The sequence below is a fragment of the Helianthus annuus genome, chromosome 14 (genome assembly GCF_002127325.2).
Source record: "Helianthus annuus cultivar XRQ/B chromosome 14, HanXRQr2.0-SUNRISE, whole genome shotgun sequence".
In the NCBI taxonomy this organism is placed as follows: Eukaryota; Viridiplantae; Streptophyta; class Magnoliopsida; order Asterales; family Asteraceae; genus Helianthus; species Helianthus annuus.
The window spans coordinates 2,449,183-2,521,271 of NC_035446.2; positions in this window are offsets into that span (position 1 = coordinate 2,449,183).

Consider the following 72,089-nt stretch of genomic DNA (forward strand, 5'->3'; position numbering starts at 1 on the left):
AGGAATTGCATAGAAATGTGCAAAGCCTGTACTGAAAAAGATGAAATAATAAAAACAAAAGAAATTGAAACAAATAAATTGAAAATGTTTTCAAAATAAAATGTAAAGAAATGATTGAAAAAGAAGAAATTTTGAAACAAAAGGTTGATAAGCTGACACAGAAATGTCATGATCTTGAAAAGGAAAATGAAATTTATAGACAAATGTGTACAGCAAAATGTGTTGATTGCGATGAAAAAGATAATAAGTTTCAAGATTTTCAAAAAGAGTATGATAACTTGAAGTGGTCAAATCAGAGAGTACAAGAAGCTTATGATACTTGGAAGAGACAAGTCAAATGTTTTGACGAAAGATTGTCTGAAACTTTAACAACCAAAGAACTGTATGAGAGAAAGTTCAAAGAAAAGCAACTTGAATTAAACTGTTGGTGCATGGAATGTCTGTTGACTTCGTCTGCATTATGTCTTAGGTCAAGATAGTCAAAATTAGGGTTTATATAAGAGGTTTAGCTTATATGTACATAGGTTAGAAGTAGTTCCGCTTATGTGTACATTGAGGTTCCGCTCATGTGGTCATCAGGTAGTTCCGCTTATGTGTCACATGGAGGTTTCGCTTACATGGCATGCCATATAAGCGAAACTAGCTGCCCTATATATACCTCATGTATGTACGTTGGAGCGGAACCTGTTCATGCTTGTGATAACAAAACTCTGTCAAATTGTAATCAGAAAGCATCAATAGAGAGGAAATTAAAGAGGAATAGTTGTGTAACTTCATGTGCATTGATTCCGCCTTCGTATGTGAAGATGAATGTTCTCAACTGACTATTTACGGTCGCAAAACGGTCCAACAAGTGGTATCAGAGCTCAGGACGAGGAGTTCATACTACTACAGCTTGAATCTACAGAATTCTCTCATTTCTACTCACTTTCTCTCATATTTTTTCGATTGGAACTAGTTCCTACGGTTGAAATGGCCTGAAAGTCGAGTATAACGTGTAAAACATACAATTAACAAACCCTAGAAAGTTTCAGGTTAAAACACGGCTTAAAAATGGTACAAATTGGGTAAAAACCAGGTTTCGCTTATTCGAACAATCAGAGGTTTCGCTCGAAATAACCTGTTAGTTTCGCTTTTACGGACATTTCGCTTATTCGGACAAGTAGTTCCACTCATTCGTACATTGTAGTTCCACTCATTCGTACATTGTGGTTCCGCTTATTCGTACATTGTGGTTCCGCTTATTCGTACATTGTGGTTCCGTTTATTCGTACATTGTGGTTCCGCTTATTCGTACATTGTAGTTCCACTCATTCGTACATTGAGTAGTTCCACTTATTCGGACATTACCACTTTCGCTTATACGGACAAGTTCATGTTTTGCTTATCTGTCAACATCATATTTCGCTCATAGGGTCACTTACTACCTGATTTCGCTTATTTGTAATAATCAGACATTCATTTGATTCCGCTCGAGTGTTCATTGTGTATGTTCTTTTAAGTGATTTTGTTTGATTGTACAAAACTTGGCAAAAATGTTTGATGAACAAGAAAACAAGAATCTTGAAAATTTAAATAATTGGTCTTGTGAATCTTGGAAAGAGATGAGATATGGTAAGGATGTTTATGTTAAAAGATTCGAAATTTTTTTATGTATGAAGAATGAATCAGTGGAGAAGTTGAAAGAAAGATTTTATGAGCTAATCATCAAGTTAGAAAAACATAAGATATATCATTCAAGTGATGAAAGAATTTCAAAATTTGTTGATGCTTTACCTTTGGAATGGGATAAATTTGTGAATGAACTGAAACGGTATTCTAGTTTATCACGCTTTGATTTAAGAAGTTTCATCAATACAATATAACAAGTCATAGGTGTCATGAAGATTCAAGAAAAAGGAAGTTATTAGATGAAATAAAAGAAGAATCAGAAAAGATAGATTTGGATGTAATCATTGAAATGAGAAAACGAATCACTGTGTGTCTTACAGCAAAAAATGATATGAGATACGATATTAAGAGGGGTTGTTATATTAATGAAAATACGAATCCTCTTGATTTTGTTAAAATTTTTTGTGCAGGTACATACAAGATGGAAACAAAGAAAGAAGCTGATGATGGAAAGAAGAATGGAAAATGTTCGGAATGCGAAAAATCGGAAACAAAAAATGTCAAACTTCTGAAGAATGTAGAAAGTTTAACATTGGAAATCAAAAGCTTGAAGGATGAGAAAGAATCTGACAATAAACAGATTCTTGAAATGCAAGAAATTTGTGAGAGTTTGAAGTCTGAAAATGTCAAACTGCTTAGTGATGTGAACAGTTTGACAGCAGAAAACAAAATTTTAAAAGAAAAAAATTGAAAATTTTGAGCATGAAAGATTAAAAGATAAAACAGAATTTCAAGGTCAAATGAATATTCTTGAAGATGAGAGATCTGTTTTTAGCAAAAACAATGTTGAAAAACAGATTGCAATAAATTCTCTTCTTCAAACAATTATCCGACTTGAAAAGGAAGCTGAATGCGCTCGAATTAAAATCAAAGAATTAGAAAATAAATTGAAAGGTTTTGTGACTTCTTCATCATATGTATGTCCAAAACCAATAAATTCTGTTCCAATAAGTGGAAATGTCACAAATTTTGACAAAGTCAAAATTGAAGATTGTGATGAAATATCTGATGATGAAAAAGAAAAAGAAAAGAAAAGAAAAATATTTTTAGATTTACAAGAAAAATTTCAAAATACTGTTTTGCAATCTACTGAAATAGTTGAATGCTCAAAGGAAAAACCTGTTAAGAAGAATGCAGAACAGAAACAAAAAGATAAAAATTTGAAAAATTCTAAAAAAGAAAATAAAAGTTCATCAGATAAGTCATCCAATCATTTTCAAAAATCACAAAAATCTAAAAATGAAAACTCACAAAATGTTGGTAATAAGTGGTGCAGGTTTGACCACAGTGCTTCAAAGCCAAATCCAGTTTTCAAGAAGAGTGATGATTACCACAAAGCCAGACAATGTTATGATCTAAGCATATGGTGTGAAAGTGGTGAATGGTACGATAACAGAGTGTATTACACCTGTGGTGTGAGAGGACACATTGCTGTTAACTGCCAGATTTGGAATTATGAAACAAGAAGATGCTATAATTGTCATATCAGAGGACATATTGCCAGAGATTGCCCGAGGAGATCGATGGGAAGATCGAGGGTTGAATCTCAAAGAATGGCAAAGAAACCAGTCAACGTCAAGCCCAAAGAACAGAAGGTTCAGGAACCTAAAGTTCAAGAAAAGAAGAGTTAATTGCCATTTTAGTCCCTGTGGTTTGGGCCATTTTGCCAGTTTAGTCCAAAGGTTTCATTTTTAACATCTGGATCCAAAAAGGTTTCATCGTTGCCATTTTGGTCCAACTGACTTAACTCCATCCATATCTGTTAAACCTGCCAAGGGCATTTTTGTCAGATATGGATGGAGTTAAGTCAGTTAGACAAAAATGAAATGACAAAAATGCCCTTGGCAGCTTTAAAAGATATGGATGGAGTTAAGTCAGTTGGACTAAAATGGCAACGATGAAACCTTTTTGGATCCAGATGTTAAAAATGAAACTTTTGGACTAAACTGGCAAAATGGCCCAAACCACAGGGACTAAAATGGCAATTTACTCAGAAAGAAAGTGAAACTTTCACAGGGACAGAAAGACAGACTGAGGAAGAAGAGGAAGAAGGCCAGAGAGTATCTGGAAAAGATTTTGTCCTCGGGTTCACCAGACAAGTTGAATGAGAGTTTTGATGAATCAACTCACTCGATTGCAAAGTCAAACAAGACGAATTCATCGAATGCAAATCTGAGGACAAAAGAGAAAAAGAAGAAAAAGAAAGTTGTCGGCGATGAATCTGGCTCATTAAAATCAGACAAGCCACACTCAGGCAATGATTCTGGTGTGTCAAAACTAGAAGAGCCATTTGATGAGGTAAAATCTGAGAATTCAGGTTTAACAATGGATGATGCAGATTTTCCACCATTGTTGAACAAGAATTCAAAATCACCCAAGGATCGTCAGGCTTGGGTGAATCTGTTCAAATAGAAAAGCCTGACTTGCCGGAGTTCCCAGGTTGGTAAGCGTGGAACATGAATCGGCACATTTCTTGAGAAATTTCACTCTGGTGATTTTTCGCCTTACATGTGGTAAATCAGGGACATTAAGTTGTACTTGATTTTCTACAAGTGATGTTTGAGTTTTTAAAACTAATACTGTAAAATCTGTCAAGTGATTAAAGGAAAACAATGTGATGAAATAACCCCGAATTTGTGAAATGACACACAAAACTAATTTTTCGGAAAAACCATTTTTTATTAAAACAAATTTAAGTGTTTTGAAATTTAAATGGGAAAATAATTTATTGTCAGGGGGAGTTCTGATTGTTTACGCCAGGTGGATGGAGAATTGAAGTGATTCTCATCAAGTTGTCAAGTTTGTACAGCTTGTTTCAAATTTTCCCAGAAAATCAAAATTGAAACATATTTTGATTTTAGGGGGAGAGAAATTTAAAAAAAAATAGAAAATATGAAAATGTCAAAAACATTAAAAAAACAACAAAATGAGTTTTGTTGCGAATAAGAGGAAATGATAGAAAATCAGTGGACTATCACAGCATGCTAAAGATATGAAATTTCAAATGTGATAAATGGTTTCACTGATGATGTGTTGATAGATTTTCGCACATTTAGTAGATTTATTCGGGATATAAACCTAAAATTTCAAACTTGCGGAATTTGTGGGGACCACTACTTGGATATATAGGTAACCCCTGAACTCTCGTTTGAAAGGTCTCATATTCTGATATACTAGGTTTTTATACTAATGATGTCTGGGGTATTATTCCGGGACTTCTGCTGAATGGAAGTTCTGACCTAGTCCTTGGATAATACTTTACCTCAAATGCTTGAAACATGGCATTAGCCATCAGCTGATTAGACAATAAAATTGATAATCATTGCTGTTGTAGCTAAAAGATCCTCTAAAGGGGACATACTAAAAAGTCGAAGCTGATATCTCTCTGCGCATACGGAAGTATCGACCTGAGATCCCTCAGTTCTCGCATTCCCTAATTTATGTACTGATATCATTGAAGTATAATCACCTGTAAGACTGAAGTTTGAGATTCTGGATACGGGAGTATATTCAAGAGGTGGGACACATGAATGAGCTAAGTTCATAAGACATCTAAATCTTATCCTGAGTAAATTGAAATTTGTGTGAGAATTTAAGATGGATCAGTATATCGACAATCAAGGTGAGTTGTTTAAGACTTGAAAATGATTAAAGCTTAACGGTGCTTGTGATCTGTCTCATAAACTGATATGATCCTCTTACACAAACTCATAAAAATATTGTTTGTATATACTTGTTTTACTGCATTTCATTCAAAACAAAAATTCAAAAAGATTTTCGACAACTGATGTTGAAGAGCTGATGTTCAAAATGCTAAGTGCTAAACATGATGAATTGGATTGGGAAATTTTGTTGAAGATTCTTTGAATGTCATATACAAATGTTTTGAAAGTTTGTGTGCCTAGTTAATCAAGGTCATTCATTTGAACTTGATGTATCTAATATGTTTGTTGAATAAATGATGTCTACCAATAAGTTTACTAAATTCAGTTGTTATAAATTTGTGAAACTTATGTTGAGGTAGAGAATGTGCAGGTTAAACAGGTTTTGGACTTCATCATTCCCACGGAAACTAAATGTCAAAGCTTGAACCAGATCAAGACATCAGATTCTAGCATACTGAGAGGGGAAGTCTATGAAAGGGAGAGTCTGGATCAACAGGTCAAAGGGAAGTCTGAAGATGGAGACAGGACTAGATTGTGATCCTAAACCTGTGAAGATAGAGTGCTTATGATGAGAAGACAGAGAGTTGGAGAAAAGACCAAGACTGAAGACTCAGAGCTGAAGACTTCGTCAACATCCAAGGGGGAGTCTGTTGGTGCATGGAATGTCTGTTGACTTCGTCTGCATTATGTCTTAGGTCAAGATAGTCAAAATTAGGGTTTATATAAGAGGTTTAACTTATATGTACATAGGTTAGAAGTAGTTCTGCTTATGTGTACATTGAGGTTCCGCTCATGTGGTCATCAGGTAGTTCCGCTTATGTGTCACATGGAGGTTTCGCTTATATGGCATGCCATATAAGCGAAACTAGCTGCCCTATATATACCTCATGTATGTACGTTGGAGCGGAACCTGTTCATGCTTGTGATAACAAAACTCTGTCAAATTGTAATCAGAAAGCATCAATAGAGAGGAAATTAAAGAGGAATAGCCGTGTAACTTCATGTGCATTGATTCCGCCTTCGTATGTGAAGATGAACGTTCTCAACTGACTATTTAGGGTCGCAACACGGTCCAAGATAAACAAGTGTGTTGATGAATTTGCTAATCTCAAACAAGTTCTGTTTGAAAAAGAAAAGATCGTTACAAAACTTCAAAGTTATCATAACTCTTCGTACATTCTCGAACGCATTTTCAACATCACACCTGATGACAAAGATACTGATAAGAATAAAAAGGGTATTGGTTCAGAATATCATCAGGTACCACCACCATTGAGAAACAATTATACTTTTTATAATGAGGAAAAGGTGGCAAAAAGTCTGAACATAGTTGACCAATTACCTGAAAGTATCGATATAACTTATGCCAAATCTGATGAAGCTGAAGATTCAGAGGTGGTAAGTAAGGTTGTTGAAAGCGTTTTGAAAGATGAGCCAACCAAAGGTATGTCTGATTCACATGATGAAAATGAGGGAAATTTTCATGATGGATATCTTAAACAGTCAAAATCTGAGAAAGTTGTCAATGATGATTCAAAAGGATTGGTTTATACCATGATTGGATCGGACAAATTATTCTTAGATATTGTATTCCCGATTCAATATGTGATCTCAGAAAGGATTGATAAAGTTTTTAAGATGGTTGAAATTGAAAAGTCTGAAATTTCAAAATTTGCTGGGAAGAGCAAGAAAACTTTTTATAACAAACCCGGTTACAAAAAGAAGAATATGAAAGCAGGGTTGGGTTATAAAAAGAAACAAAATCAAAGTAAAATTTTTGAAAAACAAAATGTTCAAAAGAAAAAGAATTTTGTTCATGGGAAAAGTTCGGAAGAAGAGAAAGAACTCAAATTTAGACGTCAGTCTAATGAAGAGTTCTATGCTCAGAAAAAGAAACAACAACAGGCTAAAGATGTTTCAAAGAAAACGTGTTTTAAATGTGATCAAATTGGACATGTTGCACGCAAGTGTCCAAACACAAAGCCTGTTGATGTTGAAAAACAGAAGTCTGAAGATATGAGAGAAAAGTCTATCAGATTTGATTCAAAACAAACTTGGAGGTACAACACAAACAAGTTTGCTTCGAATCAAACTTGGAAACCAAAACAGACTAGGTCTGATTCAGGACAAACCCATAATTCTCACACACCCAGATTTAGAACAACACAAAGTTGGCAAACATCAGTTGATATGACAAGGCCAAATCAATTTTGGAAACCAAAAATTGTTGTTCAAAGTCAAAATAATCAAAACGAGTCACGATTTTACAAAAGAAGTGCTTCAAAAGGACAGAACTGGGTGGTTAAGAAACAAGTGACTACTGTAAATGATGAAAGTCAAAATCAAAGATGAAAAAGTTTTTGTACAAAATGACAAAGATTTTCCATCATTGAATGAATATTGTGTTGAAATGCCTAAGGTCCAACAGACCTGGGCTAAATTGTTCAAGTAATTAAGTTATTGTGAATGTGCAGGTGCTCATGAAGTTTGATTGTCAAGGAAAAGAATTGATGAGCAGCCTGGCACAGGAGGAGAAGGCTGCTGAACCCTGGTTTGGTTGAACAGGGAGTTTATCAGTTTTTGTACATAAATAAACAATATTTCAAAAACCCTAAAAATTGAAAAATTTTAAAAACCAAAAATATGTTTTTGTTTTGTCAAAAATTTGAAAAATCAAAAATATGTTTGCTTTAGATTTTGTCAAAAATTCAAAAATTTTAAAAAATATTGCTTGAATATGTCGAAACCCTCACGGCGGAACAAACATGATTACTTTCACAAGATTGAAAAACGGTTTTCAAACTGTCGAAAATCAATGGGTTGTAAATCATGGGGGTACGTTATGCTTTCTGCAATTCAGTGCACGAAAAGCAGAAAATGGATGGCGAGACAAAGCTATCTACATCGGTTTGTAAAATTTTCTTTAAATGATTTTGCATTTTAGGCGGAGTAAGAAATTGTCAGAAAATACAAAAACATTAGAAAATTTGAAAAAGCCAAAAACATGATAAAATTCAAAAATTGAGTTTTCTGTGAAAAGAGGAAATGATAGTACATTAGTAGACAATCACAGTACGCTAAAGAAATGGAATGTTTCATTGTGATAAACGGTCTCACTGATGATATGCCAGAAGATTTTTACACGCTTAGTAAATTGTTTTCGAGATATAAACCTAAATTTCAAACTTACTTATTCGTGGGGAACATCTCTCGGATATATGGGTAACCCTCGAAATCTTGTTTGAAAGGTCCCTCTTTCTGAGATACTAGGTCTTTATACTCAGTGATATCTGGGGTATTATCCCGGGACTTCTGATTTTGCGGAAGCAATGGCCTAGTCCTCGTATAATACTTTTCGCTTGCTTGAAACATAGCGCCACCCACAGCAAAAATGATGAAACAACAAAATTGATAATCATTGCTGTTGTAAAAAAGATCCTCTAAAAGGGACACACCGAAAGTCGAACCGTCATCTCTCTGCTGAACGGAAGTTCTGACCTGAGCTCTCACGGTTTCGCATCTAACCCTTTACAGATATCATCTGTGGTATACTCACCTGTAAGACTGAATATTGGGATCTGGATACGGGAGTATATTCTGAGGTGGGACACGTGAATAAGTTATGTTTTTAAAACACTAATCCATATCTCGAATCAGTTGAACTTTGTGTGAAATTTAAGTGGATCAATATACTGACAATCTCAGTGAATCGTTTAGAACTTAAAGTGTTTTAAAGCTCAATGGTGCTAGTGATTTGTCATAAACTGATATGATCCTCTGACACGAATTCAAACAAAAATATTGTCTGAAAATATGTTTGTAAATATTTATTTACTGCTTTATGTTTCAGAAAAATTCAAAAAGATTCTTGATTCTGCTTTATTTTCGACAACCGATGTCTGAATGCTGAGTTTCAAAATCTAAGTATGCTGAATGTGTTTCTGAAAATAAAACAAGTTCATTAATTTGAAACTTGAAATTTTTAAAAGAAAAAACAGTTTGTGATATCTCCGAGGTCATTAATTTGGACTTAGATGATTAACTATGAAGGATTTGGATGCTCATATTGTTAAAATCTGTAAAAGAGCCACTTTCTGATTTTGGATACTTAATACTGCTAAATCTATGAAGTTTGTTGATAGGGGGAGAGAGTCAAGATAATCCTGGATATATACATATTATTATATCTTAAAGCCAGAATCTTGATTTTTAAAGTTAAAAAGAGACAGATTACGATTTCTGGACATTTCAAAATTTTTGTACTTATAAACGTTTGAGATGTAGTACCAGACTACGATCCCGACAGCCGAGTCTAAGGGGGAGTCTGAAGACGAGCTCAACGCAAGAGGAAGCGTGGATTCAAAGAGCCAGGAATCTATCCTCAAGAAGCTTGTAATCGGAAAGCCAGGTGTCGATCCCAAAAGCATGGAAGCTTGACGAAAGGGGGAGCCTGAAGAAAAGGAGTCTGATCGAAAGGAAAAGCAACGGAAGCCTAAAGACAGATCCATAGGGATTCTGTTCTAGAAAGAGGGAGTCTGTGGTTGCTGATGATATCAAATTTTCAAGAAGACCCAGAGTGATAGAGAGAAAGTCAATACGCTATGAGATTGATTGCGGCAATATCCAATGGGGAGTTTGTTAGTGCAGTAATGTCTATCGCCTCCGTCAATCAAAACCGTAGCCAAAATAGAAATAAACTAGACTTTATGATGTAATATTTAGGAAAAAGGGCAAGGTGGCGATCTTGTAAATAAGGGGAAATCCCTTATGCCTTGTGCATATAAATAGGAGCCTTAGGGTTCCATTTAGAAACTTTTGCCATTTGAGAGATTTGGAGCTTGGTGCTTAGAGAGAGAAACTATTGCTCAAGGTGATTCGTGGTGCTTGTACTTGTCGTATATTCAATAAAATCACGTTAAATTGTACGTTCTTGTGTTCGGTCTCGTTCATGCACGGATTCCGCACGTCGCACGGTCGTTTCGCAATCGTTTCGGAGTGAAAACCGGGACCAAACACGATCGCTTAAATCTTTCTTTCTTTCTCTCAATTTTACATAGTGGGCACTATACTCGGGTATAATACCCCCCTAAATAGCGAGGTTTTGCTCCGATGTAAGTATCATAACTCTTGGAGACGTATTAGATACTCTGCTCGATTGATCTAGGGTTTCGTAACGGCTGTCGTGGTTCTGCCCGACGTAGTCGTTGGAATGCCGTCTCGGGGAGGGTATTACTAATGTTAAAATGGGTTATTATACTAACACGTGTGCATTTGTGTACTGGATAGATTATCACCAGGAAACCCTAAAGAATAATCTAAGACAGCAATGTGAGTTTATCCGCTTTTTGTAAACCTTTTGTTAATTGTTTTTACAAAACCTCACATGAATAATTATATATTAAGCAGTTATTGAGTATTTGTATGAATACAATTATCGTGGGTATGTTGGGGTTTTGTATACAAAATTTGTTACCATCTGGTTAAGGGGTAACATTTCCACAAGTCGGGTCTGACAGTACCACGGGTGATAATTGGTATAACTTAGAAACAAATGTAATTGCGAGATCGCCCTTAATACTGTACAATAGTTTTTATTAAAACTTGATTGAACTGGGATTCACTCACCAGTATTTCCCACTGACAAAATGTTTTTAAACGCGTTTCAGGTAACAAAATGTGAAAGCCAAATAGAAGCCAGTTGGACAGCACTGAAGGCTTGGAAAAGTGGCAATAAAGTTACCTAAAAATAAATAGATGTTTTATTAAATAAAATAGGGTGTATCCCTATGAAAATTTGTGTACTGAAAACTTGGGTTTTATCCCATGTGTTTAATATTATGAAAGTGTGATATTTTACTCTGATAAAATATTTCCTAACTACGGTCCTGTTGAAAATTCCGCTGCCAAATTATACAATAACAAGATACCACCAGAACTGGCCGCGGCCGCCCGTTCCCGAGTTTGTACGAGGGGGACGGGGGTTGTGACAGAAGGTGTTATCAAAGCTAAGCCACTAATTCAGCCACAGAAGTTTTCTGCTGACACCAAAATTCAAAGTGTTCGGAAATAAATTACGGAACTACGTGCATAATTGTATTTTATTGTTATGTGTTATCTGACTATTTGTTAGTTTACAGTATGAGGGACCAAGGACCATCTGACGCGTACCGTCAATTGTCTGGTTCGCCTAGAAGCGAAGGTGCCTCTTCTCAGCCTGCCCTCTCGGGGTATTCTGCTGATACGGAAGAAGGAATATTCGTATTTAAGGCTCAATCTGAAGAGCCATTTCCTCATAAAAAGAGAGGATGGTTCAGTAGGGGAGCACACGAGCGTAGAAAGCGTATGAAAAAGTTACAGGACCAACGAGTGTTAGCCGCAGCCAAAAGAGACACCGATGCTCATGCCCAAGATATGCTTAATAGAAGCATAGCTAATTTTCATATCTTAGGAACCACTACAGCTGACCCTAACTTGGAACAACTGTTAGCACCCCAACCACAACCACCAATTCCTGACCAACACATAGAGATAGAAAACCCTGAAAATCAAGTAGAAATGCATGATTTCAACCTAGAGGAGATACCTAGGATACCAACACCAAATCCCTTAGACCCAAATTATAACCCCTGGTGGGATGACGTTAGGGACTATGTGCAACGCTACCTGATACACGAAGATTTGCCAATGCCCAATCTAGGAGCCTACCCAGGTTTGGACCCTCTAGATCCCTATTACGATAATGATGCATACATTAGGGAGATTTTAGAGAATCCTTACCCATACCAGGCCCCTATACCCCCGTACCAGGAACCCGCACCCCAGATTCCGAACCCAGTCCTAGAACCTGCACCCCCAATGAGTGCAGAAAATGTACAAGAGCTTAGGACATTTGGTGAGGAAATTTTAGAAAGCATTGAGAGAATGCAACAGGTGGGAGAGCGACTCGTCTGGAAGTACGACGAGCGCAATATGGATTTCTGGATGAATCCATATCCGTAGGAGCGATGGTGAAGGAGGTTATAATAATAATATTTTATTATATAATATGTGTGTTTGAAAAAAAAACCATGGATGCCTATTAATAGTAGTGTAACTTTAAATTTCAGTCGGTATTGTAATTTTCATTTCAGTACTGGTGTGTAATAGATGCATACTATAAGAAAAGAGCAAAAGTAGCAATGCTCGACGTTTTTGATCAACCTGTGTGTTGTGTGATTGGTTGTATTAAATATTATTCTGTGATATTAATATGTGGTAAATTTTTCAAATTCAGATGGACAACGAAGTGAATCAGGAAAACCAGAACGATAATATCCAGAATGACAATAACACGAATAATGAGAATCCGAACAACAATAACAATGAAAACCAAGTGGATAATAATGCTATCCAACACGTAGTGGCACAAGGAATCATAGATGCAATGCCATTTATTATCCAAACTGTTAAAGAAGCTAATAATAAAAGTAAACATAGCAGTAAGCGACCAACTAAACCTGAACACAGCGTAAATAATGGACCCATACTTCAAGCGCCCATTCCCAAAAGAAGAAGAACCATATCTCATGGTTGTTCTTATAAAGAATTCTGGTCCTGCAAACCAATAAAATTCTCGGGCAATGAAGGACCCATTGCAGCTCTACGCTGAATAGAAAAAACTGAGGCTATTTTAAAAATAAGCAAATGTGCTGACGAAGACAAGATAATGTTTGCTTCGAATCTGTTTAAGAACTCATCCTTAGAATAGTGGAACACTATCCTCCATTCGAGAGGAAGTGATAGGGTGTACAACATAGAATGGGTGGAATTTAGAAACATGGTAGAAAGGAAATTCTGCCCTCCTAATGAAAAGGAACATATAGCAAATAAGTTTCTGAACCTTAGAATGACCAAGGTAGATAGTAAGGGTTACACCACCACATTCTTTGAATATGCTAGAATGGTACCAACCCTTGCATCACCTGAGCCAATATTAATCTCCCGTTACATCTGGGGATTAATTGGAGAGATTAGACATGTAGTCAAGGCAGCTAGACCCCAAACTATAGAAGAAGCTGTAGAACTAGCAAATACCTTGACAGATGAGTTAATCCTTACTAGAGAAGAAGACCAGAGGAAAAACCTAGCTCAAAGGCTTAACCAAGAATTCCGTTCTGGAAACTCCAACCATAGGAACATAGGTTCTACCTCTGTACCCTACTGCAAAGCCTGCAAAAAGAAGCATTCAGGAAAATGCTCCACTTACTGCAATTTCTGCAAAGTACCAGGACACATGGAAGAAACCTGCAGGACGAAACCCACTAATGGACTGTGCTTCAATTGTGGAGAAAAATGCCATATCAAGCCAAATTGTCCGAAATTGTCTCCAGCTGAAAACAACACGAATACTAAAAATGCTAGAGCATTTGTTCTGACTGCAGATGAAGCCAAAATAATTCCGGACGTGATCACCGGTATGTTTTTGGTTAATGATGTTTTTGCTAAAGTATTATTTGACTCTGGTGCAAACCAAAGTTTTATTAATACTTCGTTTTGCAAACTTCTAAATCATTCTTTAACTAAACTCCCACAAGAATGTCTAGTGGAGACAACAAATGGAGAAACCATTAGGATTTCTGAAATCTTGCAGGGGGCAAGAATAGAAATTTTAAATAAAAAATTTATTGTAAACCTTTACCCAATGAATCTGGCAGGATTTGATATTGTATTAGGAATGGATTGGTTAATAGCCAATAAAGCCAGTATTTTATGTGATCAAAAGGTAATTCAAGTAAATTCACCAAAGGATGAAAAGATCACAATTGAAGGAGATAAGCCATCTAGATCCGCAAAATTCATCTCTGTGATGAAAATTGCAAGTTGTATAAGAAAAGGATCTATAGTGTATTTGATTTCTATAATCACTAACACTAAAGGAAAAGAGCTAAAAGACATTCTAGTAGTGTCTCAATTTTCAGATGTATTTCCAGAAGAATTGCCAGGATAACCAGCAGACAGGGAAGTTGAATTCAGAATCCATCTGCTACCAGGGACAGCACCGATTGCCAAAGCAGCCTATCATTTGGCACCTGCCGAAATGCAGGAACTGAAGAAACAGTTAGACGAATTGTTAGAAAAAGGATTCATACAGCCAAGCTCATCGCCATAGGGAGCACCAATCTTATTTTTCAAGAAGAAAGATTGATCAATGCGTATGTGTATTGACTACCATGAATTGAACAAGGTCACGATTAAGAATCGGTATCCATTACCAAGGATCGATGATCTGTTCGATCAACTTCAAGGAGCTCGATTTTTCTCTAAAATCGATTTAAGATCAGGATATCATCAATTAAAGGTACAGGAAGAGGACATTCCTAAAAGCGCATTTAGAACAAGGTATGGTCATTATGAATTTACTGTCATGCCATTTGGTTTAACCAATGCCCCAGCTGCATTTATGGACATGATGAACCAAATATGTAAGCCATATATGGATAAATTCATAATTGTTTCTATTGATGATATTCTCATCTATTCTAAAAGTAAAGAGGATCATGCAAAGCATTTGCACGCACTTTTAAGTTTATTAAGAAAGGAAAAGCTTTACGCTAAGTTTTCAAAGTGCGAATTTTGGTTAGAACAGGTACAGTTTCTTGGACACTTAGTTGACCAGGAAGGAATCTATGTGGATCCAACAAAGATCGAGGCGATTACCAAACGAAAAACCCCTGAGTCACCAAACGAGGTTAGAAGTTTCTTAGGATTGGCCGGTTATTATAGAAGATTTATTCGAGATTTTTCTAGAATAGCCATTCCCTTAACTAAGTTAACCTGTAAATCCATTAAGTTTGAATGGGGACTAAAATAGGAAGAAGCCTTTAGAATTCGTAAGCAAAGACTAACCCATGCACCCATATTAGCGTTACCAGAAGGAACTGAAGATTTTGTAGTCTATTGTGACGCTTCTAAGTTAGGTTACGGATGTGTATTGATGCAACGTCAAATGGTTATAGCTTACGCATCCAGACAACTTAATAATCACGAAGAAACTTATTCAACCCATGATTTGGAACTAGGAGCCATAATTTTTGCCCTTAAGATTTGGAGACATTACCTCTATGGTAGTAAGTTTACCATTTTTACAGATCATAAAAGTCTAAGGTATGTTTTTGGGCAAAAGGAACTAAACATGAGACAAAGACGGTGGATGGAGATTCTTAGTGACTATGATTGTAATATCTAGTATCATGCAGGAAAAGCCAATGTAGTGGCTGATGCTTTAAGCCGAAAATATCACGAAAAGCCAAAAAGGGTACGTTCTCTTAAATTAAATCTACAAGTAGATTTAAATGAACAAATTAAAAAAGCACAAGAATCAGGAATCAAGGAAGATACTGAAAAATTAAAAGGAATGATTAAGGAATTAGAAGAAGGAACAGATGGAATTTGGAGATTCCATAAGAAAAGAATATGGATACCTAAAATAGGAAACCTGCGTCACCGTATATTAGAAGAAGCCCATAAGTGTAAGTATACAATACATCCTGGAAGTGATAAAATGTATCAGGAATTAAGAAAGAATTTCTGGTGGATAGGGATGAAAAAGGATATAGCAGCTTACGTTTCTAAGTGTTTAACTTGTGCGCAAGTTAAAGATGAACATCAGAAACCCTCAGGATTGCTACAACAGCTAGAAATGCCAGTTTGGAAATGGGAATTGATAACAATGGATTTTGTTACCAAATTACCCAAAACAAGAAAAAGGTAATGTTACAATCTGGGTGATTGTAGATAGGCTAACTAAATCAGCTCATTTCCTACCAATGAAGGAAACTTTCAATATGGAACAATTAGCCAAATTGTATGTAAATGAAATTGTTTCATTACATGGAATAACTTTATCAGTTGTTTCTGATAGGGATAGCCGTTTTACCTCTCATTTTTGGACAAGTTTCCAAAAAGCAATGGGAACCAAGCTAAATCTAAGCACAGCTTATCATCCTCAAACGGATGGACAAAGCGAAAGGACAATTCAGACAATGGAAGATATGCTTAGAGCTTGTGTAATTGATTTCAGAGGTAACTGGGATGATCACTTACCATTAATAGAATTTTCTTATAATAATAGTTATCACGCAATTATCAATGCTGCACCATTCGAAACACTTTATGGACGAAAGTGCATAACCCCAGTCTGTTGGGCAGAAATTAGGGAAAAGAAACTATCTGGACCTGAGATAGTGCAGGAAACAACCGATAAGATCATTCAAGTCAAGGAACGACTGAAAGCAGCACGTGATCGACAGAAGAGCTATGCTGATAACCGACGTAAACCATTGGAATTTCAAGTAGGAGACAAAGTATTGTTATAAGTCTCTCCTTGGAAAGGAGTGGTAAGATTCATCAAACGAGGGAAGCTAAGTCCCAGGTATATTGGACCTTTTGAGATTATTAGAAGAATAGGACCTGTAGCTTATCAGCTACAACTGCCAGAGGAAATGGCAGGAATACATGATGTATTTCATGTATCTAATTTCAAGAAATGCTTAGCTGATGAATTACTTATGGTACCTCTTAAGGATATAGAGGTAAATGAAAAACTCAAATTTGTAGAAAGGCCTCTACAGATTGAAGACCGAAAGATTAAGAATCTCAAGCACAAGAGATTAGTTCTGGTCAAAGTGAAGTGGGACTTCAAAAGAGCACCTGAGTACACATGGGAGCTTGAATCAGAAATGCAAAGGAAATATCCACACTTGTTCCAGTAGACATCGAGGACGAGCTCTAAAACAAGGTGGGGAGGATATAACAACCCTAAAGAAAACCGACACCCTCATAATTTTCCGACACCCTAAAAATATTTAAAATGTCCCAATATGTCCTAAAATATACCCCATACGTGAAAACGGGCCCTGAATACCTTAAATATTATAAAAAATAATTAAAAATGAAATTTTGGGTTTTTAGGCGGGCCACGTAAGCCACCTTTAACCCTTACGCGGGCCGCGAGAACTTAAAGGTCTGGCAAAACCCTGGGCCGCCACGTGGCCCAAAACACGGCGAAGCTAGTTGCTGACCCGGACAAGCTAGGACGTTGACTAGAGTTGACGCGGGCCGCGTAGGCCCTTGTCTTCTCTTACGCGGGCCGCGTAGAACCCGAAGTGAAGCCCTATATAAAGGAGGCATCGGCCTTTAGTTCCGATCGCTCAAATCTTTCTTTCTTTCTCTCAATTTTACATAGTGGGCACTATACTCGGGTATAATACCCCCCTAAATAGCGAGGTTCTGCTCCGATGTAAGTATCATAACCCTTGGAGACGTATTACATACTCTGCCCGATTGATCTAGGGTTCCGTAACGGCTGTCGTGGTTCTGCCCAACGTAGTCGTTGGAATGCCGTCTCGGGGAGGGTATTACTAATGTTAAAATGGGTTATTATACTAACACGTGTGCATTTGTGTAATGGATAGATTATCACCAGGAAACCCTAAAGAATAATCTAAGACAGCAATGTGAGTTTATCCACTTTTTGTAAACCTTTTGTTAATTGTTTTTACAAAACCTCACATGAATAATTATATATTAAACAGTTATTGAGTATTTGTAAGAATACAATTATCGTGGGTATGTTGGGGTTTTGTATACAAAATTTGTTACCACCTGGTCAAGGAGTAACATTTCCACAAGTCGGGTCTGACAGTACCACGAGTGATAATTGGTATAACTTGGAAACAAATGTAATTGCGAGATCGCCCTCAATACTGTACAATGGTTTTTTATTAAAACTTGATTGAACTGGGATTCACTCACCAGTATTTCCCACTGACAAAATGTTTTTAAACGCGTTTCAGGTAACAAAATGTGAAAGCCAAATAGAAGCCAGCTGGACAGCACTGAAGGCTTGGAAAAGTGGCAATAAAGTTACCTAAAAATAAATAAATGTTTTACTAAATAAAATAGGGTGTATCCCTATGAAAATGTGTGTACTGAAAACTTGGGTTTTATCCCATGTGTTTAATATTATGAAAGTGTGGTATTTTACTCTTATAAAATATTTCCTAACTACGGTCCTGATGAAAAACCCGCTGCCAAATTATACAATAACAAGATACCACCAGAACTGGCCACGGCCGCTTGTTCCCGGGTTTGTACCAGGGGGACGGGGGTTGTGACACTCGGCTCATTCATTAGAAATGGCCACGACTTAAGCACGGGGTGTAGGCATACACCTGATAGTTGTGTATGTATAACGGTATCTCACTTATAAGGAAACTCCTTGTAGGCCTATACTAGTGGTGTGTCTATTAATCTTATCCGGCTTTTCTAACCGGGTCCTAAAAGGACAACATATAAATCTGCATACAAGATTATTTTTAAATAATTGTCCCAAGTTATAAAAGATTATTTGTGCCTTGTGCATTTAAATCATTTTTCTTAAATGTTTTCAAAAAAAGTCAGGTAATTGTATTTACCAGTGTAAATTGACGTATTTTTCAAAAAGACTAAGTGCAGGTACTACGTGAAATGGGCTGGAACTCCTGAGTATTAAATAAAGAGTCTTGCAAGCTTTTAATACTTAAAATCTGTTGAACAATATTTCTTTCCATTTTAGATCCGCCTGTGGATCCACTTACAACCCGTTGTGTAATATTTTATTTTACTTTCAACTCGGTTTGTATAATTACTTTTAGACTTCCGTTGTGCATTAAATTGTGATAATTGACTATGATGATATCAACTACGTCACGATACTCCCCACCGGGCCCATTGGTTATACGTGGAAATATCGGAGTGTGACAGTTTTCAATTTCTACAATATACAATAAGTTCATTAGCATGATAATCAACCTTCAAATATGCCTTAGATATCGAATTACAAGCCTAAATACATATAAATAACAATAAGTTTTTTTTGTAATATATTATAATTTATATAAAATAAAATATATTATAAGTAAAATAATCCGATCTAAGTCGAGCCGAGCTACCAAGCGAGCTAATCTGACTCGTAATGAGCTGAGCCAAGCTAGACTCACTTTCTAACCGAGCCGCCGGCTCGACTCACTTTCAAACCTAGCCGAGCCGGTTCGGCTCACTTTCAAACCGAGCCATATCGAATGAGCTATTTTCAAGCTAAATCCAAGCGAGCTCCAAACCGCGAGCTTTTTGGATAACCCGATTTAAGTCATATTAGAGTAAATTGTCATTTTAGTCCCTGAGGTTTGTCTCAATTTACCATTTTAGTCCAAATAGTTTTTTTCTCCCGGGGTCTCCGAGTTTTCCATTTTGTTGTCATTTTGATCACATCGCCTGACAGTTTTAACTAGGAATATTTTTGGCATTTTCATTGTAAACCTTTCAACTTGGAATTTTGTCCAATGACGAAATCAGTGGAATTAGGGTTAGGGTTTCAGTTGGGAATTTTCGGTAATCTAGTTAAATTAAGCGTATTGTTATCAAATTTCGTAATGAAATCACTCGAGCGTGTGTCGTTTGTGCTCGGTAAGATCGTGGATACCATAGAAACTGCAATGGCGATCAAAATCGGAAGTAAAAAAGGTGTATAATTGGATTATAATGTTGTGTTTAGGTTTTCGGCAGCTAATCGCTGACGAAACAGTGTCGCCGGCGGACCGTTTGAAGGGAAGGACTAGTCATCGGAGTATTGTCGCCTCAGGCGTGGGGGTGGGGGTTTAGAAGAATGGACCAAAATGGTAAGCTGAAAGGTTTAAAATGAAAATGCCAAAAATACCCCTGGTTAAAACTGAGGTTTTTAGACAGAGTTATGCGATTAATTTTCCAGGTTCAGAAAATGTCATCTATAATTTCATATGGGTACAGAAAATTATTGATTAATTTTCCATCCGTTTTAGGTGGCTCTACAACAAAGTCGCCACAGCTCGGTTTATGTAAATGGGCATCTACTTATGATAAATACTCATCTCTAGAGTCTTAGCGCCGATAATATATAGGAGATATATACATATTATTTAGGAGATTTATTTATTTGTGGTTGTTATTGTATTATGATTCTAATACCTGAGTTAGTGGTAGGGTTATTGATACATACCCAGTACCAAACAACCCAAAACCCGACCTAGATCCAAGCCTAGAACCTGGCCCAGCTGCTGATTTAATTATGTAATAAAATAGCGGGAACAGTTTCAAAAGTGGTTTTCTAGCAGTTAATTAACTTCTGTTTCTTTTATGTTAAATAGGCAGATTAGGTAATCTTTCTTTATGTTGATGTTTTTTTATATAAAATTAGGGTTTTTACACCTTTGAAATTGGAGACCTAATCCTTGTCGAATTGGATTATTCTATCAATTTAATCTTTGGATTTCAAGTTTCTATCAGTTATCTTGTACTCATCCCTATTTAAACACGAGAAGGAAAATGTCGAGGAAAAGACAAGCAGTTAAAAGAAATTATGAGCAGTTTAGAATCTGGTAAACATCTCTCTTTGTACTATTTTCTAAATATCCAATGATATTGTCTTTTTATGCTAACGGGTAATGGGTAATATCTGAAGGGTAACAAGTTTAAAGAAAACTTATCATGGTATGTTAAGAAAATCAAGAGAGTGCACTGAAACCAGCAAAGGGTCTGAAACTACGCGTAAAACCGAGAACCTTGTGAGTGGAACAACTGCTTTTTATATAAGGTTTTATTTTGGTAAATTACTTACTTGCCCTTTGTTATTGTTACAAAGGGTGGATTACTTAGATCTAGGTCCCCATGATTTTGTTGATGCATATTATGTGGATACGGATCATTCCAAGTACATCGTGTGGACACGACGGATCGTTTCAGTTCGACTCGGCTACGAAGTGAAGGCCGTAGTCAAGATATCCTCCTATCTTGACTTGGTTTGCTATTTACTTTGTAACGTTCGATGTAAATGCAACTGCGTGTGTGCAGTATGCATATTTGTTTAAGTCTGATGTTAACTATCATGTTTTGGTTGCTGTCGACGAAGATTGGGGTGTGTATGTGACGAAGATTAAAGTCTTCGTCACTTGGAATGTTCGCCAAACTCCACACGACGAAGAATGATACTTCGTCGACGTGGACTCTTTGTCGTACCCCTTCGTCGTACACCTTCGTCGCTGAGGATAGTTCGGCATTCCTTTAGTATATAAAGACAGCAGAACAGAAGGAAAAGGTTAACAGTCTGCATAGACTAGAGAGAACACACTGTAAAACACATACACTCTGAGAGTTTATAAGGAGATCTTGTAAACACCGCATTGTAACCGTCATACGTATTAATACATTGGAGTGTTAATCGTTGAACCGTGTTTGTCGTTTTCGTGTTCTAGCTTGGTTTAACTTACCCGTTTGGATTCCGCACTCTCGGGTTTGTCGGAAAACAGGGAATAGAGGTTTAACTCGATCCTCCGGGTGGACCTACAATTGGTATCAGAGCATTGGCTCAATTCCTGGTTGAAACCAAGTTGTTTTCTCAGGTTTTGATAGATTTTATTGTGTTTTTCTTGATTTTCGGTTTGAAAATTATTATTTTCTAGAAAAACAGTTGTTAAAATCGTGAAAAACCTTGATATTTTGCTGTTTGTTTTATTAAAAACCTTGTCAAAACTCATGCATACATGTTAGATTGTGGTTTTTATTGAAACATTGTGCAAAATCATTGTTCGGAAATTTTATCATTTAGCCGAAATCATCATAAACTCATCCAGTTCATCAGACATTCAAAGTGTTCTTCAAATATATATGTGTTTTGATCTGTTTGTGTTTGAATCATTGAAGTGTTATAGATTAAAATACATTTGTTTGAATATTGTGACATACAAATGATGGTTATTGTTGAAAAACAGGTTCTATAGGTTGAGTGTTTGACAAAAGTGACCATACGAAGTTTCTGTGTCAGAGGATTTGGTATTGGAAAATATCTTTTCTGTCTAGTTATCTTTGTTAACGAAGATTTGGTGCAACGAACATTCAAACCTTCGTCATTATTGATTTTGACGAACAGTCATTCTTTGACAAGTGTATATTGGACGAACTTCTCATATTTCGTCACACCTATTATTGACGAACTTACCATTCTTCGTTGAGAGAGTCATGGCCGAACCTTCCATACTTCGTCATATCTATCTCTGACGAACTTCCTAATCTTTGTCACTTTTGGTCTTAGATGAACTATCTTGTCCTTCGTCTCATATACTTCGTCGATCATACTTCATTTTTTAAACAGAAGCATTCTATTTCATAGTTAACTGTTTGTCTTGAGTGGTTTAAGCAGGTATTCATCAAGATACATCCAATATGACTTCAGAATGGGCAAATCTCAAACGGAGAACACGTATGGTAGCACCGGTTTATCTCCATTTTGGGCCGAACATCCTCCATAACCTCAAGTGTCCACAAGTCAATGGGCTTTTGTTTCAAATCAAAATCAGAGTATTCAATGTATACTCTTGAGCGAAAACGAAACGGGAAGCAATAATCGCCCACCGAAGCTTATGCATATGAATGAGTATGCAGGATGGCACGACATATTTCACACGTATATTCTTGGGCAAAACGTTGAGTTATGGATGAGATTCATTACAGACTTCGATCAAGCTCTTGATGTTGCTGCGTCAACTGCCGCGTCTTTTGCAGATCTTACTCCGGATAATAAGAAGATTTATGACTTGGAAAAGAAGGCGTTTTCTATTCTTTCTCAAGCATTGAACAAAGACATCTATCATCAGTTCGTAAGCTTCAAGACAACAAAGCGATTATGGGATGAATTGAAAATGAGAGGTGAAGGTAATGAAGCATCACGCAAGCTACGACACGATCTACTCAAGAAAGAGTTTGACGGCTTCATGAATATGCAAGGAGAGTCGTTGAGAGAAATGACAAGTCGATTCTTTCACTTGTTAACTGAATTGAATCTTCATTCAGTAACAGTAACTCCAGCAGAAGTTGTCACAAAGTTTGCAGATGCATTGCCAAGTTATTGGAATGGTTTCTTGGAGATTTTGAAGTACAACGGCACTTTGGCTGCGACCAACATAAATGATTTCGCATAACTTCTGGAAAATAAAGATCAAGAAGAAATCATGAAAGCTAAAAGACTGACGGTACAACAGAATCCTGATATGTATGGTGCTAGCTCGGCTGCAAAACCTGCTTCTCATGCTCCGCTCCATACAACGTTTGTCACAAGCAAAGATTTGTATGGGAATCCGATACAGATAGTTGCCCCACCGCCAAGAACAACAGACTTGTATGGAAATCCAATACAACTTGTTCCCCAACAGCAAAGCTATCGGCCTCCCGTAACGACAGACATGTATGGAAATCCGATACAGCCAGTTGTCCAACAACCAAGAACAACTTATTTGTACGGAAATCCACTTCCTGTTCAACAACAAGCCTGTTATGGAAGCATATCATCTGCTAGTCAGCCATCTAATTCAAATACAGTATGGCTAGACACGTCAAGTTTCTCCAAAGTTAGTGTTGAAGTAGCAAAAGATCACATGGAGATACTGAACACATTGGTGAGCGCGTATTGTGGGTTGATTGCAGAGCAGATTGGAAACATCAATCTAACTCAAGAAGATTATCAGCAAATCGATAAAGAAGAGATGGATATGATGGACATCAAATGGGCTTTCGCCAGTGCTGTAAGGCGAGCAAAGGACTTCATGGAAAGGACTGGTCGAACCAGCTTGGAAAGAAAGAAAGATACCAAGTATGGGTTTGATAAGCAGTCTATAAAGTGCTTTAATTGTGGTGAACGTGGTCACTTCAAAAGGGAATGCACAAAGCCTGTTCAGCATGGGAACCAGAATCCTTTCAGATCTCAAGGCAACCAATAACAGAATCAAACCAGGAACGAAGATCGCACCTTGATGCCTGTTAACAATCAAGCAGGACCATCAAACAACAATAAAGCTCTTGTGGTGCAAATAGACGAAGGTTGTGACTGGTCGATGCAATTAGGCATTGGTGATCAAGGTGGAGCAGCGTGTTTTGCTGAAGTTGATAAGGATTTGAAGCACACCAATGGTGGAGAATCTTCCATCAGTGGTGGTGAATTTTCTGATGAAGATAGCTCAGGTTATTCAAGGAGTTCAGATGAGGAAACCTCAATGTCAGGCGATGATCATTTATCGAGTGTGACAGTCGATCCAGACATCGACGAATTATTGGGAGAAGTTGCAGTAGGAAATGATAGAAGATCTATTCTGGTGGATCAAGCTGCTTATTCTTCTTCTTCTCTTCATTCAGCCTTTATGGCTAATGTTGGCAGTTCATCTAGTTAGGTATGTGTCGATGAACCCACTGTAGCTAAATGTGATAATTGTGCTAGTTTAGGTGATAAATGTGCTGATCTATGTGATAAACTGTCGGACTTGCAAAACAAACATGATGATTTGCTAGGCAAATATGATGTGACATTCATCCACAATCAAAAGTTGATCGTGGATCTTGCAAAATGCACAGAAGCCAACATGTTCTATACAAACCATGAAAATGAGTTTAAAACAATGATTGAAACTGTGACAACTCGAGTTTCCAAGATTCCACTTTCGCATTTATTGCACGTTCACTGTCTGTTTAGTACTTACCTGCACAATTTGTTTGCTTTGTAACTGTATACGTTTTGGATTTGATAAGGTTTATGAATGATTTGTCAAATACTTGAATGTGGTGATGAAACTGTAAGTTACATATCTTGTGCACGTAATATGTGATAAATAATTCTTAAGGGTGCTTAGTGCTAATAGTGAAATTCTAATCATTTTTAACCCTAATCCCTTTCACTAATCATCACCCAAGAATCAAAGCACGTACTTTCACCTCCTCTAATCCTCTCTACAATCATCTTCATCATTGGCACAAGCTCTTTATCACTCTTGATTCCACACTTTATCTAGAATCAATCCAAGGTCGTGTGTAACGAACTTAAACATTATTTAACTCTAGAAGCAATAACATACCGAGCAAACCAAGGTGAGTTCACACTCTTTACCAAGGCATGGGATTCCCGGGGATAAGGAATGGGTTGAATGATGGAATTGAATAATTACTCGCACTTACGCGGCTACTAGACTATCTACCATGGTCCTCGGGTTAAGCAGGACACTTACGTAAAACCTACGTAAACCGGAATATGCTACTGTCTTCCGGAGTCAGGAAGGACACTTACGTAAAACCTACGTAAACAATAACATGCTACTGTCTTCCGGAGTCAGGAAGGACACTTACGTAAAACCTACGTAAACCCCACGCGTACCATTGTCCTCGGGTAAAGAAGGATACTTACGTAAAACCTACGTAATGCTTGTACGTACTACTGTTCTCGGTTGTGAAGAACACTTGTGGTTACGAATAGTCTAGTGTATATGCAACATGGGAAGCCCCCACCAATAGAACATACTATCGGCCCAGTAGAGCCATATGTTACAAACGAACTTACTATTACGCATTTACTTTATGTGAACTCGCTCAACTAGTTGTTGATCCTCTGTTACATGCCTTGCAGGTCGTTAGGTATATTTGGGAGCTTGCACAGGGAGGAGCTGGTCGTTGTGGGCACGGATCGTGAATGTTTCGTTAAACATTTTATGACATTTCATACTTTATCATGTTGGGTTTTATTTATACGCTTCCGCTAAACAGTGATAACATACTTATATTTTGAACACCTTTCATATTGATGGTTGAATGACATTTACTTTTACTTATTAATTACATGTTCAATATGATTGGTGGCTCGATCCTGGTCAGTCACGCTCCCAAGCGGTGATACTCCGCAGGTGGATTTTGGGGGTGTGACAGATTGGTATCAGAGCCATTGGTTATAGAGAACTTGGTTTTAATATGGGGAAAACGTTTTTATTAAAACCAGACTATAACCAGAACAGTGCTCTCAACGATCCACAACGACACCTCGCTCCACGTGCAAGACTCAACATCCTAGGTAATAAGGTTTATGTTTATTGCCTACTTGCTAGAATTACATAGAACCTTGCTCGCAGTATGCTTACATTACATTGCTTACTATGCGTCATTACATTAGAACACCTATGTGCTTACACTCTTCTGTCATCGCACTACTCGCGAACCATTCTCACTTATTCTACTTTTACTATGAAGATCATGTCTGGACGTGTGAACATGACTCAAGCCCAGTTGACGGCTCTTATCAATGAACAAGTAGCTGCGGCACTTGCAGCTGCACAAGCAGGTAGTATACCCTGCGGATGTGATTCACACTAGGATCTTTAGATCCTACATTAACTCTTGTGTTTAACTTTGTCCTATTTGTACACAATAGGTCAACACGCCCCACAACCTGTCTGTACTTTCAAGAACTTCATGGACTGTCGTCCAAGCACGTTCAGTGGCACGGAGGGAGCAGTGGGACTCCTCCATTGGTTCGAAAAGCTCGAGTCTGTGTTCGAAATGTGTGAATGCCCTGAGGCTCGCAGGGTGAAGTACGCCACTGGCACACTGGAAGGAATTGCGCTGACTTGGTGGAACGCGCAAGTTCAGATTTTAGGGTTGGCAGCTGCTAACGCCACCCCTTGGAATAATTTCAAAGAACTGATTAAACGTGAATACTGCACACAGGATGACATCCACAAGTTGGAAGATGAGTTCTACCATCTGAAAATGATAGGGTCGGAGATCGAAGCTTATACTAAAAGGTCGAACGAGCTGACAGTTCTGTGTCCAACTATGGTGGACCCTCCAATCAAGCGCATTGAGTTGTATCTCAAGGGGTTAGCGCCGGAAATTCAGAGCCATGTGACATCGGCTAATCTTGACGACATCCAGGCTATTCAACACCTCGCTCATCGCCTCACGGATCAGGCAGTGGAACAGAACAAGCTGCCTAAACGTATCAGCGCTACTGCCACCGTTACCACCTCTGCTACTCCTGCTACCCCCAGTGACAACAAGAGAAAATGGGAGGGGGATTCCAGCAAGGGATCGGCTTCGGTTCAGTCACAGGTGCAGCAACGAAAGACTGACAGTTATCAGAGTCCCAGTCAGCACTCTTCAGGCAGTCACAGGCAGGGCGGATATCGAGGGAACCTTCCAAGGTGTAACAACTGTAACAGACACCACAGTGGCCAGTGTAACAAGGGTCACTGTCAAAGATGCCTCAAGATGGGTCATGAGGCCAAGGATTGTAGGAGCCCTCGGCCTGCGAATCAGAATCAGCAGCAGCCACAAGCACAGCAGAATCAGCAACAGGGCAACAAGGGATGTTTTCATTGTGGCGCTGAAGGTCACTTCAAAAGACACTGCCCTCAGTTAAACCGAAACCAGAACAACAACAACAACAATAACAACAATCAGGGCAATGGCAACAACAACAACGGTGGGAACAACAATAATGGGGGAAACAACAATGATGGGAACAACGGCGCTAGGGGTCGTGCTTTTGTGTTGGGGCAGGGTGATGCCAGGAATGATCCCAACGTAGTCATGGGTAAGTTTCTTCTTGACGACTTTTATGTTACTGTATTGTTTGATTCGGGTGCGGATACAAGTTATGTGTCTTTGAAAGTTAGCCAAATGTTAAAACGTGCACCAACTCTCCTAAACACCAAACATGTCATAGAGTTAGCTAATGGTAAAAGTCTAGAGGCCACACACATAGTTCAGGGTTGTAATCTTATCCTCGCTGGTCAAGCTTTCTCCATCGACCTCATTCCTATAGTTCTTGGTAGTTTTGACATTGTCGTTGGCATGGGTTGGTTATCCAAACAGCAAGCAGAGATCCTATGTAAGGAGAAGATCATTCGTATTCCTCGTTCGGGTAAAGAACCTCTCGAAGTTCAAGGCGACAAGAGTGGTGCCGTGGTTGGCATCGTCTCCTTCCTGAAGGCTCAGAAATGTTTACGAAAGGGTCATACTGCTATTTTGGCACTGGTTACTGATGCATCGATGAAAGAGAAAAGAATAGAGGATATCCCCGTTGTACGTGATTTTCCTCAAGTGTTTCCTGAAGATTTACCTGGTCTACCGCCTCATCGCCAGGTCGAGTTTCAAGTCGAGCTAGCTCCAGGAGCAGCACCTATAGCTCGCGCACCATATCGCTTAGCTCCAACTGAACTGGAAGAACTGTCTAAACAACTACAAGAGCTCTTGGATAAGGGCTTCATTCGTCCGAGCTCTTCGCCTTGGGGAGCTCCAGTATTATTCGTGAAAAAGAAGGATGGCACTTTCAGGATGTGCATAGATTACCGCGAACTGAACAAGGTCACGGTGAAGAACCGTTATCCTCTGCCGCATATTGATGACTTATTCAACCAGTTGCAAGGGTCGAGTTACTACTCCAAAATTGATCTAAGGTCCGGTTACCATCAGCTGAGAGTCCGGGATGAGGACGTTTCCAAGACAGCATTTAGAACTCGCTACGGCCATTACGAGTTCCTAGTCATGCCATTCGGGCTTACGAACGCGCCTGCAGTTTTTATGGATCTTATGAACAGGTTGTGCAAACCCTATCTAGACAAGTTCGTCATCGTTTTCATCGACGACATTCTGATCTACTCCAAGAGTCAGGAGGAGCACGAGCAGCACTTACGTCTTATCTTGGAACTTCTTCGAAAGGAACAACTGTACGCCAAATTTTCAAAATGCGACTTCTGTCTTCGTGAAGTCCACTTCTTAGGCCATGTGGTGAACAGGGATGGGATTCATGTTGATCCATCCAAGGTAGATTCGATCAGGAACTGGCCTGCACCGCGTACACCAACGGAAATACGCCAATTCTTGGGTTTGGCGGGGTATTACAGACGATTCATTAAAGACTTTTCCAAGATCGCACAGCCGCTTACAATGCTGACACAGAAAGGTGTTACCTACCGCTGGGGTAATACACAAGAAACGGATTTTCAGTACCTGAAGGATAGACTATGCAGCGCACCTATTCTCTCATTGCCAGAGGGCACGGACGATTTTGTGGTCTATTGTGACGCATCGATACAGGGGCTTGGTTGCGTATTGATGCAGCGTGATAAAGTTATTGCCTACGCCTCGCGGCAACTCAAAGTTCATGAACGGAACTACACGACGCACGATTTAGAGCTGGGAGCTGTTGTTTTCGCGCTTAAGATATGGCGACACTACCTGTACGGTACCAAGTGCACTATTTACACCGATCACAGGAGTCTCGAGCATATCTTCAAGCAGAAGGAATTGAACATGCGTCAACGACGATGGGTCGGGTTACTTAATGATTACGAATGCGCCATCAAGTACCATCCAGGCAAAGCCAATGTTGTGGCTGACGCTCTCAGTCGAAAAGACACTCTACCTAGGCGTGTACGAGCTTTGCAGCTCACTATTCAGTCTGATCTTCCTGCACAAATACGAGATGCTCAGGTGGAAGCATTGAAACCAGAAAACGTCAGGGCTGAAGCCTTACGCGATTCAAGGAAACGATTAGAACAGAAGGAAGACGGCGCCTACTATGTAACAGGACGTATTTGGGTCCCACTATATGGCGGTTTACGAGAACTTGTGATGGATGAAGCTCATAAGTCTCGCTACTCGGTACATCCAGGTTCGGATAAAATGTATCACGATCTCAGAACTACATATTGGTGGCCTAGCATGAAGGCCCACATTGCAACTTACGTCGGCAAGTGTTTGACCTGTGCGAGGGTCAAGATAGAGTACCAGAAACCCTCAGGCCTACTGCAACAACCCAAGATACCACAGTGGAAATGGGAAGAAATTTCCATGGATTTTGTTACTGGTCTGCCTAGATCCCAGCGTGGGAATGATACAATTTGGGTGATCGTAGATCGACTCACAAAGTCTGCTCATTTCTTGGCTATCAAAGAAACGGATAAGTTCTCTACATTAGCAGACATCTACTTGAAAGAAGTTGTTTCGAGGCACGGAGTGCCAACCTCTGTTATTTCGGATCGGGATGCACGATTCACTTCAGAACTATGGCAAGCAATGCACAAATCTTTTGGCTCTCGATTAGACATGAGCACAGCTTACCACCCTCAGACGGATGGGCAGTCTGAGCGCACTATCCAGACCCTAGAAGACATGCTCCGGGCGTGTGTTATTGATTTTGGCAACAGCTGGGAAAAGCATCTTCCGTTAGTGGAGTTTTCGTACAATAACAGTTACCACACCAGCATACAAGCCGCTCCATTCGAGGCATTGTACGGTCGTAAATGCCGGTCACCTCTCTGTTGGGCAGAGGTGGGGGATTGTCACGGCCCCCGACCCACCCTGGCCGGAATCGGGAGCCGCGAGCAGTCCAGTGGTACCGGTGATTATTTTTATTTTGAAAAACATTGCAGCGGAAATTTCATCAGGACCGTGAGTTAGGAAAAATATCAGAGTTTAGAAACACCGGATTTTATTTATTAAATAGATGGGATAAACCCATGTTTTACAAAGGTAGCTTTTAATATAAAAACTATATTTCTTAATTTGATTTAATTAATGAAATAAGCCACTTCTTGAAGTCCTTCAGTGCCGGATCCAATTCTTACTCCAATCTACTGTAATTACCTGAAACGCGTTTTAAAAAGGTTTTGTCAGCGGGAAATACTGAGTGAATCATTCTGTTTTCTAAAACGACCCGTTAGTTATAATTTACAGTATTAAGAGCGATTACAATGTTTCTATCAACCAATTATCAAGAATGGGTATTTGTCACTCGATTCATTTCTGTGACTGTGGTCATACCACTATTTGGTCCCGTTGCCCAAATAGTGACGGTGTACTCACACAGAGTAATAATAACTCACATAGAGTAATATTCACTCACATAGAGTGATAAAAATAGTAAAGTGCACAATTACCCCACATACCAGCTGTAATTTGGTGATTACAAAGACTTAATCCCTGTAATTATAACCTTGAAAATAGTTATTGTAATACTTACTCACAAACGGTGAGAAAACAGTTTAAAAAGAAGAATGACTCACATTGTAGATTAATGAGCAATAGATATAAGCCTACTGATTAGCCTTGATTACACCTAGTTTAACACAATGCACACACACAGACAGGTTAGTAACTAATACAACAGTTACGACAATTCACGAGATTAAACCTTCACAACGATTAATCAGTGCGATACTCGATAATTCAGTCGGATTCACAACGAATAACAGAGCATAGTCCGAATTCGAACAACACTCTAATATTCAAGCCGAAATCACGACGAATAATCAAAGTACAAGCTCAATTGAGCAGCACCCGGACTATCGTTGGATAGTTATAATCGATCGGACGTTGAATCGTAATAGCGATCGAGTTATTACCCTGGCAGCGTTTCGTGATTGTGTGTGTGTGATTATAGTATAATAGAATGGAATACGTATTTGTGTAAAACCTAAATCAAACCTCAACGATAGTTACGAGATTTGAACCTTAACGAACTTCACAAAGTGTAGTCTTATTCAGACAGGACTTTGGCATCCGTTTAACGAACTCACAAAGTATAGTACTTTGGATTCCGTTTAACGAACTCACAAAGTATAGTACTTTGGATTTCGTTTAACGAACTCACAAAGTATAATACTTTGGATTCCGTTAGTTGGTTCCTGAATCGACCGAACAGAATATCGTATCGGTGATTATTGGTTAGAACACCAACGTATAGAGAGAAGAAGAGAAATGAGCAAAGAAAAATGAATCCTAAGCTTCCTATTTATAGCAAGCAGGCAAGCAAGCACCTCAACATCATTTCTGTCGATGTGGGATAGTGACGTGCTTGCTAGCTAGCTTAGTTATTTTATTTCAGCTGCTTAACTCGTTTTTCTTGTATAACTTTTAAAATATAACGTTTTATAAAACGACGAATATGTCTTTAGAATGAGCATATTTTTATCTACGTTTTAACCTAAGTTTCATTAAAAACGGAGTAAGGGAAAAAAATAATATATTTTATTATTAATATTAAACGTTCTTATACGACCCCATATATATCTATTTTTAATAAACCTTACTTAGCTTAATTAATCTTGTTAGCTTAATTAATATTGATTAACTGATTAATTAATCATACTAAACTTAATTAGGGTTTCCTTATTGCATAATTATCATACTAAATATTAATTTTAGTGAGGGTTGTTACATCCTCCCCACCTTAATAAAAATCTCGTCCTCGAGATTTGAACTATGATATTTTCTTGGAGTTATGTTTCTTCTTTTAAGTAGGAGGAATAATGTAGCGTGGAATGGAATCAAAAGATATCTTGAGGGGTATGAATTTTAAAAATAGAAATAATTTATAGAAACAATTAGATTCAATATCCGAAATGAACTTACTTTGATCAATTAGGGGAGATTCTGAATTGATAAATATCTATTTGTGAATGGAAGTATGGAAAATGATTTGTCAATGATTATCCGAAAGTCAATATCGTTTACTTAAATGGTACTGGACAATAGAATTTAGTGTATCGTAATCTGAGTACATAATTGTACCAATAATATGACAAATCAAACGGATGGCGTATGAATAGGGTTTAACACAGGCTACAAATCTATTCGGACGCTACAAAGTGTTTGTAATGATTGAAAGAATTCAATGATGACCGAATAAATTTATTGTTTTCGAATTTGAGAGTTTCAAGGAGGCGAATCTTGGATATTTCAAAAGATGAAATGTTCAAACGAATAAGATGAAATGGTATAGTTTTTCAAGGTGATTGGGTTCAAGCCAAAAGATATATGATCTATAGATTCTTAAAATGAATGTGAAGAACTTTTTGGAATTAGTAAAATTCTTTGTCAGAAGAAAGCTTATTTTGATTGGCAACTGAGGAAGACTTAGAATCTACAGGTTCAAAATGGAATAAAAGCATGGGAGTGATTTGTCACATATTGAATTATGATATGAAAAAAATCAATATACGGAGATGGGTGATTTGTAAGAATACATGAGAAGACAATAAAGTTAGTGTATTTTTGTCTTAATACATAATTGTATTCAGATGATTTTAATCAAAATGTTTGAAGATAGGTGATATTTTAATTTATTAAAATCCTTTTTCCTTTTATGTTATCATAAAGTAGAATAATAAACATAGATAGGTTTAAAGTATCAAAACCCGTGGTAATAATGATATATGTTTTGTAAATAGGTTTACCCAATACCGTAGAACTCACGATTATCATTTAAAAAAAATCAAGTATGTTTAACTATAAGATTTTATAATAGGGTATAATAATAGATGTTTATTTTAATATTAAGCATACTTAAATATTGGCTTGCGTAAATAATATTTGATATTTTAATATATTAAAATACATATATTATAAAATAATATTTCTATAAATAGTTGTGGAATATTAATCAAGATGAACAATTGTTTATAAAATGTCTTGTCCACGACTACTTGGATAGTTATTTAAATAATTTTATTCGTTCATCTAATTCTTGTATTTGTTTTATGAAAATATGTCTTCTCCTTAACTGGTTATTATCATGGTTGGGTATTGGTTAGTGCTGCCTTGTTTAAGCATAGGTGGCCAGTCCATGCCTAACTAAGGCTAGGCTATTCAATACATGCCCCTGATAATAACTCTAGTATATAAAAATAATACTAACACTATTACTATTAATATATTATTACTAATAAAACTAATATTAATTACCAATAATAAATGCATAAACTTAAATGAGAATATACTTCAAACAAAATTTTATACGTAAAAATATAAATCCTTTGCCTTAATGGTTTTTAACAAATATTTTAAATATAGGAATACTATATTGTAAGTTTCTATATATAATCAATTAAGTTTATATAATGTTTTTCGATCAATGATGATAAGGTAAGAAATATCATGAAAGGCTCGATTTTGGTTGTAAGGACTAAGGAATTAGGACATGAAATGGTGGATCATTATCTTATCACACAATTGTGTTAAGATTGCTTTCATAAAATAAATCAATAAAGCGGATTCAATATAAATAAATAAATAATTAAATCCTAGATTAGCGCAATCTTCAAATTTGTGAAAATGTCATCACAAAGTGATCGTGATCAAAGAAATGATTTGATGAATTTGAAGACTAAACAAGCATGTTATGGTTCAAGAGAATTGAAGTGCTTGTTGGGACTATTTTGAATATGATGGTTTCAATCCATCATATGGGACTTCGAATTGATTACGTATTGAGAGCAAGTTAACTGGGTTTGGATAAAACGAGTTTTAATAAGGAAGTTCGGACATGATCGCAACAGAAACCATGTATAACCTTCAAAAAGAAAATCGAGTTTTTCAAAAAAAATTTATCGATCAAATATCAAAGAGTAATCATTTTGCAAAACGCGGTTTACAATGCAAAGATCAAGTATAGCGAAATGATATTTGAGGTTGGATAAAACAATAATTTGGAATGAAGCCTTCCTAGGGTCTTATAACTCAAATGAACCACATGCGCAACAAATAGTGCATGTGTATCGTATGGATTTACCAAGAAACGAAATGGATCAATATTTGCTATTATGAAAGAATTCTTTATGGTATGATTACCATTAAAAGAACCCGAAAGTCAACTTATTATAGGCAGAAGTCAGAATTGCTACGAAAGGAATATAAAAACTTTTATCTGGAATTTTGTGTGATACCCGTTGTTAAGTGCCATTATCAAGGAATGTCGAATGAACTGAAATGGAATAGGGATTTTGCAAAGGTGCGTGACTCTTTTTTTCAGTGATAATAATTATGACTTAGTTTAGACTGTGCACCGATGATTGTGAAATTTTGTTCCAACGTACCTCAGCGAAATGTAGATCGTTTGTAGGATCACGTGGCAAAGTGCTTCTTTTTGATTAGTAGTTTTCTACTGACAGAATTAGTATTGGTGTCATCGTGCCCAATTTATACTTTTCAAAGTTCTTGCCTTGGAAAGTCGTGTGTGATATATTTCAACGTCTGTGGACGTATATTTTAAGTTTCATGTGTTTTCTTGTGCATTAGCACAACTTTGTATGTTTCTTACTTGTGCATTGTAAATTTTTATATTTTCGATGATATCCCATTTTTTTAAAGGGTTCTCATTGTATGAGTTACGAGGTAAATGATCAAACAAAATAATGTTTGATATTGGAAAAGAGATTCCTGATAAAGAATTCTAGACACGGATGTTTGTGCTTTATTTCAATTTGTCAATCCTTATGGTTTTTTTTTTTTTTGGAATTTCCTTATAGATATACCTATCTATATAATCACATATTTCACATGCTGAAATAAACATACCATTTATCAGGTCAATGTATTTAACAGATTCATATTTCCAAGAACCAGTCAGGTATTTGGTCATGATACTATTTAGGGAAATCTTGTCACTGATTTGACATATCATTTACCCCGTCTTATCCGGTTCGCGCCGGAGCGGTAATCGCAATATGTCCGGACAAGCTGGAGAGTCTACTACTCTATACCCAGTTTTGCCGGAGAAAATTTTCTATTTCCCATAAATAGTATCTTTTCAAAAAGTGCCTCTTTTATTAGGGCTTTTATCCAGAATCAAGGAAATTTGTATTCCCATAACATATCTTATTCTAGACCAAATAATATCAATAAGCAAGAATAAATAGCAATTAAGTGCTATTGCCTGCTAACCGTCATACCAGTATCCATTATATTATACTTATATAAGTAATTTACCTTAAAGTTTATTTTAAGGCAAAATTCTTAAGTTCAAGTCTAAATACCATCCGGAGTGTAATCAAATAATATTAAGTTTCTAATTCTCCGTTTCACTTAGGTATTATTATAACACCTAATTGTGTAAACCAGTGGCTTAGTTTATACTAAGGCATCTTTTCTTATGTTCAAGTCTAACTGCTATCAGTTGTGCTACCATTTAATAGAAATCTCCTAACTCTTTTTATTTAAGTTTAAGTATTATTATCACAACACTTATAGGTTTAAAGCAGTGGCTCTGATACCACCTTCTGTCACGGCCCCCGACCCACCCTGGCCGGAATCGGGAGCCGCGAGCAGTCCAGTGGTACCGGTGATTATTTTTATTTTGAAAAACATTGCAGCGGAAATTTCATCAGGACCGTGAGTTAGGAAAAATATCAGAGTTTAGAAACACCGGATTTTATTTATTAAATAGATGGGATAAACCCATGTTTTACAAAGGTAGCTTTTAATATAAAAACTATATTTCTTAATTTGATTTAATTAATGAAATAAGCCACTTCTTGAAGTCCTTCAGTGCCGGATCCAATTCTTACTCCAATCTACTGTAATTACCTGAAACGCGTTTTAAAAAGGTTTTGTCAGCGGGAAATACTGAGTGAATCATTCTGTTTTCTAAAACGACCCGTTAGTTATAATTTACAGTATTAAGAGCGATTACAATGTTTCTATCAACCAATTATCAAGAATGGGTATTTGTCACTCGATTCATTTCTGTGACTGTGGTCATACCACTATTTGGTCCCGTTGCCCAAATAGTGACGGTGTACTCACACAGAGTAATAATAACTCACATAGAGTAATATTCACTCACATAGAGTGATAAAAATAGTAAAGTGCACAATTACCCCACATACCAGCTGTAATTTGGTGATTACAAAGACTTAATCCCTGTAATTATAACCTTGAAAATAGTTATTGTAATACTTACTCACAAACGGTGAGAAAACAGTTTAAAAAGAAGAATGACTCACATTGTAGATTAATGAGCAATAGATATAAGCCTACTGATTAGCCTTGATTACACCTAGTTTAACACAATGCACACACACAGACAGGTTAGTAACTAATACAACAGTTACGACAATTCACGAGATTAAACCTTCACAACGATTAATCAGTGCGATACTCGATAATTCAGTCGGATTCACAACGAATAACAGAGCATAGTCCGAATTCGAACAACACTCTAATATTCAAGCCGAAATCACGACGAATAATCAAAGTACAAGCTCAATTGAGCAGCACCCGGACTATCGTTGGATAGTATAACAACCCTCGGTAAAACCGACATCCTCATAATATTTCTGATACCCTAATATATATTGTAAATATATCAACTTGCCTTTATATGCACCCCGTATGTGAAAACCGAGCCCCAAGATAGATTATACTATATAAAATAAATAAAAACAATAAATTATTAAGTTGAGGCGGGCCGCGTAGGGCCTCACCTCAAGTCTATGCGGGCCGCGCGAGTAGTAACCAGGATTTGCCAAAACCCTAAGCCCAAGCGGGCCGCGAACATGGTGGGTTAAGTCCATGCGGGCCGCGAGTGTCCGGAATTGTGGCGTGACCCGGAGCGGCCACGTGTCCAACTCGTGTCGAAGCTATACGCTGACCGGACCAAGCTACGCGTTGACCGCCTGTTGACGCGGGCCGCGTAGAAGCAGGCCCAAACTCCACGCGGGCCGCGTGGGGACGCGATTTCACAACTATAAATAGAGGGCATCGGGCCTTCAGTCTGCTCGCTCAATTTCTTTTCTTTCTCTCTAGCTTTTAAATAGTGGGCATTATACCCGAGTCCAATACCCCCTAAAATAGCGAGGTTCTGCTACGATGTAAGTATTATAACCCCTGGAGACGTATTAGATACGCTGCCCGATTGATCTAGGGTTCCGTAACGGCTGTCGTGGTTCTGCCCGACGTAGTCGTTGGAATGCCGTCTCGGGGAGGGTATTACTAATGTTAAAATGGGTTATTATACTAACACACGTGCATTTGTGTAATTTATAGATTATCTCCAGGAAACCCTTACGAAAAACCTAAAACAGCAATGTGAGTTAATCTTCTTTTATATGCTCATTTTTGTGAGTAAACCTTTTGTTGAATGTTTTTACAAAACCTTAAATACCTTTTCATGCAAATGACAGTTATTGAGTATTTGTAAAGAATACAATTATAGTGGGTATGTTGGGGTTTTGTATACAAAAATTGGTTACTGGCGTGGTAACATCCCATATGTTGAGTATGACCGTACCACTGATGTTAATTGTGATGTCTTGAATACAAATGTAATTGCGGATGTGCCCTCAATACTGCAAATTGGTTTTTACTCAAACTTGATTAAACTGGGATTCACTCACCAGTATTTCCCACTGACAAAATGTTTTTAAAACGCGTTTCTGGTAACAAAATGTGAAAGCCAAATAGAAGCCAGCTGGACAGCACTGAAGGCTTGGAAAAGTGGCAATAAAGTTACCTAAGAATAAAATGGATGTTTTTATTCAATTAAATAGGATGTATTCCTATGAAACGTGTGTATTGAAAACTTGGGTTTTTACCCATATGTTTAATGTTATAAACATGGTGGTTTACTCTGATTAAAATATTTCCTAACTACGATCCTGATGAAAATTTCCGCTGCCAAATTGAATAAAAAAATGTGATACCACCGAAACTGGCTCACGGCCGCCCGTTCCCGGGAGATAGGGATCGGGGGCTGTGACAGAAGGTGGTATCAGAGCTATGCCACTGATTCAGCCACAGAAGTGTTCTGCTGACATCAAAATTCAAAGTGTTAGGAAATAAATTATGGAAATACGTGTATAATTGTATTTCTTGCTATGTGTTATCTGACTATTTGTTAGTTTACAGTATGAGTGACCAAGGACCTTTTGACGCCTATCGTCAACTGTCTGGTTCGCCTAGGAGCGAAGGCACCTCCTCTTCTCAGCCTGCCCTCTCAGGGTATTCTGCTGACACAGAAGAAGGGATCTTTGTGTTTAAGGCTCAGTCTGAAGAGCCATTTCCTCAGAAAAAGAGGGGATGGTTCAGTAGGGGAGCGCACGAGCGTAGGAAAAGAATGAAAAAGTTGCAGGAACAGCGAGTGTTAGCCGCAGCAAAAAGAGAAACTGATGCTTATAATCAGGATATGCTCAATAGGGGTATCGCTAATATCCATATTTTAGCAACCACTGCTGCTGATCCAAACCTGGAACAAATGCTAGCACCCCAACCACAAAATCCTGATCAACCCATGGAAATAGAAAACCAGATAGAAATGCCTGATTTCAACCCGGAGGAGATACCTAGGGTACCTGCACCTGATCCCCTAGATCCAAACAACTACGACCCCTGGTGGGACGATGTTAGGGACTACGTGCAACAAAACCCAATTCAGGAAAATGTGCCAATGCCCAACTTAGGAGCTTATCCAGGGTTAGATCCTCAAGATCCCTACAACATTAGTGATGCATATGTTAGGGAAATTTTAGAAAATCCATACCCGTACCAAGCCCCTATGCCTCCGTATCAGGAACCCGTACCTCAGTTTCCAAACCCAGTCCTAGAACCTGCACCCCCAATGAGTGCAGAAAATGTCCAGGAACTTAGGACTTTTGGGGAAGAAATTTTAGAAAGCAGTGATCGTATGCGACAGGTGGGAGAACGCCTCGTATGGAAATACGATGAGCGTAATATGGATTTTTGGATGAATCCATATCAGTGAAGGTGATGGTAGAAATAGTAATAATAATAATAATAAAATAATATATGTGTGTATGTGTTAGAAAAAAAAAAAAAAAACTACGGATGCATACTATTAGTATTGTAGCTTTATATTTCAGTCGGTACTGTAATTTTTATTTCTGTACTGGTGTGTACTGATGCATACTATATAAAAAGAGTAAAAGTCGCAATGCTCGACGCTTTTGGTTAAAAAGAGCATGTCATGTGATTGGCTATATATAAATATTAATTGTGATATTAATATTTGGTAAATGTTTAAAATTCAGATGGCCGACGTAGGAAATCAAGAAAATCTGAATAACGATAACCAGAGTAACATTAACGTGGTTAATGAGAATTCGGACAATAATAACAACGGAAATCAAATGGATAATAGTGTCGTTCAGCATATTGTGGCACAAGGAATTATAGATGCGATGCCATTTATTATTCAAACAGTTCAGGAAGCGAATAATAAAAGTAAGCATAGCAGTAAGCGACCAACTGAACCAGAAAACAGCGTGAACAATGGACCCATACTTCAAGCGCCCGTTCCCAAAAGAAGAAGAACCATGCCACATGGTTGTTCTTACAAGGAATTCTGGTCCTGTAAACCAATAGAATTCTCGGGCAATGAAGGACCCATTGCAGCTTTACGCTGGATAGAGAAAACTGAGGCAGTTCTGAAAATAAGCAAGTGTGCTGAAGAAGATAAAATAATGTTTGCTTCAAATCTGTTTAAAAATGCAGCCTTAGAATGGTGGAACACTATCCTCCAATCCAGAGGAAGTGATAGGATTTATAATATGGAATGGGAAGAATTCAAGAACATGGTCGAAAGAAAATTCTGCCCTCCCAATGAAAAAGAACAGATAGCAAATAAGTTTCTGAATCTAAGAATGACCGGGGTAGATAGTAAGGGTTATACTACCACATTCTTTGAATATGCTAGGATAGTACCTACCCTTGCATCACCTGAACCAGTGTTAATCTCCCGTTACATCTGGGGATTAATTGGAGAAATTAGACATGTAGTCAAGGCAACTAGACCCCAAACTATAGAAGAAGCTGTAGAACTAGCTAATACCTTGACAGATGAGTTAATCCGTACTAGAGAAGAAGACCAGAGGAGAAACCTAACCCAAAGGCTTACTCAAGAATTCCGTTCTGGGAATTCCAATCGTAGGAATGTAGGTTCTACCTCTGCACCCTACTGCAAAGCCTGCAGAAAGAAGCATTCTGGAAGATGCTCTATTTACTGTAATTTTTGCAAGGCCCCAGGACACAAGGAAGAGAATTGTAAGAAGAAATCCAGTAATGGAATGTGTTTCAATTGTGGGGAAAAAGGTCACATTAGGACAAACTGTCCGAAATTGGCTCCAGCTGCAACCAACAAAAATCCTAAAAATGCCAGAGCATTCGTGCTAACTACAGAGGAAGCCAGGATGATTCCAGACGTCATTGCTGGTACGTTTTTAGTTAATGATATTTTTGCTAAAGTATTATTTGACTCTGGTGAAAACCAAAGTTTTATTAATACTTCGTTTTGCAAACTCCTAAATCAATCATTAACTAAACTACCACAAGAATGTCTAGTGGAAACCGCAAATGGAGAAACTGTTAAGATTTCTGAAATCTTGCAGGAAGCAAGAATAGAAATTTTTAATCAAAAATTTATGGCAAACCTTTACCCAATGAATCTGGTAGGATTTGATGTGGTGTTAGGAATGGATTGGTTAATAGCCAATAAAGCCAGTATTTTATGTGATCAAAAGACAATTCAATTAAAATCACCAAGAGGTGAAAAGATCTCAATTAAAGGAGATAAACCTTTTAGATCCACTAAATTCATCTCTGTGATGAAAACTGCAAGTTGTATAAGAAAAGGATCTATAGTGTATTTGATTTCTATAATCACTAACACTAAAGGAAAAGAAGTAAAAGATATCCCAGTGGTATCCCAATTTTCAGATGTCTTTCCAGAAGAATTGCCAGGACTACCGCCAGACAGGGAAGTTGAATTCAGAATTCAGCTGTTACCCGGAACCGCACCGATTGCCAAAGCACCTTACCGTTTAGCACCCGCTGAAATGCAAGAACTGAAGAAACAACTAGACGAGTTGTTGGAAAAGGGATTCATACAGCCAAGCTCATCGCCATGGGGAGCGCCGATTTTATTTGTTAAAAAGAAGGACGGATCAATGCGTATGTGCATTGACTACCGGGAATTGAACAAAGTCACGATTAAGAATCGGTACCCATTACCAAGGATCGATGATTTGTTTGATCAACTTCAAGGAGCTCGATTTTTCTCTAAAATCGATTTAAGATCAGGATATCATCAATTAAAGGTACAGGAAGAGGATATTCCTAAAACCGCATTCAGAACTAGGTATGGTCATTATGAATTTACTGTCATGCCATTTGGTTTAACCAATGCCCCAGCCGCATTTATGGACATGATGAACCGAATATGTAAGCCATATTTGGATAAATTCATAATTGTCTTCATAGATGATATTCTAATTTACTCTAAAAGTAAAGATGAGCATGCAAAGCATTTGCACTTACTTTTAAGTTTATTGAGAAAAGAGAAGCTTTATGCTAAATTTTCAAAGTGTGAATTTTGGTTAGAACAAGTGCAATTTCTCGGACATTTGGTGAATCATGAAGGAATTCATGTAGATCCAACGAAAATCGAGGCAATTACCAAATGGAAAATCCCAGAGTCACCAACTGAAGTTAGAAGTTTCTTAGGATTGGCCGGTTATTATAGAAGATTTATTCGAGATTTTTCTAGAATAGCCATTCCTTTAACTAAACTAACCTGTAAATCTGTTAAGTTTGAATGGGGACCAAAACAAGAAGAAGCCTTTAGAATTCTTAAGCAAAGATTAACCCATGCACCTATATTAGCATTACCAGAAGGAAATGAAGACTTTGTAATTTATTGTGATGCTTCTAAATTAGGTTATGGATGCGTATTGATGCAACGTCAAAAGGTTATAGCTTATGCCTCTAGACAACTTAAGAATCATGAAGAAAATTATTCAACCCATGATTTGGAATTAGGAGCTATAATTTTTGCCCTTAAGATTTGGAGACATTATCTTTATGGCAGTAAGTTTACCATATTCACAGATCATAAGAGTTTAAGATATGTCTTCGGGCAAAAAGAGTTGAATATGAGACAGAGACGCTGGATGGAATTACTTAGTGATTATGATTGTGATATCCAGTATCATGCAGGAAAAGCAAATATGGTGGCTGATGCTTTAAGTCGAAAATATCACGAAAAACCAAAAAGGGTACGTTCTCTTAAATTAAATCTACAAGTAGATTTAAACAATCAAATTAGAAAAGCACAAGAATCAGTAATCAAGGAAGATACTGAAAAGTTAAAGGGAATGATTAAGGAATTAGAACAAGGAACGGATGGAATTTGGAGATTCCATAAAAAGAGAATGTGGATACCTAAATTAGGAAACTTACGTCACCGTATATTAGAAGAAGCCCATAAGTCTAAATATACGATGCATCCAGGAAGTGATAAAATGTACCAGGATTTAAGGAAAAATTTCTGGTGGATAGGGATGAAAAAGGATGTAGCAGCTTATGTTTCTAAATGTTTAACTTGCTTACAAGTTAAAGCTGAACATCAGAAACCCTCAGGTTTGTTACAACAATTAGAAATACCAGTTTGGAAATGGGAATTAATAACAATGGATTTTGTTACCAAATTGCCTAAAACAAGGAAAGGTAATGATACAATCTGGGTGATTGTAGATAGGTTAACCAAGTCAGCTCATTTCTTACCAATGAAGGAAACCTTTAGTATGGAACAATTAGCCAAATTATATGTAAATAAAATTGTTTCATTACATGGCATTCCTTTATCAATTGTTTCTGATAGAGATAGCCGTTTTACTTCTCATTTTTGGTCAAGTTTCCAAAGAGCAATGGGAACCAGGCTAAATCTAAGCACAGCTTATCATCCTCAAACGGACGGACAAAGCGAAAGGACAATTCAGACAATGGAGGACATGCTTAGAGCTTGTGTAATTGATTTTGGTGGTAATTGGGACGAACACTTACCTTTGATAGAATTTTCGTATAATAACAGTTATCACACAAGTATCAATGCTGCACCATTCGAAGCACTTTATGGACGAAAGTGCAGAACCCCAGTCTGTTGGGCAGAAATTGGGGAAAAACAATTATCTGGACCTGAAATAGTACAAGAAACAACTGATAAAATCATTCAAGTCAAGGAACGACTGAAAACAGCACGTGATCGCCAAAAGAGTTATGCTGATAACAGACGCAAACCTTTAGAATTTCAAGTGGGAGATAAAGTGTTATTAAAAGTCTCTCCCTGGAAAGGAGTGGTAAGATTCATCAAAAGAGGAAAGCTTAGTCCCAGGTATATTGGACCTTTTGAAATTATCCGAAGAATAGGACCTGTAGCTTATCAGCTACGACTGCCAGAGGAAATGGCAGGAATACATGATGTGTTTCATGTATCCAATCTTAAAAAGTGTCTAGCTGACGAATCACTCATAGTACCTCTTAAGGATATAGAGGTTAATGAGCAACTCAAGTTTGTGGAGAAGCCTCTACAAATTGAAGATAAGAAAGTTAAAAATCTCAAGCATAAGAGATTGGTTCTGGTCAAAGTGAAGTGGGACTCCAAAAGAGGACCTGAGTATACGTGGGAGCTTGAATCAGAAATGAAAAAGAAATATCCACACTTGTTCCAGTAGATCTCGAGGACGAGCTCTAAAACAAGGTGGGGAGGATATAACAACCCTCGGTAAAACCGACATCCTCATAATATTTCTGATACCCTAATATATATTGTAAATATATCAACTTGCCTTTATATGCACCCCGTATGTGAAAACCGAGCCCCAAGATAGATTATACTATATAAAATAAATAAAAACAATAAATTATTAAGTTGAGGCGGGCCGCGTAGGGCCTCACCTCAAGTCTATGCGGGCCGCGCGAGTAGTAACCAGGATTTGCCAAAACCCTAAGCCCAAGCGGGCCGCGAACATGGTGGGTTAAGTCCATGCGGGCCGCGAGTGTCCGGAATTGTGGCGTGACCCGGAGCGGCCACGTGTCCAACTCGTGTCGAAGCTATACGCTGACCGGACCAAGCTACGCGTTGACCGCCTGTTGACGCGGGCCGCGTAGAAGCAGGCCCAAACTCCACGCGGGCCGCGTGGGGACGCGATTTCACAACTATAAATAGAGGGCATCGGGCCTTCAGTCTGCTCGCTCAATTTCTTTTCTTTCTCTCTAGCTTTTAAATAGTGGGCATTATACCCGAGTCCAATACCCCCTAAAATAGCGAGGTTCTGCTACGATGTAAGTATTATAACCCCTGGAGACGTATTAGATACGCTGCCCGATTGATCTAGGGTTCCGTAACGGCTGTCGTGGTTCTGCCCGACGTAGTCGTTGGAATGCCGTCTCGGGGAGGGTATTACTAATGTTAAAATGGGTTATTATACTAACACACGTGCATTTGTGTAATTTATAGATTATCTCCAGGAAACCCTTACGAAAAACCTAAAACAGCAATGTGAGTTAATCTTCTTTTATATGCTCATTTTTGTGAGTAAACCTTTTGTTGAATGTTTTTACAAAACCTTAAATACCTTTTCATGCAAATGACAGTTATTGAGTATTTGTAAAGAATACAATTATAGTGGGTATGTTGGGGTTTTGTATACAAAAATTGGTTACTGGCGTGGTAACATCCCATATGTTGAGTATGACCGTACCACTGATGTTAATTGTGATGTCTTGAATACAAATGTAATTGCGGATGTGCCCTCAATACTGCAAATTGGTTTTTACTCAAACTTGATTAAACTGGGATTCACTCACCAGTATTTCCCACTGACAAAATGTTTTTAAAACGCGTTTCAGGTAACAAAATGTGAAAGCCAAATAGAAGCCAGCTGGACAGCACTGAAGGCTTGGAAAAGTGGCAATAAAGTTACCTAAGAATAAAATGGATGTTTTTATTCAATTAAATAGGATGTATTCCTATGAAACGTGTGTATTGAAAACTTGGGTTTTTACCCATATGTTTAATGTTATAAACATGGTGGTTTACTCTGATTAAAATATTTCCTAACTACGATCCTGATGAAAATTTCCGCTGCCAAATTGAATAAAAAAATGTGATACCACCGAAACTGGCTCACGGCCGCCCGTTCCCGGGAGATAGGGATCGGGGGCTGTGACAGATAGTTATAATCGATCGGACGTTGAATCGTAATAGCGATCGAGTTATTACCCTGGCAGCGTTTCGTGATTGTGTGTGTGTGATTATAGTATAATAGAATGGAATACGTATTTGTGTAAAACCTAAATCAAACCTCAACGATAGTTACGAGATTTGAACCTTAACGAACTTCACAAAGTGTAGTCTTATTCAGACAGGACTTTGGCATCCGTTTAACGAACTCACAAAGTATAGTACTTTGGATTCCGTTTAACGAACTCACAAAGTATAGTACTTTGGATTTCGTTTAACGAACTCACAAAGTATAATACTTTGGATTCCGTTAGTTGGTTCCTGAATCGACCGAACAGAATATCGTATCGGTGATTATTGGTTAGAACACCAACGTATAGAGAGAAGAAGAGAAATGAGCAAAGAAAAATGAATCCTAAGCTTCCTATTTATAGCAAGCAGGCAAGCAAGCACCTCAACATCATTTCTGTCGATGTGGGATAGTGACGTGCTTGCTAGCTAGCTTAGTTATTTTATTTCAGCTGCTTAACTCGTTTTTCTTGTATAACTTTTAAAATATAACGTTTTATAAAACGACGAATATGTCTTTAGAATGAGCATATTTTTATCTACGTTTTAACCTAAGTTTCATTAAAAACGGAGTAAGGGAAAAAAATAATATATTTTATTATTAATATTAAACGTTCTTATACGACCCCATATATATCTATTTTTAATAAACCTTACTTAGCTTAATTAATCTTGTTAGCTTAATTAATATTGATTAACTGATTAATTAATCATACTAAACTTAATTAGGGTTTCCTTATTGCATAATTATCATACTAAATATTAATTTTAGTGAGGGTTGTTACAGGGATAGTCAGATCACAGGTCCAGAAATGGTAGTTGATGCTACTGAACGAATAGCACAGATACGACAACGCATGGCGGCAGCTCGTGATCGCCAGAAAAGCTACGCTAATAAACGCAGAAAACCGCTCGAGTTCCAGGTTGGGGATCGAGTGCTACTCAAAGTTTCACCCTGGAAGGGTGTGGTTCGTTTTGGTAAACGAGGAAAACTCAATCCACGGTATGTTGGACCGTTCGAAATCACTGAAAGAATAGGCAAAGTAGCCTACAGACTAAACCTACCAGCTGAACTCGGTGCAGTTCACAACGTATTCCACGTGTCGAATCTGAAGAAGTGTCTGTCAGATGAGACCCTCATAGTTCCTTTTAAGGAACTCACTATCGACGAGCGGTTGCAGTTCGTCGAGGAACCAGTTGAAATCACGGACCGTGATGTCAAGGTCCTCAAGAACACTAGAATACCTCTTGTTCGGGTTCGTTGGAACTCCCGTCGTGGCCCCGAGTATACCTGGGAACGAGAAGGTCAAATGGAACTCAAGTATTCCCAGTTATTCGAAAACCGTGCAACCACTACTGAGGCTGAAGCTACTACTACAGAATTTCGGGACCAAATTCCAAATCAACGGGGGGATGATGTGACACCCCAGGAAAACCAGTAAATGATGCAACTTACCTAGCTTCCTCAGTAACCGCATGCTAAATTTCGGGACGAAATTTCTTTTAAGTTGGGGATAATGTGACAACTCGAGTTTCCAAGATTCCACTTTCGCATTTATTGCACGTTCACTGTCTGTTTAGTACTTACCTGCACAATTTGTTTGCTTTGTAACTGTATACGTTTTGGATTTGATAAGGTTTATGAATGATTTGTCAAATACTTGAATGTGGTGATGAAACTGTAAGTTACATATCTTGTGCATGTAATATGTGATAAATAATTCTTAAGGGTGCTTAGTGCTAATAGTGAAATTCTAATCATTCTTAACCCTAATCCCTTTCACTAATCATCACCCAAGAATCAAAGCACGTACTTTCACCTCCTCTAATCCTCTCTACAATCATCTTCATCATTGGCACAAGCTCTTTATCACTCTTGATTCCACACTTTATCTAGAATCAATCCAAGGTCGTGTGTAACGGACTTAAACATTATTTAACTCTAGAAGCAATAACATACCGAGCAAACCAAGGTGAGTTCACACTCTTTACCAAGGCATGGGATTCCCGGGGATAAGGAATGGGTTGAATGATGGAATTGAATAATTACTCGCACTTACACGGCTACTAGACTATCTACCATGGTCCTTGGGTTAAGCAGGACACTTACGTAAAACCTACGTAAACAGGAATATGCTACTGTCTTCTGGAGTCAGGAAGGACACTTACGTAAAACCTACGTAAACAATAACATGCTACTGTCGAGTCAGGAAGGACACTTACGTAAAACCTACGTAAACCCCACGCGTACCACTGTCCTCGGGTAAAGAAGGATACTTACGTAAAACCTACGTAATGCTTGTACGTACTACTGTTCTCGGTTGTGAAGAACACTTGTGGTTACGAATAGTCTAGTGTATATGCAACATGGGAAGCCCCCACCAATAGAACATACTATCGGCCCAGTAGAGCCATATGTTACAAACGAACTTACTATTACGCATTTACTTTCTGTGAACTCGCTCAACTAGTTGTTGATCCTCTGTTACATGCCTTGCAGGTCGTTAGGTATATTTGGGAGCTTGCACAGGGAGGAGCTGGTCGTTGTGGGCACGGATCGTGAATGTTTCGTTAAACATTTTATGACATTTCATACTTTATCATGTTGGGTTTTATTTATACGCTTCCGCTAAACAGTGATAACATACTTATATTTTGAACACCTTTCATATTGATGGTTGAATGACATTTACTTTTACTTATTAATTACATGTTCAATATGATTGGTGGCTCGATCCTGGTCAGTCACGCTCCCAAGCGGTGATACTCCGCAGGTGGATTTTGGGGGTGTGACAGAAACTTTAAGAGAAAACAAATCCGAGCTAACAAAAATGGTTTCATGAAAACAAACAACCATTAACTGTTACATCAATAGGCTCGAGATAATGCAAAAAGAGATGGCTTGTGTTAAATCTGAAAGTGAGGTGATCAATCTTAAGCTAAATAGTTATTTAAACTCTAGCTATGTGTTGGATCTCATCATAGATGTTCTAAAAAAGAAAAAGGATGTCTCATGCGTTGGATATAAAAATGTCCACCACCGATCAGACACAATTATGATGCTATGCCTGATGAAGAAGATAGAACTTTCTTTACACCATCTGTTTCTTTAAACATTGAGGAGTTTGCTGCGGGACTTGGATACAAACAAGAACTATCATCAAACTCGGATGTATCAATAGATACATTTGTGACTGCTGAACAGAATCAGGATCCTCCAATCATTGTTGAGGATGCTGATTCTTCAGATGATGAATCCGATGATACTAATTCAGCACAGCCTGATGCGGAAATCAAAGAGGACATACCTCTTGAGAATCATATTCTATGTGATCCTCCTGCAAAAACCCGCAAAACTTGTGCAAGTCGAGTCTACGTCTACAAAAGAGTCTGAGAGTGTGAATTTGCTATACACTCTTGTTGGTGATGATAAAATCTATTCTGACAAAGATTTCCCGATTAAAAATGTTAATCAATCTTTAATCAGTAAAACTTTTGAAGAATCGACAAGTAAGTTTTTGGGGAAGTCGGGTACACACATTGTGGTAACACAATGTCCTTCGATCCCAAAGGCTGAAGTTCAAAGACAAAATGGAAATCAAATATTACCAACAGAGAAAAGGAAGCAAAATCACACCAAGCCAAAAGGTAATTTACCGACTCAAGGTAGAAAGAAACAGAAGCAAGGCAAGAATCAAAGAGTGAACTTTGTGAAATCGAAGGGAACAGATAAATTGGAATCTTTTGCAAACAAATCTAACTTAGAACATGTTAATCAAGTTAAGATGTTAAAAAGAAATGAACAAAACAGTTCAAAACCAAGTACCTCGGGTTCACAAGGTTCATCATCATCAAGACAATCACATGATACTACGGGGTTTGTAGAATGTAGATCATGTTTTTCATGTGGCAAAATTGGACATATTATTCGAAATTGTCCACACCTTCATAAACAAAAAGCCAAAGTTGATGATCCCCGTGACAAAAATGACCGAAAGCGATCTGTTTCTACAAAACAAGATCCCCGTCTTGTAAAAGAAAGGGAAAAGAAACAGAAACGCCAACAGGTCAAGAAAATTGAAAAAGCAATCAAAATCGATGTGGTTGAAAAACAATCTGTTTCTGTCAAACCAGAAAATTCAAGAACTTCAAACAATGATGAAGTTAAAATTTTAAAGAATAAAACTGGTAAAACAAAACGGACATGGCAACCAAAAACGGTCACTGATTCAGGGGGAACATCACAATTTCCAAACCATCGGAAAGTTGAAGTAACTTTTGTCGATGCAAATGGAAGACCCAAGACCGCAATGGCTTAGGTCCCCATCTCCAACTAATCATGTGAGTACATGTGTAGGGTGGTCCAGGAGGAACTTTCAGCAGTCATTGGATTGTTGATAGTGGGGCATCCAGGCACATGACCGGCGACATGAAGCTTCTCTACAACGTTAAATTTATTAGAGGAGGTTATGTTGCTTTTGCTGGAGATAAGGGTGGTTATATAACAGGAGGAGGAATGGTATCCAACGGGGTTGTAAGTTTTGACAAGATCAACTTTGTTCAACAACTTGACCATAATCTTCTCAGCGTATCACAAATTTGTGATAAACAATTTTCAGTACACTTTGACGCTAATGGATGTTATGTGCTCAAACCCGGCTTCAAGATTCCAAAAAAATGGATTCTCTTATCAGCTCCAAGGATAAATGATTTGTATGTCCTTGATATGAGCCAAGCCATCACAACGTCTGCACAAGCAACTTGTTTTATTACCAAAGCCCTTGAAAAAGACTCAATCTCTTGGCACAGACAAATGGGTCACATTCACTTACGCAAAATGAATCATTTGCTGTCAAATGAATTGGTGAATGGTGTTCCTCTGAAAAATTTTCATCTTCAAGACGTCTGTGTTTCATGCCAAAAAGGGAAGTGAAGTAAGAAGAGACACCCGGCTAAGAAGATCAACACGGTGGTCGTTCCGATTGAACATTTGCACATGGATTTGTTCGGTCCTGTCAAGCACAAAAGCATTCGGAATGATCAATATTGCCTCGTGATAACTGATGATTATTCAAGATTTTCTTGGGTGGCGTTCATGGCTCACAAGAGTGAAACTTTCGGTATTATCAAAAACTTGATCATTCAGATTGAGAATTTGTATACTTTGAAGGTTAAATGGATACATAGCGACAATGAGACAGAATTTAAAAATCATGCCATGAATGAGTTCTGTAAAAATCATGAATTCAGTGCAAGTTATACTCCTCAACAGAAAGGCGTCGCTGAGCGTAAAAACCGTACATTGATCGAGACTGCTAGGACTATGTTGGTAGAGCACAGTTACCGATTCCCTTCTGGAGTGAAGCTGTGTCCTCTGCTTGCTACATGATGAATTGAGTCCTTATATCCAAAAGACACAACAAGACCTGCTTTGAGCTTCTTCACAAACGGAAACCAGATCTACAATATCTTGAACCGTTTGGAAAGTTTGGGGCTAAAGCCATTAAAGGTTATTTTCTTGGTTATGCCACCCCGAACTTAAGAGTCTGGAATCTAGAGACTAAAAGGATCAAGGAATGGTCTGAGGTCAGAGTACAAAGGCACACCTTGCCTGTCAAAAATCCAGGTCAACCATGGATGTTTGAGTACGATGACTTTTTCAATTCGACCAATGTTGATGAAGTCGAAGAAAATGCTGCGGCAAGGATGTTTTTCGAGAGTGACAACGCAACAGATTCATCGTTGGTTCGTCCAATTATTATCAATCAAGAACCATCTTCAGTGAACAATAATGCTCTCAACAATGAGGATTTTCACGACATGACTGAACTGAATGAATCTTCAGAGGATGATGAATTCTAGATGTAGATCAAGATGTGCCTATAATAGTGCATGGTACTTCAGAAGCTACAGCTCCAGTTGATAACCCTAAAACAGCTGAAGCTACTGCATCATCCTCTTCGCAGTTCAGGGTATTGAATTGATTGTTGATCTTAATCTCAACAATTTGGGTACAAATATTCAAGTTCCAGATAATCCAGAAACAAGGATTCACAATACCCATCCTCAGCAAAACATCATTGGAAATGTACAAAGTGGCGTACAAACAAGAAACATGTTGCGAAACAACAACAATGCAGGGTTGTATGCGGCGATCAGAGAATCTGGTGAACAGAATGATTGATCTTTCGCGTGTTATGTCTCACAGGAAGAACCATGATCTATTAAAGAAGCTTTGAAAGATAATTTTTGGGTTGAAGCTATGCAGGAAGAACTGCAGCAATTCCAGAAGCTAGGTGTCTGGAAAATAGTTGATAAACCTGATGATCACAAGAAGATTGGTACTCGTTGGGTTTATAAGTGCAAAAAGGATGACGGTAGGATTGTCATTGGCAACAAAGCACGTTTAGTCGTTCAAGGTTCTCATCAGATCGAAGGGATCGACTACAATGAAGTGTATGCACCAGTTGCACGTCTGGAAGCAATTCGTATCTTTCTGGCTTATGCCTCATTCAAAGGATTCAAAGTTTACTAGATGGACGTCAAAAGTGCATTCTTACATGGAATAGTTGAAGAAGAAGTGTATGTCAAACAACCTCTAGGGTTTGAAGATCCTATTCACCCCGATTGGGTTTGGTTGCTGAACAAAGCTCTCTATGGTCTACATCAAGCACCACGAGCTTGTTATGCAACCTTATCTCATTATCTGCTAGAGAATGGATTTCGACGAGCTCTTATCGATTGCACTTTAATCATCAAGGAACAAGATGGAGATCTTCTACTGGTACAGGTATATGTAGATGATATTATTTTTGGTTCAACTATGATGTGTTGTGTAGGAATTTCGAGCGTGTTATGCAGGAGAAATTCGAGATGAGCCTTATGGGGGAAATGACTTTCTTTTTGGGCTTACAAGTGCAACAAACGAACTCTGTGATATTTATCCATTAGACTAAGTATGTCAATGACATCTTGAATAGGTTTCAAATGTCCGAAGCATCGCCCATTGGTACCCCACTATAGCAAAATCACGAGATTCATCCGGATTTGAAGGGCGAAGTTGTTAGCTCTTCATACTACCGTGCTATGATCGGATCTCTTATGTACCTCACAGCATCAAGACCAGATATAATGTACCCTACGTGCCTGCTTGCCAGATATCAAGTTAATCCGAAGGCCTCACATCTTGCAGCTGTTAAAAGGATATTCCGCTATTTGAAGGGATGCTCGGACACCGGTCTATGGTACCCTAAGGATGATAGCTTTGATTTGACTGCTTTCAATGATTCTGATTTAGGTGGATGCAAAATCGATGGCAAATCCACCACGGCAAGTTGTCAATTTTTAGGAAATCGCCTCGTAACATGGCAATGCAAAAAGCAGACTTGCGTCGCAACATCAACTTGTGAAGCTGAATACATTGCTGCCTCAAGTTGTTGCTCCCAAGTTCTGTGGATACAACAGCAAATGCGTGATTACGGTTTTGAATTCCTATCCACTCCTATTTTAGTTGATAATTCTGCTGCCTTACAAATCACTAGAAATCCTGTGCAGCATTCCAAGACCAAACACATCGAAATCAAGTATCCCTTCATACGTGATTGCTTTAACAAAAGATTAATCGATGTTGTTAAGGTCCATACCGATGACCAACGTGCCGAACTTTTTACCAAAGCATTTGATAAATCAAGATTTGAATTTTTACTATTGGTAAACGGCATTAAGGTCAAGCAAGAGTAAACCGCACCGGAAAATCGTTTTTGTAAATATCTTTGTGTTTTTAAAACTTATCTTTAGTTTGTTGATTTTAGGGGAAGTAAATCCAAATTTGAAAATACAAAAACATCGAAAAATGTCAAAAACGCAAAAACATTGAAAAACAAAAATGAGTTTCTTGGCGAGAAAACGCGAAAATGATAGTACATCAGTGGTCTGTCTAAACCTCTTTGAAATGAACTTAAAATGACAAATGTTAAGCAGCTCTATATAAGATGTATCGGTAGGCTCACAATCATTTTAAAGTGTGCAGGGCGATATAAATCTTAATTGACTGAAGACCAGGTGGGAACCGCACATTGGCATATGGTCTTAGTACCGAAATTTCATTTGAGAGATTGCCGAGGTTCGGAGATATGTGGTCTTTAATGCTGTTTATCATCTGAGTATCACGGTTGTTTCTTTTACCGAAACAAACGGAGACGAAGTCTAGATCTTCCATGATACTATACATACGTGTACATATTGCATACGACCTCAATAAGTGATCAACAATCACATGTCTAAACAAATAAGTGATAATATATCACAGAGTCTTTGCAGGAGTCAAGTTCGTCTCTTTGTCTGTACAATGGTACTAACCTGTTCATGGACTTGCTCCTGTGCCCTCATGCATCTGAAAAACAAGTTTCTCATCAATAAGTGATTCTATCACACAGGGCTTGTTTTCAATCAAAATAAGTGAGTATCTTACATCTTTTTATACGGCAAAACAGATGATAAATGGTATACTCACCAGTAAGATGAATTCTCATGCATACCATGATACGAGAATGTGTCGTGTGTGGATGAACACCGGTCGGAAGGTATAAATCATATCTTACTCGTATCCCCTCGCCATAATTACATCTGATAAGTTGAGTTTATGTGGATAACAATACCGATAATCGTTACAGGATGTTTATCTAAAGGTTAAACAAAAGAACAACAAGAGTGTTTCGGCGTGACCGTGAACTGATATGATTCTCTTACCCTCGAGACTCGCAAAAAAAAGCATGTCTGTAATTATTTACGTTTCTTAGTTTTCGCATCTCTGTTTATATTTACTTACTGCTTTAAGTCTTTACATTTGAAATATTCAAAAATTCCAAAAAGAGTTTAAGTGTATTTTAATATAAACTTTATAAAAGCCAAAAAGATATTATTTCTTTTTATCTTTGATAACCCGATGTTGGAACTCGAGTCTTCGATACCTAAAACCTGAAAGAAAACCACGACGACTAAATCTTCATAAACGGTCAAAATTTGCAAGTTTTGAAAGTTAAATACTAAAATTGAAAAATCTGTTAAACTTTCAAACAAATTGTCGGACGGTAGTTGATAAACAACTGGTCACATATGTGTCATTTGTTTAAATGTTAACTATATTCCAAGCGGTTGTTCTCATTACGTGTTTAGCTTTCTTGTATGTGTAGATGCGGCATTCAATTCAGCTAGAGACAAAGAGAACATGTTAGATGAAAAGCTTCGGAATGAAGACACAACATGGATGCACTCAAATGATCAAGATGATCGAGTTGCCGCTTGCCAACAATCAACAGCACAAGGATCTAAAGTGCTGAACAGCAAAAGATTCACGAGCATAACCCAAGGGGGAGTTTATCTTAAGGGAGAGTTTGTTGATGCACTTCCTAAATGAAAAGGGAAGTTTCTTTATACACTTTCTACTTACAATACGTGAAGACTTTGAAGATCCTACGACAAGAATGAATGAACCATCAAGAGATGGAGAACGAAAAGAGTTGAAGAACGAGCAGCGTCCAAGGGGGAGTTTGTTTATACTTCCTATTTGTGATGTGTTCAGAACGATCAACATCTAAGGGGGAGTTTGTTGATGCATATTATGTGGATACGGATCGTTCCAAGTACATCGTGTGGACACGACGGATCGTTCCAGTTCGACTCGGCTACGAAGTGAAGGCCGTAGTCAAGATATCCTCCTATCTTGACTCGGTTTGCTATTTACTTTGTAACGTTCGATGTAAATGCAACTGCGTGTGTGTAGTATGCATATTTGTCTAAGTCTGATGTTAACTATCATGTTCTGGTTGTTGTCGACGAAGATTGGGGTGTGTATGTGACAAAGATTAAAGTCTTCTTCACTTGGAATGTTCGCCAAACTCCACACGACGAAGAATGATACTTCGTCGACGTGGACTCTTCGTCGTACACCTTCGTCGCCGAGGATAGTTCGTCATTCCTTTAGTATATAAAGGCAGCAGAACAAAAGGAAAAGGTTAACAGTCTGCATAGACTAGAGAGAACACACTGAGAGTTTATAAGGAGATCTTGTAAACACCGCATTGTAACCGTCATACGTATTAATACATTGGAGTGTTAATCGTTGAACCGTGTTTGTCGTTTTCGTGTTCTAGCTTGGTTTAACTAACCCGTTTGGATTCCGCACTCTCGGGTTTGTCGGAAAACAGGGAATAGAGGTTTAACTCGATCCCCCGGGTGGACCTACAAATTTTCCTACCTTGGCCTTGCTAATGTTTTAAGGGGTATTTAAGACATTTGGTTAGCAATAACTAGTTTCTCTTAAACTATGTCGATAGTCAAGTATTGCAATTTTTCATGTGAAAATAGTGAGCCAAAATTATAGATTATGATATCTTTGTGGACTTGTATTTTTTCATTTTAATTTTGTTATATATTTTTATGTATGCAATTCAAGAAAGAACGAGCAAAGGTACTCTCATTGTTTGGGACATTGGTTTCTCCAAAGCTTCGGGCTTCTCAACTTTCATTTGAGACAAGTGAAATTTCAAAAGTTATTAAATTTTACTAAAGAACTCACTATTGTTGACTTTTTCATGCAGCCCTAGAAACGGTAGTAAAGTTAGCAAATGTGAGTTCATCGATTCTTGAAGCTCATGACGCGTTAGTTACAGATATGAAGAACATCAAGGAGTGGCAACTGTTTTGAGGTTTTGTTCATTTTTAAGTTTGTTTGTGGCATCTTTGCAAGAATTGTTTGAAATTTGAAATACGGGCGGAGCTACCTTATTCCGGGGGCAACGCCCGCTACGGCTTGGCGCGGAAAAATTTGGAAAAATTAGTGTAAATTTTGGAAAAATTTGAGGTTTTTTCGATTTCGTTACGGCTTATTTATAAAACGTTACGGCTTGGCGGATTTTCTAGATCCGCCACTCAATACTAGTTTATTTGTTTGACAGTTATGAAATACTAGATTCACCAAACTAGAATGCCCATTTATCAGTTTCATTTTTCCTGCTTTGATTGTCCGATGACACCTTAAATGGCTTGCTTGACCTGAATGGGTTGGAGTCGTCAAATGAGTAGGTTTAACCATGGTCAGATCCCCCTACAATGCTTCTCATCGAATCGAACCGTGCAAAGTTACGGTCTTGAGTGGTGCTGCTGCTCATCCAGTCAAACCTTGAGAAGTTATTATCCAGTGTGGCGGTACTCATTGAGTCAAACCTTGAAAGGTTATTATCCAGTGTTGAAGATGCTGCTATTAATTCAAAGCTTTATTAAGGTATGCCTTCTACACACTTTCTTTATCGGTGATTCTTACATATTTCTCTCTCCTAACCTAAGAATGCTTATTACATATTTCCCCAATTCCTAAATTTAATTACATATTTCTTTTTCCTAAATAAGCCTTATTACATATTTCCACAATTACTAAATTTAATTACATCTTTCACCTTCTTAAACCCCATATATTACATATTTGTCCATTTCACTAAAATACTCTTATAAATTACTATTTTACCCTTAATGAGTTTATTAAATCAATTACATAAAAAATATAACATTACAAAATATGTTTTTTTTTTTGCTATTTTATGAATTTTTTTGCATAAATAGGTGGTTTGAACCACAAAAGAGTGTTATTAGGTGATCATGCATATTGTTTTCACATTTAGGTAGGTTGTGAAACCATACAGCGACCTTCATTGAGTTTTTCTGCAAAAGCTGGCAAGTACTGCAAAAGTTCTCCAACATGTTGAAGGTTGCAGATTAATACAGCGACCTTCTGAAGGTCGCTGTTTGAAATTACAATGTTATCTAAAGTCGCTGTTTCATGTACCAACCTTATTCAAGATCGTTGTATCAAACTGCAATGTTATATAAAGTCGCTTTTTCATGTTGCAATGTTATATAAAGTCGCTGTATCATCTTACAATGTTATACAAAGTCGCAGTATCAAACTGCAATGTTAATCAAGGTCGCAGATTCATACTACAACCTTATTAAAGATCGCAGTTTCATCTTCCAACCTTATTCAAAATCGCTTTTTCATATTACAACCTTATTAAAATAATTGTCATCTTTGCAGAATACATGCAACTTTCGTTGTTTGCTAGGTTGTCCTTTTCCTGCATGAAATGTGAGTTGTCCTTTTCCTGCATGAAATGTGAGTTGTCCTTTTCCTGCATGAAATGTGAGTGGTTAAATGTAAAGGTGAAATGACTAAACCCTAGGCTCTCACATGATATGGAATCAAACCTGCTAAGTTGAATAGTATTGTGTAAGAAAAATACTGTAGTGTAAGAAAAATACTGGCTTTCACCATGAATTTGAAAAATGAGGCACAGATTGAAGTCTTTACATATGAACATAAAGCAAAGCACTCGAGATACATTTTCAATATCAAACGAAGCTTCAATCCTTTCATTACCGATAAATATTCAGTCAAGTTTTATCAGCCGAAGACGAATTTTGAATGTCATCCTGGTCTGATTAATGCATCGGTGTTGTTCTTGGACAAGAATCACCGTCCGTTTGAGGTATTCAAAAATCCAACAACGTATGATGAGCCATTAAATATTAGACGATCAGATCGAACGTTCTGGCAACATATGAAAGAAAATCCGGTTAGTGGAAGGGTAGAAGGTTTAATACATGCAGCAGGATTCAGCGGGATACTGCAAATTGGGTACAAGTATGTAGACCACGCCTTAATAACTGCGTTGGTTGAGAGATGGAGGCCAGAAACTCACACGTTTCACCTTCCTTTTGGAGAAACGACCGTGACATTACAGGATGTCAACGTGTTGTGGGGGCTACCGATAGATGGGTTGTCTATTTCTGGGGCTGACACTGGTATGTCGATGTATACTGTACGAGACAAGTTGGGGTTTACCCCTGAGGAAGCTGATGTGAAGGGCAAAAGGGTTAAGTCCACCCGAGTTTTAGCACAAATAACGTCATCCAATTTTTCTGAAAATGAAGCATCAGATGAAGATTGCATTTTTCGTGCACGTCAAATAATATTTTATTTGATAGGGTGCACAATCTTTCCTGATAATGCAAACCACCTGATTGATGTCAAATTTTAAGAATTTCTCGTAGACTTGCACGCATGTTCGGGATATAGTTGGGGCAGTGCTGTGTTAGCTCTCCTTTACAAAAACCTTTGTAATTATCACACCCCCAAAATCCACCTGCGGAGTATCACCGCTTGGGAGCGTGACTGACCAGGATCAAGCCACCAATCATATAGAACAATGTATAAAGTAAAAGTCATTGCAAATTAACCAAACCAATCCATATGAAAGGTGTTCCAAAACATAAATATGTTATCACTGTTTAGCGGAAGCGTATAAGTAAAACCCAACATAATAAAGTATGAAATGTCATAAGTGTTTAACGAAACAATCACGATCCAAGCCCACAACGACCAGCTCCTCCCTGTGCAAGCTCCGTGTATCTAACGACCTGCAAGGCATGTAACAGAGGATCAACAACTAGTTGAGCGAGTTCACAGTTTATATTTCAGTAATTGTTATAGTATAATAAGCCTTGTGTTCGTTCATTAAGTCATGTATCGTAATAGTTCGTATCGCGGCCCTCTAGGCATGTATGCGAAGATTAGGGAAAGTTTCCAAGTATTCTAGACTAGGTATATTGTATCGCGGCCACCCGGCACCTGTGCGAAGTTTAGCGTATAGTTCGCAGCCTTCCTAGGCATGTGTGCGAAGATTAGTCATAATATCGCAGCCAACCCTGGCGTGTGTGCGAAGATCAGTTCTATAAGTATCACTAGTCTAGCAGTATCTTAACCAATCACCTTCCTCACCCGAGGATCATATCACTACGTTCCATTATCTAGAGATGTACAAGTAAACAATCCAATCCCATTCCCACCCTGGGAACCCCATGCCTTGGCTGTGTGAACTCACCTTGGTTTGCTCGGTATGTTAATCCACGTGCTTGAAAACAATCAATCAATCAGTCAAGGCCTATGGTAATGCATATACACACAGTCAGTTCATGTCGGTCAAGTTTCACATACAATCTAGGTCATAAAGTGCTTGATAGTTAATCTCATGTATTGTAATAGCAGTTGATTAGTTTCATGTCATTCATACTTCACATCAGAGTCTTTCACAGTTTATTCTAATACTTTTATCCACCAGTATGCTTAACCAAGTTAATAAGCTCAATTGGATCATCATATGTGACGGAGTTACATTTCAACAAAGTTACATTCATAGTTTAACTCAGTTAACATGCGTGACAGAGACAATATCCTCTCCAGTATTATTATTAGGCTACACATAAATAACAAACTGATAGTGTTACTCACTTAACAACTTAACAGGCAACAACAAGCATTTAAAAGTTCGGACCAGGTTATCATCACTCAAAGATCGGACAAGGCATGCCCCTAAAACTCGGACAAGAAGTGAGGAGGGGGGTTAAAATTCGAACAAATGGAACAGGGCCACAAAGTCGGACAAGGGGAGGGGAGGGGTTGAAACTCGGACAACCCATGTGTTTAACACAAAGGTCGGACTAGGGCTTCAAGCCCAAAACTCGGACCACATCTCTTGCTAAAGGTCGGACCATATAGATTCACAATGTTGGGACCTCTTTCTTTTAAAACTCGGACATCTACTATCATTAAAGGTCGGACCCTTGTGTTCATATCAAAACTCGGACTCCATCATGTAAAAGAATTCGGACAACGTCATTTAAACAAAACTCGGATGGTATCAATTAACAAAACTCGGATCCTTATAACACACATAAAGTTCGGACAATAGATCTATCCTTAAAACTCAGACCATTATAAATCAAAGGTCGGACTAACAACATTCATGCAATATTCAACTCATTGTAACAATTGTAACAGTTACGTTTCACAACCACGATCAAACCCTAATTCATACATCGCATTGCACTGATCAAAACAACAATCAATATTTCTACATATCGTACATCTAAATCATCAGGCAATTGATTCTACGACTAATCCACATCATTATCACAATAATCAGAATCCAAATCAAATATTCACAGCATATCATATGAAGAACTAGGGTTTTCATGAACACACAATCAAGAATCAAAAACAACAAACAATCATTAACAACTACCTTGGATTGATTCTAGTTAGAGTGTGGAAACCAAGAGTGATGAATAGCTTGTGCCTATGATGAAGATGATGATGATTGCCAGAGAATCAGAGAATGAAAGTACGTGTTTTGTTTTGTGTAATGATTAGTGAAAAGGGATTAGTGTTAAGAATAGTTTAAGTTTCACTAATTTCTCTATACACCCTTAATTATTATATTTTTCAATAGTACACCATCTCAAACAATTTCACAGTTTCACCACCAAGTTCATACATTTGACAAATCCTTCATAATTAATACATAACCATGCTCAAAAACAATATACTTAACTGAATCAAAACGTTACAGTTTCACAGCAAACTAATTGTGCAAGTAAACAACTACCCAAACAATGAACGTGTCATAAATGCGAAAATGGAATCTTGGAAACTCGAGTTGTCACATTATCCCCAACTTGAAAGAAATTTCGTCCCGAAATTTAGCATGCGGTTACTGAGGAAGCTAGGTGAGTTGTATCGTTTACTGGTTTTCCTGGGGTGTCACATCATCCCCCCATTGATTTGGAATTTCATCCCGAAATTCTGCAGTAGTAGCTTCAGCCTCAACAGTGGTTGCACGGTTTCTGAATAACTGGGGATACTTGAGTTCCATTTGATCTTCTCGTTCCCAGGTGTACTCTGGGCCACGACGGGAGTTCCAACGAACTCGTACAAGAGGTATTCTAGTGTTCTTGAGTACCTTAACATCCCGGTCCGTGATTTCAACTGGTTCCTCGACGAACTGCAACCGCTCGTCGATAGTGAGTTCCTTAAAAGGAACTATGAGGGTCTCATCTGACAGACACTTCTTCAGATTCGACACGTGGAATACGTTGTGAACTGCACCGAGTTCAGCTGGTAGGTTTAGTCTGTAGGCCATTTTGCCTATTCTTTCAGTGATTTCGAACGGTCCAACATACCGTGGATTGAGCTTCCCTCGTTTACCAAATCGAACCACACCCTTCCAGGGTGAGACTTTGAGTAAAACCCGGTCCCCGACCTGAAATTCCAATGGTTTCCTACGCTTATCCGCGTAGCTTTTCTGACGGTCGCGAGCTGCCGCCATGCGTTGTCGTATCTGCGCAATCTTTTCCGTGGCGTCCACTACAATCTATGGACCCGTGATCTGACTATCCCCCACCTCTGCCCAACAGAGAGGTGACCTGCATTTACGCCCGTACAATGCCTCAAATGGAGCGGCTTGTATGCTGGTGTGGTAACTGTTATTATATGAAAACTCCACTAAAGGGAGATGTTTTTCCCAGCTGTTGCCGAAATCAATAACACATGCCCGAAGCATGTCTTCTAGGGTTTGAATCGTGCGCTTAGACTGCCCATCCGTCTGAGGGTGATAAGCTGTGCTCATGTCTAATCGAGAGCCAAAAGATTTGTGCATCGCTTGCCATAGCTCTGACGTGAATCGTGCATCCCGATCCGAAATGATGGAGGTGGGCACCCCGTGCCTCGAAACAACTTCTTTAAGATAAACGTCTGCGAGGGTGGAGAACTTATTCGTTTCCTTAATAGCCAGGAAGTGTGCAGACTTGGTGAGTCGATCCACGATCACCCATATAGTATCATTCCCACGCTGAGATCTGGGTAGGCCTGTAACAAAATCCATGGAAATTTCTTCCCATTTCCATTGCGGTATCTTGGGTTGCTGAAGTAGGCCCGCTGGTTTCTGATACTCCACTTTGACTTTTGCACATGTCAAACACTTGCCGACGTAAGTCGCGATGTGGGCTTTCATGCTAGGCCACCAATATGTTGTTTTGAGATCGTGGTACATTTTATCCGACCCTGGATGTACCGAGTAGCGAGACTTGTGAGCTTCATCCATCACAAGTTTTCGTAAACCGCCGTATAGTGGGACCCAAATACGTCCAGTTACATAGTAAGCGCCGTCTTCCTTCTGTTCTAATCGTTGCCTAGAGCCACGTAAAGCTTCAGCCTTTACGTTTTCCGGTTTCAATGCTTCCACCTGAGCATCTCGTATCTGTGCAGGAAGATCAGACTGAATGGTGAGCTGCAAAGCTCGTACACGCCTAGGTAGAGTGTCTTTTCGATTGAGAGCGTCAGCCACAACATTGGCTTTGCCTGGATGGTACTTGATGGCGCATTCGTAATCGTTAAGTAACTCGACCCATCGTCGTTGACGCATATTCAATTCCTTCTGCTTGAAGATATGCTCGAGACTCCTGTGATCGGTGTAAATAGTGCACTTGGTACCGTACAGGTAGTGTCGCCATATCTTGAGCGCGAAAACAACAGCTCCCAGCTCTAAATCGTGCGTCGTGTAATTCCGTTCATGAACTTTGAGTTGCCGCGAAGCGTAGGCAATAACTTTATCCTGATGCATCAATACACAACCAAGCCCCTGTATCGATGCGTCACAATAGACCACAAAATCATCTGTGCCCTCTGGCAATGAGAGAATAGGTGCGCTGCATAGTCTATCCTTCAGGTACTGAAAAGCCGTTTCTTGTGTATTACCCCAACGATAGATAACACCTTTCTGTGTCAGCAAAGTAAGCGGCTGTGCGATCTTGGAGAAGTCTTTAATGAATCGTCTGTAGTACCCTGCCAAACCCAAGAATTGGCGTATTTCGGTTGGTGTACGCGGTGCAGGCCAGTTCCTGATCGAATCTACCATGGATGGATCAACATGAATCCCATCCCTGTTCACCACATGGCCTAGAAAGTGGACTTCTCAAAGCCAGAAGTCACATTTTGAAAACTTGGCGTACAGTTGTTCTTTTCGAAGAAGTTCCAAGATAAGACGTAAGTGCTGCTCGTGTTCCTCCTGACTCTTGGAGTAGATCAGGATGTCGTCGATGAAAACGATGACGAACTTGTCAAGATAGGGTTTGCACACCCTGTTCATAAGATCCATGAAAACTGCAGGCGCGTTCGTAAGCCCGAATGGCATGACTAGAAACTCGTAGTGACCGTAGCGAGTTCTGAATGCGGTTTTGGAGACGTCCTCATCCCGGACTCTCAGCTGATGGTAACCTGACCTCAAGTCTATCTTGGAGTAGTAACTCGACCCTTGAAACTGGTCGAATAAGTCGTCAATACGAGGAAGAGGATAACGGTTCTTCACTGTGACCTTGTTCAGTTCGCGGTAATCTATGCACATTCTGAATGTACCGTCCTTCTTTTTCACGAATAGTACTGGAGCTCCCCAAGGCGAAGAGCTTGGACGAATGAAGCCCTTATCCAAGAGCTCTTGTAGTTACTTTGACAGTTCTTCCAGTTCGGTTGGAGCTAATCGATACGGTGCGCGTGCTATAGGTACTGCTCCTGGAACTAGCTCGACTTGAAACTCGACCTGGCGATGAGGCGGTAGACCAGGTAAATCTTCAGGAAACACTTGAGGAAAATCGCGTACAACTGGAATATCCTCTATCCTTTTCTCTTTCGTCGATGCATCAGTAACTAGTGCCAAAATGGCAGTATGACCCTTTCGTAAACATTTCTGTGCCTTCAGGAAAGAGATGATGCCAACCACAGCACCACTCTTGTCGCCTTGAACTTCGAGAGGTTCCTTACCCGAACGAGGAATACGAATGATCTTCTCCTTACATAGGATCTCTGCTTGCTGCTTGGATAACCAATCCATGCCGATGACGATGTCAAAACTACCCAGAACTATAGGAATGAGGTCGATAGAGAAAGCTTGACCAGCGAGGATAAGATTACAACCCTGAACTATATGTGTGGGATCATTTCTGGCATCACCCTGCCCCAACACAAATGCACGACCCCTTGCTTCATTGCCGTTGTTGTTCCCACCATTGTTGTTGTTGTTGCCATTTCCCTGATTGTTGTTGTTGTTGCGATTCTGGTTCTGGTTTAACTGGGGGCAATCACGCTTGAAATGACCTTCAGCCCCACACTGAAAACATCCCCTGTTGCCCCGCTGTTGCTGCTGATGCTGGTTCTGTGGAGCTGGTGGTGGGTGTTGCTGATTCTGATTTGCAGGTCGCGAACTCCTGCAGTCTTTAGCTTCATGCCATATCTTGAGGCATCTCTGACAACGCTCCTTATGACACCGTCCACTGTGGTGCCTGTTGCACCTATTACACAATGGGTGAATTCCCCGATATCCACCCTGCCCCTGATTGCCTGAGGAGTGCTGACTGGGACTCTGATAACTGTCAGTCTTTCGCTGCTGAACCTGTGACTGAACTGAAGCTGAACCTTTACTGGAATCCCCATCCCATTTTCTTTTGTTGTCACTGGGAGTAGCAGAGGTAGTAACAGCAGTAGTGGTAGCACTGATGCGTTTTGGCAGCTTGTTCTGTTCCACTGCCTGATCCGTAATACGATGAGCAAGGCGCTGAATAGCCTGAATGTTGTCAAGATTAGCCGATGTCACATGGCTCTGGATCTCTGGCGCTAACCCCTTGAGATACAACTCAATACGCTTAATTGGAGGGTCCACCATAGTTGGACACAGCACGGCCAGCTCGTTCGACCGTTTAGTATAAGCTTCGATTTCTGACCCAGTCATTTTCAAATGGTAAAACTCATCTTCCAACTTGTGGATGTCTTCCCGTGTGCAGTATTCACGTTTAATCAGTTCCATGAAATCATTCCAAGGGGTGGCGTTAGCAGCTGCCAACCCTAGGATCTGTACTTGCGCGTTCCACCAAGTTAACGCGATTCCTTCCAAAGTACCAGTGGCGTACTTGACCCTGCGAGCCTCAGGGCATTCACACATTTCAAATACTGACTCTAGCTTCTCAAACCAATGGAGGAGTCCCACTGCCCCCTCGGTGCCACTGAATGAGCTTGGACGACAGTACATGAAGTTCTTGAAAGTACATACAGGCTGCTGAACGTGTTGACCTAATGTGTAAGAACAGAATGAGGTTAAACATAAGAGTTGGTTTAGGAACGTAGGATCTAAAGATCCTAGGATGAGTTAAGACTGCAGGGTATACCTCCTACGTTTGCAGCTGCAAGTGCCGCAGCAACTTGTTCATTGATAAGAGCCGTCAACTGGGCTTGAGTCATGTTAATGCGTCCAGCCATTGTTCTTCATAGTAAAAGTAGTGTAAGTGAGAATGGTTCGCGAGTAGTGCGATGACAGAAGAGTGTAAGCACACGAGTGTTCTCAAGCAATAACAAATAGTGAGCAAGGTAATTTAAGCATACTACGAGCAAAGTTCTATGCAATTCTAGCAAGCAGGTAATAAACATAAACCTTATTACCTAGGATGTTGAGTCTTGCACGTGGAGCGAAGCGTCGTTGTGGATCGTTGGGAGCACTATTCTGGTTATAGTCTGGGTTTAATAAAAACGTTTTTCCATATTAAAACCAAGTTCTCTATAACCAATGGCTCTGATACCAATCTATCACACCCCCAAAATCCACCGCCGGAGTATCACCGCTTGGGAGCGTGACTGACCAGGATCAAGCCACCAATCATATAGAACAATGTATAAAGTAAAAGTCATTGCAAATTAACCAAACCAATCCATATGAAAGGTGTTCCTAAACATAAATATGTTATCACTGTTTAGCGGAAGCGTATAAGTAAAACCCAACATAATAAAGTATGAAATGTCATAAGTGTTTAACGAAACAATCATGATCCAAGCCCACAACGACCAGCTCCTCCCTGTGCAAGCTCCGTGTATCTAACGACCTGCAAGGCATGTAACAGAGGATCAACAACTAGTTGAGCGAGTTCACAGTTTATAGTTCAGTAATTGTTATAGTATAATAAGCCTTGTGTTCGTTCATTAAGTCATGTATCGTAATAGTTCGTATCGCGGCCCTCTAGGCATGTATGCGAAGATTAGGGAAAGTTTCCAAGTATTCTAGACTAGGTATATTGTATCGCGGCCACCTGGCACCTGTGCGAAGTTTAGCGTATAGTTCGCAGCCTTCCTAGGCATGTGTGCGAAGATTAGTCATAATATCGCAGCCAACCCTGGCGTGTGTGCGAAGATCAGTTCTATAAGTATCACTAGTCTAGCAGTATCTTAACCAATCACCTTCCTCACCCGAGGATCATATCACTACGTTCCATTATCTAGAGATGTACAAGTAAATAATCCAATCCCATTCCCACCCTGGGAACCCCATGCCTTGGCTGTGTGAACTCACCTTGGTTTGCTCGGTATGTTAATCTACGTGCTTGAAAACAATCAATCAATCAGTCAAGGCCTATGGTAATGCATTTACACACAGTCAGTTCATGTCGGTCAAGTTTCACATACAATCTAGGTCATAAAGTGCTTGATAGTTAATCTCATGTATTGTAATAGAAGTTGATTAGTTTCATGTCATTCATACTTCACATCAGAGTCTTTCACAGTTTATTCTAATACTTTTATCCACCAGTATGCTTAACCAAGTTAATAAGCTCAATTGGATCATCATATGTGACGGAGTTACATTTCAACAAAGTTACATTCATAGTTTAACTCAGTTAACATGCGTGACAGAGACAATATCCCCTCCAGTATTATTATTAGGCTACACATAAATAACAAACTGATAGTGTTACTCACTTAACAACTTAACAGGCAACAACAAGCATTTAAAAGTTCGGACCAGGTTATCATCACTCAAAGATCGGACAAGGCATGCCCCTAAAACTCGGACAAGAAGTGGGGGGGGGGGTTAAAATTCGGACAAATGGAACAGGGCCACAAAGTCGGACAAGGGGAGGGGAGGGGTTGAAACTCGGACAACCCATGTGTTTAACACAAAGGTCGGACTAGGGCTTCAAGCCCAAAACTCGGACCACATCTCTTGCTAAAGGTCGGACCATATAGATTCACAATGTTCGGACCTCTTTCTTTTAAAACTCGGACATCTACTATCATTAATGGTCGGACCCTTGTGTTCATATCAAAACTCGGACTCCATCATGTAAAAGAATTCGGACAGCGTCATTTAAACAAAACTCGGATGGTATCAATTAACAAAACTCGGATCCTTATAACACACATAAAGTTCGGACAATAGATCTATCCTTAAAACTCAGACCATTATAAATCAAAGGTCGGACTAACAACATTCATGCAATATTCAACTCATTGTAACAATTGTAACAGTTACGTTTCACAACCACGATCAAACCCTAATTCATACATCGCATTGCACTGATCAAAACAACAATAAATATTTCTACATATCGTACATCTAAATCATCAGGCAATTGATTCTACGACTAATCCACATCATTATCACAATAATCAGAATCCAAATCAAATATTCACAGCATATCATATGAAGAACTAGGGTTTTCATGAACACACAATCAAGAATCAAGAACAACAAACAATCATTAACAATTACCTTGGATTGATTCTAGTTAGAGTGTGGAAATCAAGAGTGATGAATAGCTTGTGCCTATGATGAAGATGATGATGATTGCCAGAGAATCAGAGAATGAAAGTACGTGTTTTGTTTTGTGTAATGATTAGTGAAAAGGGATTAGGGTTAAGAATAGTTTAAGTTTCACTAATTATTCTATACACCCTTAATTATTATATTTTTCAATAGTACACCATCTCAAACAATTTCACAGTTTCACCACCAAGTTCATACATTTGACAAATCCTTCATAATTAATACATAACCATGCTCAAAAACAATATACTTAACTGAATCAAAACGTTACAGTTTCACAGCAAACTAATTGTGCAAGTAAACAACTACCCAAACAATGAACGTGTAATAAATGCGAAAATGGAATCTTGGAAACTCGAGTTGTCACAGTAATGCTGCAGCACCTAATGCTATAGCCATTACTGGCCCAGTTGCGCTTCTACAAGTGTGGGCTTGGGAGAGGTTTCGTTGTTTTGCTCCTGCTGTTGGCCGGTTCCAGTACAATACCCCGTTAGCTGCTCGGTAGTGTGAATTGGAAATAATTAAATTTATTATTTTGTATATATATACCTGACTTATGTTATTTTTTATTTATCCTTTTAGGTGGAAGGGAAGCTTAACGTGTACAGATGTTTCCACACATTGCCTGAGAACATATAGATCTCAGCTGCAATCTATGACCGAGGCAACGGTATGGTTGTTAGTTGTTGACATATAAAATTTAAGTTTGTTTGAACACGTTTCTAAAGATTGAATTTTTTTTTGTTTCAGTTTAATTGGAGACCATACGACGACATTGTGGGTAGACTCCCAGATATATGTCGGAGTGGTATGGGAATTTGGCGGAGTTGTTGCCCTCTGCTATGCTACTCGGTTGTGGAGCATCACTATCCTCAACGAGTGATGAGACAGTTTGGCATGTTCCAGTATATACCTAACCCAATTGCCATAGATCATAATGAGCATGCCAGACTTCATTCCATGAACCGGAGCGGGAAAACCGGCTGGAACTGGTTAAGTCGTCACGCACCGTATGTTTGTCAGTGGGAGGCACGTCATCAAAACTTGGTGACCAGGGAACTCATGACATCTGTTGGAGTTGCAAATGATTACATGCCGTGGTACATGGAACATACCGTGTTATATGTGTCTAACCCACAGTTGTCAGCTGGCCCTACAAGCGGTTTTCAAGACGAAGGAGCAAGGGTCCAAATGATGGTATATACAAGTTTAAAATTATTGAAAGTTACCTTTATTATTGTTAGTAAAAAAATTAATTATTAATTATTTTTTTGCAGTCGGAGACGATGGGTCTAATTCACCGATCTGAAGATGTGGACGTTATTCATGGTGCGGCGTATCGGGCCCTTGAGATGTCTAATGTTCCAGAATACACACAATATCCGACTCATCTGTCACAGGAGCCGGTGGACCTTGTTTCATATCCTCGTACACAGAGGGTAGGGAGGCCCCGACGTCGTGCTCGTGATGGTAGAAACGTTCAAGAGGCCGGGACATCAAATTGGGGCCCAAACTTCGAAACAGGGGGGGATCAGGATCCGGTGGTAACGAAGATGTAAATTTTGCAGGAAACCATGGTAATACTGATATGGGTGGATCATGGCAGTCAGCGTTGGCTACGGCATGCTCCGAGGGTTTTGACGTCGGTGACTTATTGAACCTCCAACAGAATGATATGGGTAACAACAATCAGTTTGTAGACCCAAACATAAGTCAGGCGGGGTTTTTTAGCCCCTCGTCCCATATGATGGACCCCAACACAAGTCTGGCAGGGTTTGTTACCCCCGCGTCACAGATGATAACATTTATACCGGAGACCCAAACAGACTACCAGTACTGGCCCCCAAACCAAAGTAACGAAGATCACCGGAACCATTATGCAGATGTTGAACCAAACACCTTAAGCTGGAGTCTCGACTTGAACCTGTTTCCACCACCACCGAATGACCCATAGAGTGTAATACTTAGTGAAATAAATATATTGTGTAATACATTGTGAAATAAATATATTGTGGTTTTTGTTTTTGTTATTTGTGCAATATATTTTATTATTATTTTATTCTTCTAAGTAAACTGATACTGAAAAAACACATAAACTAACACAATCATGAGGTATTTATATTTGTTTATCATTAAGGGTATAAAGGACATTTCACAATTTTGAACTAATAAGCATTTTTCTCAAAAAGAAAAAGTATTTTTAATTCAATTTCCACCCACTATAAATACCCCTACCATAGGGAATGAGAAGTCCACAAAAACCACAACCACCTTTATGGCTAACCAAGCTGACAATCAAGTAGCTGATGAGCAAAACAATTCGATGTGGTCCAGAGAAAGTCATTTTCGATTCTAAACAAGTTAAGACGTCCAACCGGTCGTTCTAGCACTTCGTCTTTTCCAAAGCCAACCGAGGTCGTGCTAAATAACCGTGGGTCGTCCGCTCAGTCGAGTAAACCTGGTGGCAGCCCTCCAGAAAGAAAAAAATTTGCATTTCCAACCGAAAAAACCTAGTGGGTTGAGAACCTAATACAACCAGTATTTATAGTGTTGGAGTAACAAGATAGTTGGTGGAGCCCACCATCTACTGGATGAATATACATATAATAATATTTTTTAAAAATTCAAAAAAGTAAAAATGGTAGTTCTCTTAAAACAACTTTAAATACATTGAAATGGTTATTTGTTTCAACTAATCAGTTAGTCGGATTTTATTATTCGTTTGAAGTGGTGGTTATAATTTTTTTTTTCAACCATCATTGAAATTAGGGTTACAACAAGGCATGATACAACACAAAATTTAAAAAGGTTATTTATTTGGTAATTCAACAAGATTATAACATTACAATAAGATCTATCAAACTCGCAAATTACATAAATGTAGTACTATTTTAATTACATACAGGCAGAAATACAATGTTCATTTCGTAGTATTTTAACAAATCATTTCTAATTGCAAGACTATTTTTCGAGGCAGAAATACAATGTTCACCTCGTACTATTTTAACAAATCATTTCTAATTGCAAGACTGTTTGTCGGGCTTCCAATTAGAAGTAAAATACAGTGAATCCCGTCCCATTTCTTCTTATATCGAGCTTCCTGATGCAACTTTTTATGCGAAGGAAATGAGAGGTCGAAGGTTAAGGATGCTGGAGGATCTGCATGGGGCTGATTCCCCCACCAAAACTGGCAGAATAATTTACGGGAGGAGGTGGTAGATGACATATACCTCAGCGTCTGCTAAATCTTTCATAAGACTCAATAGCAGACGCTGACGCAACCACACCAGCAAATTTTATTATCTTCATACACCTTACGGGAGGAGATGGTAGATGAGAATAATCTTTCTCCTCCACACAAGATCTTCCCACTTGATATACGAAAATTAAAACTGAGAAAAACATCATGACGAATGATCCAAGAGAATCATCATACATTGACCAAATTTTCCTATCAGCAGAAATATCAACCAACGAACATTTTTA